This window comes from Lolium perenne, chromosome 3 (assembly GCF_019359855.2).
Source record: "Lolium perenne isolate Kyuss_39 chromosome 3, Kyuss_2.0, whole genome shotgun sequence".
Taxonomy (NCBI): domain Eukaryota; kingdom Viridiplantae; phylum Streptophyta; class Magnoliopsida; order Poales; family Poaceae; genus Lolium; species Lolium perenne.
Window position 1 is genome coordinate 213,851,316 of NC_067246.2, and position 71,529 is coordinate 213,922,844.

Below are 71,529 nucleotides of genomic sequence, written 5' to 3' on the forward strand. Positions count from 1 at the left end.
TAAGATTTATTTTTCATTCATTAATCCAATTTTTAATGGATTTTTAGAATTGTATTTGATTTATTAAAATTTGGTAAAATTCTGGCCTTTTATTAAATGTTAAAAGACCAACATACCCCCCTTGGACCCATATTGGGCCCAGCCCAATAACCTAAACCCAGGGACAGCCCAATAAGGCCAATCCCCTTTTGGGTTCGGTGGCGCCGAACGGCCCACCTCGCTCGCTCACTCACTCGTTCCCCTCACTCGCTCGACCTAACCCTAACCTCTAGCGACACCCGTGGCGATGGCGTCGCCGCCATGGCCGCCGCCTCGCTCCGGCCATCGCCGTGCTCCTCCGCCGTAGCCACCTACCGAACCTGAACCGCCGCGTGCAGATCTATCGATCTGTCCGCGCAGTTTTCCCCTTCTCGTCCTCTCCTGGCGAATCGCCTCCGTCCTGGATCTCGTGGAGATTCGCCTCGACGAACTCCGGCGAGATCTCGTCCTTGCCGACGATGGATACGCGCCTGGGGTTGACCTGGCGCGGGTGCTGCTCGCAGTACTCGTGCCGTCGCCTCAGGTGCTTGCTACGGTGGTGCTGGTTCGTGTCTGGGTTCGCCGGCGTAACGTCGGCGCCTTCCCTGGACTCGCAGCTGTTAGGGCCGCGCGAGCACTGCCTCGCCATGCCCTAGCCTCTGCTTCCAGGCGCAAGTAAGTGTTGCATCTCCTCCTTCTCTTCTGTGCGCCTCCCCTTGTTACTGTTCTTCTTCCTCCTCATGCTCTGTTGCTCTCTGGTGGTCCTGTGATCACGCAGAGCCATGCTATTGCTGCGCAATCTTCCTGTGCTTATGTCTACTGCAAGCTCATGGCCCAATTACCGATTCATCGGCATCGGCACATCTTTGCTTGCTATTCATGCTGTGCTTGCTTCTCTGCTGCTCCTAGCATGCTCTGTACTTGCCATGCTCTGCTGTGCTTGCTCAAAAGCTAATTATGCCATGCTATGCTTGACTATGGCTTGCTTGTGCTTACTGGTATATCATGCTTGCTTGTCTAGGTGTACTTGTGATGCATCTGTGATACTTGTGTGTGTGCCAGTGGTGCCTGTGATATGCTTCAGTGCTTCCTATGCAAGCCAATGATCCATTGGATCATTCCTTGCTTGTTGGCTAACCTCTCTGTGTAACTTGGCTTGCTATAATTGATCCATTTGATCAATTCAATTATCAGTGATAGCTTATTGGCTAATACTGTGACTAAGTGATTCAATTATCTTGTGATGCTGATGCTCAAGCATCACTATGATGTTGCTTACTTGTGCTGTTGCTCATCTTAGCTACCTAGACTTGCTCTAGTGGCTATAGATTAAACTATGTTGCCTTATATTATGTTGCTGTTAGTATTAAGCATGGATCTGTGATAAATTCATGCTTGTATTAATTAAATTATGATGAACTGCTTATGCAGTAATGATTTAAATGATTTGCTTGCAAATGACTTAGCTGTTCATGACTATCTGGCAAGCAATATGTTTGGCTTCATTTTAGTTGATGCTAAGTGTGATGTGACCTCAGTAGCCTTGCTACTGACTGGTTGCTCACATGGTTGGTTGGATCTTGTTGGCTACTCATCTTTGCTTGCATATTTGGGGATCATAATAAATATGAATGCCAATATGCTTGCTGTGTGAAGAAATCTAGGGTTTCTGATGGTTGCATGCTTAGGATTTTCTCGTGTAGTCTTGGTTAGCTGCTAAACCTTGCAATACATCTCTTTGGTGCTATCTGTGCATGAGATCTTGCTAGTGTGTGCATCTGTGCATGATTTCTAGCTTCTGTGCACAAGATCTGTATCTGGATGTTTTCTATCTTAGTGGCTTCTAGACTGACAGTAATCCTTGGTGAAAACCAAGTGATGATCTACCCTTTGAGCATCTGCTCAACCCATGACCATGTCATGCATGATTTATGGATTAGATCCATTGGATCTTCTCCAGGAACTAGGTATACCTTGTTCCAGCTCCTAGATTGAGATTTTGTGTTGATGCAGACTTGTGGTTTGTGTCACAGCCCTTCACCTCCAGGTCTTGGATGATCTTCTCAGGTCACCATGATTTCTGGTGGTTGAGTGGTTCTGTGTGTTGGTTCTGTTCTTGAGCAAGAACTGGATGAACTATGTTGTGCTACCTTCACCTTACCTTGTGAATCCTTATCTGGTCGACTGGTTACTGTTTCTAGGGTTTGTGCCCCTTTTATATGAACTCTACTTCTGTTCTTGCAATGACACACAAGCCTGGCTTGCTTTGGTGACTAAGCTTGTGCATTGCCTTGTTGTGCCTGCCCAAAGACACATGAGCTGTGTGCTCTCATATGCTGAAACTTGAGCCCCTGATGGATGCTCAGTTTTGGTCTGCTCCTTCTTATCCTGGTGTTGTCCTTAGTTTTGGACAAGCACAAGTGTGCATGACACTTGGTGTCTGTCCAAACTGAATATCTGTGTAATACATAACCCTTGTCTAGTGTTGGTGTTTTATTTTGCAGGTTTTTGAAGATGAATATGACCAGAGGATATACTTCAAGTCATTTAGTCTAGGTTTTAGTTTAGGAGCAATATTGTAATCTTTATTTTCATTTCTGTTTATTATTCATCAATTCTTGTATCAAGAATATTGTAAAGACAATGTAATCTGTGTTGTGATATCAATAAAGCTCAAATTTTACTTATGAGCTTTTGATTTGTGTAATGTTTATATTCTGGAATAAATGTTGTATTTATTATTCACTTTGAAATTCAAAGTTATTTGAATTCATAATTTGTTTTTGAATTGTGAATTCAATTTCCATATTCATTTATACTTAATGTTTGATATTCCAAATGCATCTTACTTGTCAAATGAAATCAATTCCCCAAATCAACAAGATACAAAAGAGATCATGTCGAAATTTCCCTAACTCACATTGCCTAACCCTAAGTGCAAAATGAGAGAGAACCTCGATCCCTCTTAGGTTTAGTTGCAATAAGGCGCGAAAATTTCCCCCGTTTTGCGATGAAATGCACATCCCATTTCTAAATCTACCCTTCGTTGTTCCTATGTTCTGGGTTATTATAGCCTCTCCCCTTTAACAGAAACTTCGTCCCGAAGTTAAGATTGGTACCTGAACATCTCGGGGTAAGACTTCCTTAATTCTTCTTCCGTCTCCCAAGTTGCTTCTCGCTCAGGATGATGTTGCCATTGCACTTTGCAATATTTGATTGCTCTGTTTCTTAACTTCTTCCACTGTACTTCTAGGATCTTTTGCGGTCTTTCCACATAAGTTAAGTCAGATTGTAATTCTATTTCTTCATAGGTAATGGGATCATCTGGTGCCTTCAAACACTTTCTGAGTTGTGAAACATGAAACACATTATGAACTTGACTTAGTTGTGCCGGTAACTCCAACTCAAAAGCTGTTCCTCGATTCTGACTGAGTATCTTAAATGGTCCAATATATCGAGGACTTAACTTTCCTTTCACTCCGAACCTCTTAAGTCCTTTCATTGGGCTAACCTTTAAATAAACCATGTCTCCAACTTTCGGTTCCCAATCTCTTCTCTTTAAGTCGGCGTAACTCTTCTGACGACTCTGAGCTATTTTGAGTCTATCCCGAATCACCTCGATGACTTCTTGTCTCTCATTGATGTAGTCCGGTGTAAACTCCTTGTTTTCTCCGGTTTCAAACCAACAAATTGGTGATCGACACTTTCTTCCGTACAATGCTTCGTACGGTGCCATCTGGATGCTACTCTGATAACTGTTGTTATATGAGAACTCCGCTAGAGGTAAATGGTCTTCCCATGAGCATCCAAAGTTCAGAGCACAGGCTCTAAGCATGTCCTCAAGTATCTGATTGGTTCTTTTGGTTTGTCCTCCGGTTTGTGGATGATATGCTGTACTGAAATCCAATTTGGATCCCAAAGCTTCTTGTAGTCGTTTCCAGAATGCTGATGTGAAAATTGAACCTCTATCTGAAACTATCTTCTTTGGTACTCCATGCTTACTCACAATCTCTTTCACATATATATCCACAAGCTTTTCTGCAGTATCCTTTGTGTTTACGGCTATGAAATGAGCACTCTTGGTAAGTCTGTCCACTATTACCCATATCATATCCTTCTTCTTACTAGTCATTGGTAGACCAGTAACAAAATCCATTCCGATTTCATCCCATTTCCATTCCGGTATCTCTAGTGGTTTGAGTAATCCCGCAGGATTCTGATGTTCTGCCTTCACTCGTTGACATGTATGACATTCCGAGACATATTGTGCTATTTCTCTTTTCATGTTGTTCCACCAGAACATCTCCTTCAAATCCATATACATCTTAGTACTTCCCGGATGTATTGAATAAGGGGTTTCATGTGCTTCCTTTAATATGATTGACTTCACTTGGATCATACGGTACACGATCCTTTTACGGAAGTATAATGAATCAAAATCCCCTAGATGGAATTCCGATGGTCTTCCTTCACCAATCCTCTTGATTTCCTCTTGTATGAACAAATCATCCGCTTGCTTTCGGATAATCTCATATTTCAAATCTGAATACATCTCATCCATAATCCTCATGGTTGCTATACTTCCCTTATCATCACCTTGAATAAACAAAATCTGAGCCTCCTCTAGCTCTTTCTGAATTTCCTTTGGAATCTCCCATTCCGTAGGTTGATTCTCTGTACTCTTCCTACTTAGGGCATCTGCTACTACATTAGCCTTGCCTGGTGTATAGTTGATCTTAAGGTCGTAATCCTTAATCAACTCTAACCATCTCTTCTGTCTCATGTTTAATTCCTTCTGAGTGAAGAAATATTTCAAACTTTTGTGATCGGTGTATAACTCACACTTGGATCCATATAGAAATTGTCTCCAACTCTTCAGAGCATACACAACTGCCGCTAACTCTAGATCATGTCTTGGGTAGTTGTGTTCATGGGGTTTCAAGCTGTCTTGATCCATAAGCTATTACCTTCCGATCTTGCATAAGAACACATCCAAGTCCATTCTTGGAAGCATCACAATATACCGTGTAATCCTTTCCAGGTTCAGGAACTGCTAACACTGGTGCTGTGGTTAACTTATCTTTGAGTGTTTGGAAGCTGGCTTCACACTCATCAGTCCACACAAATGGAGTATTTTTCTTGAGTAACTTGGTCATTGGTCCTGCAATCTTCGAAAATCCCTCTATGAATCTCCGATAATAGCCTGCCATACCAAGAAATCCTCGTATCTCCTTAGCATTTTTAGGTGATTTCCATTCCAATACGGACTGAACCTTGCTTGGATTCACCGCTATGCCTTCTTTGGTTATGACATGTCCAAGAAACTCAACACTATCCAACCAAAATTTGCACTTACTAAACTTTGCATATAGCTGATGTTCCCTCAAAGTTTGCAGAACTATCTTCAAATGCTTGGCATGTTCTTCTTTATCTTTAGAATAGATTAGAATATCATCTATGAACACTATCACAAACTTGTCCAAGTACTTCATGAATATATTGTTCATCAAATTCATGAAAATTGCTGGTGCATTTGTTAGTCTAAATGGTACTACCAAGTATTCATGGTGTCCATACCTTGATACGAACGCTATTTTTGGTACATCCTCCTTCTTGATCTTGATTTGATGGTATCCTGATCTTAAATCTATCTTTGAGAAGACTCCCGCTCCTTGAACTTGATCAAAAAGGTCTTGAATTCTAGGTAAAGGATACTTGTTCTTGATAGTTACATTGTTCAAATTTCTGTAATCTCCACACATTCTCTTTCCTCCATCTCTTTTATCCACAAAAATAACTGGTGTACCCCATGGTGACACACTTTCTTGAATGAATCCCTTCTGTTCTAACTCATCAATCTGAGCTTTCAGTTCCACTAATTCCTTTGGCCCCATCTTATATGGTGGTTGTGCTATTGGTCTTGTGCTCGGAATCGATCGATTGTGAATTCTATCTCTCTATCGGGTGGCATTCCCGGTAGTTCTTTAGGAAATACATCCTTAAACTCATTCACTACAGGAATATCTTCAATTCTCACCTCCTTCAGGCTATTTAGTTCCAATCCGATCTCCAACTCACTGTACTTATCTCCTTGGAACACTATTTGACCTCCGATGGAGTTGTGAAGTGATACTGTTTTGTCTCCACAGTTAATCACCGCTCCATTTTCTGTCAACCAATCCATCCCTAGGATGACTGATATGTCCTTCATGGGTATGATGAATAGGTCCGCGAAATACACACAGTCACATATGGTTAGGACTTGTGCTTCTTTCACGTGGGTTACTAAGATCGTCCCCCCCGCGGATAGAACAGGTATAGGGGTTTCTAACTTAGAACATCTAAGCCCAAATTTTTCCACAAACTCCAATGCAAGAAACGATGTGGTTGCTCCAGTATCGAATAATACTTTGCCAGGATGAGTAAGAATGCTTAGCGTACCTAAGACTGTTTGATCCGACTCTTCCGCTTGTTCCAAAGATGTGCAATTCAGCTTTCCATAAGGCTTTCCCCTCTTGTTGTTGTTGTTGTTGTTGTTGTTGCGGTTGCTGTTGTTGTTGTTGTTGTTGTGGTTGTTGTTGTTGTTTCCACCTCGTCCTCCAGAGCTCTGTCCGCTCCAGGACGCCTTGTTTGGACAATCCGGCTTAATGTGTCCTTCCTTCCCACAACCATAACAGATGATTCTGGGTTTCTGACAATCTTTCTGCAAATGACCCCTCAGGCCACAATTGTTGCAGATGATTTGGTTGATTGGATTCTGACTCTGACCTCCCCGGTTGTATTGATTACCAGTAGTAGGTCGGTATCGGGGTTTGAAACTCCGATCAGGTGTTGGTTTACTGATTGGGTACTTCCTTGGCTCGATACGAGCCCTTTTACTCCTATCCTCTTGGACTTGCCGGTAATCATCCTCGAAAGTGATTGCCGAGTCAATCAGTTCCTGGAATTCGGCAGTCCGTGCCAACCTTAGTTGCATCTTCATGTATGGATTCATGCCTTTCATGAACCGCTTCTTCCTCTTCTCCTCTGTATCTACATCCTCAGGTGCATACCTGGATAACCTGTTGAAATCCCGAACATATTGCATAATGGGTGCAGTATTCTATCGTAGTTCGTCAAACTCCCTCTTCTTCAGCTCCACCACGCTGTCCGGAACATGAGCTTCCCGAAACTTCTTCTTGAACTCCTCCCAGGTGAACACCTTATCAGGAGGGTGTACTGCTACAAGGTTCTCCCACCATGACGCTGCTGGTCCTGACAACAGATAAGTGGTATATCTGATCTTCTCCTCATCGTTGCAACCAACGGTCTTCAGCTTCCTTTCTGTATGCATAAGCCAATCTTCAGCGTCCATTGGTTCTGGAGCTGATGTAAATGGTAGTGGTCTTGCATTTTGGAAGTCCGATAGTGTTACTCCCTTGCCTTCATTACCCCTCTCATTGATGACGTGGGTAAAGAAATCTTGCATGTTCTTGCTCTGGCTTTCCTGGTAACGCCTCCTATCTTCCTCCATTGACCTCATATACTGTTGGAAGTCTGGATGCATCATTGGGTGTGGTGGTGGTGGTACATTCTCTGCTCTAGCTGCTGCATCTGCCTCCTCTTTCTCTCTTGCTTCCCGCTCTCTGCGAGCCTCTTCGGTTTCTACTAACGCCATTTCCCCCTAGTCCTGTAACAAAGAGCGATTACTCATAATTACACCATGCAAATGCTTTCTGAGCTCAACTCAATGCCCAGAACTAGTCACACAATGAAATCAAGAAGCAAATACAAAACAAACATTTATTATGCATATACTTTGTATAATACATAACACACTCACAAACTTATACTACATGTGGTACATATAAACCACTTATTTGGCTCAAAGCCCAAGCCAACGGGAATTTAAAATACGTTCTATTACAATACCACCTAGATTACTTTATTCTTCCTCGGAGCTCTACTCCTCGTCATCATAGCTCGCCTCCGCGTACATTCCTGGGGTCCATCCGGTACAGCGGTTTGTCCTCCGAACACCATCCGGAATGAAGGTTCTTCCCGTAGGTATGTAGTCTGAATCGGACGAAGTGCCGAGACAGAGATCTGTCATGCCAAAGTAACTAGATAAAGACTCATACATATCCCCAGTGGAATACAGCTCATCTTCTCCTGTCATCCATGGAGGATTCCTATTCACTTGACCCCTCATCTTCTTCTTCTTCTTTTTCTTAGTTCCAGAACTCTCACCTACGACGTACTGGGATGTTTTGGGTAACCCCATCTCCAAATCTAAAGAAATGGAGTTGGTGTCTTTCTCTTCCTGCCCAAAGCTTTGGTTAACATTCTTGTTAACCGCGCCTCCTTCATCCTCTGACTCACAAGTGATGGGTTCTCCTTCATCTCCAAATGGTTCCCCGAAACGCCAACCAGTCGAATTCTCGATTGGTGACTCCGAGCAGTTTAGGTTCCTGGAATCATCTCCCCCATATCCAGACTCATATGATGCTGACACATGTGGATAATGTGGAACAAAGTTGGGTGTGAGTGGATCTTTATGGGATAACTGGTCACTCAAATCTACATAGCTGTCTAGGCTAAAGAAAGGTGTAGTATGTTGTGGTTGTGCCCTCAAATCACGCATCCGAGTTTGGACTTTATCAGGGTCCGTGAACTCAGCTAGCATGTGGTCAATCTCACCTCTCATCTTCATGTGTAAAAGGTACATCATGGTCAATAAAGACTTACAGCTATCCATGTGCTGTGCTGCAGCTTCAGGACTTCTGTGTGCTAACACCAAATGATTCAGAGTGGGATCCTCATCTTCCTCAGCATGAGGTATATGAGAAAACTCTGAACATAGCAGTTCTCCTGACTTGTGCTGCCTTATCTCAAGGATTGCCTTGAATAGGCCCATGTGGTAGGCTGTGGTGATAGTTTTGGCTTCTCCGTATGGCATTATACGACTCATCAGCAGTTTTTCCGGTAGTTGGACCGATACTCTGCACTTGGCTAGGATTTCCCCATCATAGTAGGTATACTTGATAACAGATATCCGTGGATCACAATGAAGTTCCTTCAGCATCCCACACAGGAGAGTTGTTATTGGTCCATCATAATCACCAAGCCATCCATCAACCTTCCTCAAAGTCCTCTTAGGAAAAGTGTTCGCCATTACGGCTGTATACAAAAACAGAATATTAGTAGTGATAATGCATCATAATAGCTATAATAAAGAATTATCGCACTAAAATATATGGTTTTACTATTCTCAAGTGAATAATCACCATATTTCTAGAGAATCCTTTACTATTTCTACTAGACTCCTACAGGTTTCTTCCCTATACTAGGTTTTTCCAACCTAAGGTCGCAACATTTGCTCTGATACCAGCTGCGGTGACCCAGCATACCACTGCATGTTGTAGTATACAAGTCGTTGATATGATCTTTGCGAAGGGACTTCTTCACAATTTGCCATATCCCTCAGAGTGGTACAACAGAAACATTGCAGGTCATAACACTCCATACTTTATTACAAACATTGTCTTAACAAGTTGGTATTCTCACAGGTCCTATGAGAACACCCTAAGATACTACTTAAGTACGATTAGAACTCATAACAAATATAAAGAGCTCAACAACTTATTTAGGTAAGTTCTACGTTGCTCGGCTCTATGATGCTAGGGTATGTCACTACTCCTCCACCTCCGTGTCATCTGGTCCGTAGACTATCCCATAGTCTACGCCTTCCACTCCGCCGGTAAGATCAGGTTCTTCGTAGACCAGCTCGTAACTTCCTTCTGGTGCTCCATCGTTGATGGCCTCCACTTCCGGATCACAGTCTAGCAAGGGTGTCGAAAGAAAGTGAGTACAGGGGTACTCAGCAAGTTCTAAAAGAGTAAAAAGGTGTTTGATGCACTAGCTACGACCATTGATCAGGAAATCGCAGGTCAATGCATGTTTTGCAATCATTTCTTCAAAAGGTTGCTTTTATTATGAAAACTATGCCCGTCAGTCTTCACAGGTTGACTAGAACTTCGTGGAGTTCCTTTCCTGCCGCGTTCGCAGTTCCCTTCCCGGAACAAGGAGTGATAGCCACAATTTGATACACTCTGCAGAGGTGCGTTACTTTTCCCACAAGAGATCTCACCCTTTTTGCCATCCGCAGGGACTTGCCCCCATTCACACTTCCTTTGGTGTGAGGCCAGGTATAAAGATCCAAGCCCACACCGCCTTCTCCGCGACTGCAAACCCACCCTTTTGTCCAACCGTACACCTCCAGTAGACTTCCCCCGATAATACGGCTTTAATCATGGTGTACTCCGGACAATCCCTCATAGATCGTAGAGCTTATCATCACTAATGGATGGGGATTTAAAAGGATATCCCAACCTATTGCGGCAGTGCCTCCAGCACCCCACCGGCTCTCCGATCCGTTGGCGTGCAGAAGGGAAAAGATACGGCTGGCTTCCCCAGAGCCATTATAGATCTCATGGTCAACGCGGTTTGTACGGCGCTAGAATCACTGGACGGCATTGGTAATTAATCCTAGGGTGATATAACCCATTGCAATGGAACCTCCACCATATCAACACATACCATGGTTCCATTGCCAGCCACATAGTCATATTCATAGTTGGAAAGTAACATTTCATTTGCGATGCAGGAATGATAAGTATATAGCTTTGCATTGAAGTAGTAGAACATACTCAAGTTGACATGAGCAAGGGTGAACTTGCCTGTGGACTGCGAGATAGTGCAGTTCAATGCAGTTGATGGAACCTGGACCTCGGGTTCTGTAAGAAGCATCATTGTCCGGTAAGGACAATGTTATAAAATCCAAATAATGCAATCATGGGTGTATTATTTTATGTTGGATCCCTTTACCCCGCTGAGTCATATCAATTTAGGGTTGCGTTTAAGATTTATGTCTTTGACAGTAATTTACCATTGATTTAAAAGTATAAACCATTTTTAATTCACACAAAGTACAACAATTCAAAGTAAAACTATTTACTTGTTGATTCCCTTGATCATTCCAAAAATAATTGAAAATTATAGAGTTATCTCTATAGTTTTTGGAATAAAAAGGACTATAGTATTTTTTTCTGGGAAAAATACCCTTTTCAATAGAAATGACTTGGAATATTAGAATTTCATTTTGAAATGTTTGAAAATAAGTATTTGAACTTATTTGATATTTTTCCTTGAATTTTAATTACAAGGAAATAATAATTTTAAATTCCAAGTTATTATTTAAATTCTTAAAATTCATAATTTTGAATTTGTTTTATAAATTCCATTTCATATTTTATTCTTGTTAAGATTTATTTTTCATTCATTAATCCAATTTTTAATGGATTTTTAGAGTTGTATTTGATTTATTAAAATTTGGTAAAATTCTGGCCTTTTATTAAAGGGATTTCTATTTTCGTGCCCCTGCTTCGTTAGTTGTACTCAGTTTTCCCCAGCTCGTTAGTTTTTCCTCAGCTTTCCCCTCCCTCTAGTTTGAAACCCCTCGAAGACGCGGGTTGCCGTCAGGTCAGAGGCCTTACCGTTACCGTTAATCTGACGGGTGGGGCTGCACAGAGGTGGGGCTGCATAGAGGGCAGTTCCTCTCTGACCGTCTCGTGCTGACGGGTAGCCATCCATCTACCGTTGACGCGTGGATCGTTTTATTTCCTGATTGTATACACGGTGCTGCCAATGACAAATGGGGCCGCTCTATGGGGCTGCCGCAGCCAATGACCAGTGGGTCGTCTATTTATTTATAGAAAATTATATTGCCGCTCTGTGGGGCCTCCGCAGCCAATGACCGCTGTGGCAGGTGACTATTTTCGCAGCTTAATCTAAAGTGACTCTTATGCTAAACATTGTGCATCCCGACGTTGACCTAGCAGTGGCGGCGAGCATAGCCGTTCTGACCATGCCGATATCGGCATCGGCATCGGCATCGTTTGGAGGATGTGGTGCTCGAATAATAGTGGAAATGCGACATTATCTTTTACATGTGCATAATATATAGAAAATAGTTAGATCTCTAAATCGATGCATATGAAGCTACATATATATTCTTGGTCATAATCCCCTTATCTAAAGGGGATGGATGCATGGCTTCACGTCGTCGTCGCTTTCATCGTCAGTATCTTCGTCGTCCGAGTAGTAGTACTTCCTGCACATTGTTCCGTCGAACACCTTCACTGTGAGCACATCATCGCCTTCATATTTGAAGTGTACGAAGCAGCCGAAATCCACACCGTGCGCGATGGCGAATTTCTCCCAGCCCTTGTCGAGGTACATCCGGCCTTGACCATCAAATAGGACCTCCACGGTCCGTAGACGAGGACCACAGTCAGCTGCTCACAGATACACCTTAGCTGGCTCCTGGCCGTCAAGATAGTCCGCAAACTTTTTTGGGAGAGCCTGCAAAGAGATCGAGCGCCGATCGTTTGAAATTAAAGGTTTTTTAGAACATGCCCATAATTAATCGCATGTATCATATATGTGGGAACGCGTACGTACCTTCTTGACCAAAGGGTCTTCATAGACGACGATGAAGAACTCCTCTATGATCAATGGCAGTGTTGACGGTGGTGGTGGCAATGATGATGATCCACTTCCCCTTCCCCTTCCCCTTCCCCTTCCCCTTCCGGTCCGCGTCCGAGACGTGGAAGCCATGGCAATGGATCAAGTGTATGTGAACGAAGAAGAGAGAGGCAGAACCTATTGACACAAGGGATGGCCGTGTGGGTGTTTATAAGGGAGAGATGACCGTTGTAGGGGTTTACACAATAAAATAAGGAGGAGGTGAACGTTGGTGGGGGTTTACACAATAAATTAAGGAGGAGATGACCGTTGTGGGGGTTTACACAATAAATTAAGGAGGAGACGACCGTTGTGGGGGTATATATCTCAACAAAATTAAAAAGTAATGCAGACTATCTTGATGGAAATGGAACTTCGTGATATAGTTTATCATTTTACCGTGAAAAATAATGCCTAAAAGAAATGGTAATTTGTGATAGTTTATCATTTACCGTAATGGCTACAACAAATCGTTGATGGTTTATCATTTTTTGCGTGAAAAGTAATGGCTACAAGAAATGGGTGATGGTGTATCATTTTTTGCGTGACAAGTAATGGCTACAACAAAATCGGTGATGGTTTATCGTTTTTTGCGTGAAAAGTAATGGCTACAAGAAATGTGTGATGGTGTATCATTTTTTGCGTGAAAAGTAATGTCTACAACAAAATCGGTGATGGTTTATCGTTTTTTTGCATGAAAAGTAATGGCTACAAGAAATGGGTGATGGTGTATCATTTTGCGTGAAAAGTAATGGCTACAACAAAATCGGTGATGGTTTATCGTTTTTTGCGTGAAAAGTAATGGCTACAAGAAATGGGTGATGGTGTATCATTTTTAGCGTGAAAAGTAATGGCTACAACAAAATCGGTGATGATTTATCGTTTTTTGCGTGAAAAGTAATGGCTACAACAAATCGGTGATGGTGTATCATTTTTTTGCGTGAAAAGTAATGGCTACAACAAATCGGTGATGGTTTATCATTTTTTGCGTGAAACGTAATGCCTAAAAAGAGTTTATAATTTAGCCCGTGAAAAATAATGCAGAAAACCAAACTTTGCGTGAAGCTAACCGACGACAGAGAGAGAGAGGGTGGTGGCCCCGACTAGAGAGAGAGATAGGGGTTATCCTGCCCGTTAGATCATACGATCAACGGTCGGCGGGCACGATCCGCGTGACATGGGCTAGACCAATCAGGGCAATGTTGGGCGTCTGTGAGAGTTTGTGAAGGGAGAGGGCAAAACTGAGTAGTATCAAGAAACCAAGGGCAAGTGAGTAGTAAACAGACTAAGGGATTCAAATATGAGATTTAAAAAATGGAAAATGCGTGTTTTGTACAATGAAACCCATCTTGGCCTACCTCAAACTATTTGCAATACAAATCTACATGAGTGTGAAAATTATGGCCTCATTCAGACAAAGTATGTTTTGGGGAAAGTTGTTTTGGGTAGGGCTTATTATGGAAAACCATGCACCTTCATAGCTACTAGGTGATTTGAGAAGTGGCAATTTGTGGTGAAACTTGATTTATCTATGATTTATCTATGATTTGAGAAGTGGCAATTTGTGGTAAAGACTCAATGAGTAAGTGCCACTCTTTTTCGGAATTTTTTGCACATTAAATAACTCATTTAACTAGTTATTCCCATATGTTGACTCTCTGTTGACCAGCCACTTGAGGGTAAAACTGAGTATATTGCACTAGCCAGTATTAGCACTCAAGGGGAAAACTGAGCACACAAAAAATGCTAGTATATGGCTCGAGGGTATACCTGAGTATATCTAAATTTTCAGGGTTAGACCCGAGGACACGTGTTGCGATGCAGAAGTGGAAGACGTGCCATTGTTGACGCGTGTCGCGGTGCAGACGTGCAAATAGTGGACGCGTAGGACGCGGGTCGCATTTAGGACGCGTAAGCCCCTCCCTCCCTTCCTCTGCACACAGTCGTCTCATTCTCGCTCACGCACGAAACCACCCCTCACGTCCCATCAACTTCTCCAAATCGAAAAAACCCCAACCGCCGTACGCACGCTACCCTGCCGGCGATGGAGAAGAAGAATGCGTCGGCGGTCGTCGCCTCCGAGCCCGTCGCCTCCGCGCCCGTCGCCTCCGAGCCCGTCGCCGCCGAGCCCGTCGCCTCCGAGCCCGTCGCCGCCGAGCCCGTCGCCGCCGAGCCCGTCGCCGCCGAGGGCGGCGCATCCAAGCGCGGCACCTCCATGAACTGGGCCTCTCTCTCTCGGCTGATGGACCACTTCACAAGATCGGCGAATGCCATCGGCGAACGAGGAGTACGCCGACACCTACTCTGCTATGAGGCAAGTGCGCAGTAGAAATTGGCGCTCAGGTTTGCCTGAGCCCGATGTGCACACAGACGAATGGATCATGCTAGACCACGCCCTTCCACGCGTCGCTGAGTTCACCTTCCTCCAACTCGGCACATCACGCTACGTCACCATAGATCTATCGGAAGTTCATACAAGGTTCAAATTCCTCCATATCTACCTTTTTATTTTCAATCTTAAACATCTTAGTGCTAAATGTTATCTTCCTCAATATATTTTAGATACTACTTCGTCGGCTTTTGCCGTGGCGTCATCGTGCTTGCCCGTAAGAATCCGCCGCACAAGATACGGCTGCTGAACCCACTCACAAAGAAATCGAACACTATGTTTGAGGCGCAGATGCCATCTGTTTTTCTGAAATCGATCGCTGTTATCAAATCCCCGACTATGGTCTTCGTTGCCGCACATTACCCGCCGGAAATTGGTTGGGTCGATGAGAGCACTCCAACTAAGGATATAAATGAAGATTGGGGAGAAGGAAGATTTTCGATCAAGAACCATTGTCTGCGTTGCATTACCCCGTTCAATGGTGAATCGTATGCGATAGCTGCGGACAATTTTGAGATCGGAAGAATAGTGTGCACCAATGTACGATTGCAGCAGCGTGCGAGCACCTTTGTCAAGATGGAGACACTAATTTCATTTCGAGAACTTGGACGTCGAAGTTCTACCTTGTGAAGTCGGATGGTGATCTGCTGCTTGTGTTGTTGGTCAGCGAGGCTTTGGCGGGCAAACCATTGGTGTACCGTGTGGACACTCGAGCCGCTCTCTCCATCCGGTCGGTAACATTGGCGTAATGCCTTCTTCGTGAATTATATCCGGTGTATCTCGGTCGACACGAGTGTACCCGACACTTCAACCTGGCAGCATCTACTACACGGATTTGGGTTATATCGAGAGTACTCTCATGATACAAAGGCCTGGGATGAGTGGCTACTACGTGTGGATAGAATAGGACTCTACGGTTTGAGAAATGAACACGTGCCATACCGTTTGGAGGATGTATTGGCCTCACACTGCAGACGGAAGGAGTTCAATGCATATTTCCTTGTGGTAATGCACGAATGGAGGGAGGAAGAAATATATGGGGAGGAATGAAGAACAAATTCATTCATCCTGGGGTCCCTATCCTAATCTTCTTGTTGTCCATACATTGCGTGCGTCTTGTATATTTTTCAGCTTAGTTTGTCGTGAACATTAACAACGTTATTGGCTGCTTTTGGCTGCTGTATGCAGTTTATGTATTATACTTAGTTTTCTCGATTATCTTTGTTGTGAATTTATCATATACTAGCTTCTAGATTTGCTGCCATATTGGGCAAAAAACGAGGGCCAAAAGGCATAAATAACCCCAGAGATTTGCTACTAGATTTGCTGCCATATTGAAGAAAGACAGAAATAGAAGCTTCTCTAGATTTGATACTAATTTGGTGAAAAAGACAGAGAGAGAAAGAGGGGAAAAGGTGCTCTTAAAAATGCCAATTTGGGCCGAGAGAGACAAAACCCAGCTCCTGCTCACGTGCAACCAAACGCTTCTCGTCCTGTCCCACGCGGTCCCTTTCTACCAGCCCCACACGATGCGGCCCCACAGACGACGCGGCGCAACACGTCAGCACAGAACGTCCAAAACCCAGCTCCTGCTCACGTGCAACCAAACGCTTCTCGTCCTGTCCCACGCGGTCCCTTTCTACCAGCCCCACACGACGCGGCCCCACAGACGACGCGGCGCAACACGTCAGCACAGAACGTCCAAATAAACGGATTCCTTCCGTCTGAGCTCCTTCTGCGGGTCTTCAGACAAAGGCTAGGGTAAAACTGAGGAAAAACTAAGGGGCTGGGGAAAACTGAGTACAACTAAGGACCCGAGGGCACGAAAATAGAAATCCCTTTATTAAATGTTAAAAGACCAACATACCCCCCTTGGACCCATATTGGGCCCAGCCCAATAACCTAAACCCAGGGACAGCCCAATAAGGCCAATCCCCTTTTGGGTTCGGTGGCGCCGAACGGCCCACCTCGCTCGCTCACTCACTCGTTCCCCTTACTCGCTCGACCTAACCCTAACCTCTGGCGACACCCGTGGCGATGGCGTCGCCGCCATGGCCGCCGCCTCGCTCCGGCCATCGCCGTGCTCCTCCGCCGTAGCCACCTACCGAACCTGAACCGCCGCGTGCAGATCTATCGATCTGTCCGTGCAGTTTTCCCCTTCTCGTCCTCTCCTGGCGAATCGCCTCCGTCCTGGATCTCGTGGAGATTCGCCTCGACGAACTCCAGCGAGATCTCGTCCTTGCTGACGATGGATACGCGCCTGGGGTTGACCTGGCGCGGGTGCTGCTCGCAGTACTCGTGCCGTCGCCTCAGGTGCTTGCTACGGTGGTGCTGGTTCGTGTCTGGGTTCGCCGGCGTAACGTCGGCGCCTTCCCTGGACTCGCAGCTGTTAGGGCCGCGCGAGCACTGCCTCGCCATGCCCTAGCCTCTGCTTCCAGGCGCAAGTAAGTGTTGCATCTCCTCCTTCTCTTAAATGCGCCTCCTTGTTCTCGTTCTTCTTCCTCCTCATGCTCTGTTGCTCTCTGGTGGTCCTGTGATCACGCAGAGCCATGCTATTGCTGCGCAATCTTCCTGTGCTTATGTCTACTGCAAGCTCATGGCCCAATTACCAGTTACTGGTACTGGCACATGCTGCTTTGCTTGCTATTCATGCTGTGCTTGCTTCTCTGCTGCTCCTAGCATGCTCTGTACTTGCCATGCTCTGCTGTGCTTGCTCAAAAGCTAATTATGCCATGCTATGCTTGACTATGGCTTGCTTGTGCTTACTGGTATATCATGCTTGCTTGTCTAGGTGTACTTGTGATGCATCTGTGATACTTGTGTGTGTGCCAGTGGTGCCTGTGATATGCTTCAGTGCTTCCTATGCAAGCCAATGATCCATTGGATCATTCCTTGCTTGTTGGCTAACCTCTCTGTGTAACTTGGCTTGCTATAATTGATCCATTTGATCAATTCAATTATCAGTGATAGCTTATTGGCTAATACTGTGACTAAGTGATTCAATTATCTTGTGATGCTGATGCTCAAGCATCACTATGATGTTGCTTACTTGTGCTGTTGCTCATCTTAGCTACCTAGACTTGCTCTAGTGGCTATAGATTAAACTGTGTTGCCTTATATTATGTTGCTGTTAGTATTAAGCATGGATCTGTGATAAATTCATGCTTGTATTAATTAAATTATGATGAACTGCTTATGCAGTAATGATTTAAATGATTTGCTTGCAAATGACTTAGCTGTTCATGATTATCTGGCAAGCAATATGTTTGGCTTCATTTTAGTTGATGCTAAGTGTGATGTGACCTCAGTAGCCTTGCTACTGACTGGTTGCTCACATGGTTGGTTGGATCTTGTTGGCTACTCATCTTTGCTTGCATATTTGGGGATCATAATAAATATGAATGCCAATATGCTTGCCTGTGAAGAAATCTAGGGTTTCCTGATGGTTGCATGCTTAGGATTTTCTGTGTAGTCTTGGTTAGCTGCTAAACCTTGCAATACATCTACTGGTGCTATCTGTGCATGAGATCTTGCTAGTGTGTGCATCTGTGCATGATTTCTAGCTTCTGTGCACAAGATCTGTATCTGGATGTTTTCTATCTTAGTGGCTTCTAGACTGACAGTAATCCTTGGTGAAAACCAAGTGATGATCTACCCTTTGAGCATCTGCTCAACCCATGACCATGTCATGCATGATTTATGGATTAGATCCATTGGATCTTCTCCAGGAACTAGGTATACCTTGTTCCAGCTCCTAGATTGAGATTTTGTGTTGATGCAGACTTGTGGTTTGTGTCATGCCCTTCACCTCCAGGTCTTGGATGATCTTCTCAGGTCACCATGATTTCTGGTGGTTGAGTGGTTCTGTGTGTTGGTTCTGTTCTTGAGCAAGAACTGGATGAACTATGTTGTGCTACCTTCACCTTACCTTGTGAATCCTTATCTGGTCGACTGGTTACTGTTTCTAGGGTTTGTGCCCCTTTTATATGAACTCTACTTCTGTTCTTGCAATGACACACAAGCCTGGCTTGCTTTGGTGACTAAGCTTGTGCATTGCCTTGCTGTGGCCTGCCCAGCACACATGAGCTGTGTGCTCTCATATGCTGAAACTTGAGCCCCTGATGGATGCTCAGTTTTGGTCTGCTCCTTCTTATCCTGGTGTTGTCCTTGGTTTTGGACAAGCACAAGTGTGCATGACACTTGGTGTCTATCCAAACTGAATATCTGTGTAATACATAACCCTTGTCTAGTGTTGGTGTTTTATTTTGCAGGTTTTTGAAGATGAATATGACCAGAGGATATACTTCAAGTCATTTAGTCTAGGTTTTAGTTTAGGAGCAATATTGTAATCTTTATTTTCATTTCTGTTTATTATTCATCAATTCTTGTATCAAGAATATTGTAAAGACAATGTAATCTGTGTTGTGATATCAATAAAGCTCAAATTTTACTTATGAGCTTTTGATTTGTGTAATGTTTATATTCTGGAATAAATGTTGTATTTATTATTCACTTTCAAATTCAAAGTTATTTGAATTCATAATTTGTTTTTGAATTGTGAATTCAATTTCCATATTCATTTATACTTAATGTTTGATATTCCAAATGCATCTTACTTGTCAAATGAAATCAATTCCCCAAATCAACAAGATACAAAAGAGATCATGTCGAAATTTCCCTAACTCACATTGCCTAACCCTAAGTGCAAAATGAGAGAGAACCTCGATCCCTCTTAGGTTTAGTTGCAATAAGGCGCGAAAATTTCCCCCGTTTTGCGATGAAATGCACATCCCATTTCTAAATCTACCCTTCGTTGTTCCTATGTTCTGGGTTATTACATAACTCTATTGTTTACTTTACACACATTGCTTAATGTGATAATCTGTTCCTTGCAACTTAATACTGGAAGGGGTTCGGACGATAACCGGAAGGTGGATTATTAGTCATAGACGCAGTTGGATTACGGTCTATGTATTATGTTGTAATGCCCAAACGAATCTCATAGTAATCATCTTGTCATGTATGGTCGGTATTCTGTCAATTACCCAGCTATAATTTGTTCACCCAACATGTTATTTATCTTTATGGAGAGACACCTCTAGTGAACTATGGACCCCAGTCCTTTCTTTACACTGATGAATTCAACCACTTCAAACTTGTTCTGTTTACTTAGTGTAAGCTCAGTTCTCTTTACTGCAAACATCGCCTTCCACTCGATACATTTAATCCTTTGTGTGCAGCGAAGCCGGTGAGATTGACAACCTCACTGTAAGTTGGGGCAAAGTATTTTGGTTGTGTTGTGTGTAGTATCCACGTTGTTGCTGAAGCCGGTAGTGCATCCTGCCAATAGTCAGCTAGCAACACCTTCAGAAGTCACGCCTTTCTCCTAGTGGCCGATTAAAACTTGGTTTCTTACTGAGGGAAAACTTGCTTATGTGCGCATCATACCTTTCTCTTGAGGTTCCCCAATAGTGTGCAATCTAGCAAGTCCATACATTTTCCTTGCGCAACCCGCTTGATCTTGATGACAACACTTCAAGTTCCATCAAGCCGGAGTGCATCACTTAATCATTGTTATTTTGTGAAGACTCATGATTTCCTCCCCCATATGCCATTATGAGATAGCTTCATTAAGCACATCTTCACATGTCCATTATCACTAAATGGATGGCAAGCTTCAAACATGTGATCCTCTTGAGATGCTCAATTTGAACTTGCCCAACTCAACCTTGATGACGATCACCACTTGATGTCATCCTCTAATGGGCTATATGAGATCTCACTTTTGATGCATGCCCATGGAAAGATACCTAACCCACATAGACAACACAAGAGCACATATATGATGGGTTAGTTCATAAAGCATAATTGACAAGGCTTACCATACCACATGATTTCACGTGGCACATTCTTCATGCTTCATGTGTTGACCAAACTTGAATCTATTCTTCACTCTTTGTATTGGTCAACCTTGTATCTTATCATGCTCTATCGTACTATCTTGAGGTGTATAAAGAATACTTCATTTGTTTGCATGCTCTAAATCCTAGTCAATCCTAGCTCAACTTATGAGTCTATCATGACACCGACTTAGAGCCATATCTTGAATTCTTCACTTGGAATAAAACACTCAAGATCTTGATCATCCATTGCTTAACACATAAGCTAGAGCATAACTAATATTGAGTTCCACATAAGAACTCCATCTTCATTTCTTCTTCTTGATCGTATCAAATATATGTCATCAAATCGATGATCTTGATGCCAATACTCAAGGTGTATCTTTATCTTCATGGCATCCATACTTGAATCTAACACATGGAATACACGTAGTACCTATGGAATATTCCTTCATATAAACTCAAAGAAAACATTAGTTCATAGGGATTGTCATTAATTACCAAAACCACACATAGGGGAATGTACCCTTATAGTGGTGGAATGACAAATTCATCACAGTGTTCGGCCGTACTTCCCTTATAAAATTGGTGTTTTCTTCACAATCAATTTACCATTTGATGCCTCTACACATGCACCCGGATACTATCAAATATATCAAAAAATTGGAAATGGCTTTCATTTGGCCGGCTTCACACAAAACACGGGAGGACATTGCAAAGTTAATTGGGAGATGGTTTGCCACCCAAAAAAATCTCGGGGGCCTTCGAGTTCTGAACACTGACAAATTGGCTAGGATTCTTAGATTACGATGTCCATGGTTGGAATGGAGAGATCTCGAGAAATTTTGAGACGGAACCGGCAACCCTTGCACAAAGGATGATATGGACTTCTTCTATGCTGCTACGTCAATCAAACTTGGAGATGAAAAAGGACCCTATTTTGGAAGCCCCCTCTCATTTTTGAGGCACCACAAGGAAGAAGTTGTGCACAATGCAAGCCTTAAAAGAGAGCACTTGGGTCGGCAAAAATACAATGGATGGGAACTTCTCCTTTGAGCATGTCCAAAAATTTTACCTTTGGACTCGACTAAGGGAGATGCATTTAAATAGTGATGTGGAGGATGAGATAAGTTGGATGCTCATGAAAAATGGAAAACATTTGACGACATCTGCTCATAAGGCATAATTTCTTGGAGGTATTTTGTCCAACATGAATAGGTTAGTGTGGAAGATATGGGCAGCGTGAAGGTTACTTGACTAGTCCTCTAAAACCATCCTCGGACGGCCGACCGATTTTCCAAGAGGGAATGGCCAAATTATAGTCTTTGCCTGCTATATGCAAGAGAGCCTCAAAATCGTCAATCACTTCCTAGTGAAGACGTGAAGTGTCTACATCTTTGGGATTTCATTAAATATTGGTTGGGCCTCCATGCACTTGATCTTCAACGATGGCCTTTGCTTGATACAAAGGAGCGGTGGCTAGGAATGGCATGCAACTCGGTCCCTACCAAGCCTTGCCCTCTCTTATCTTACCTTGCTCGTCTTTTTTGAAATTTGCAATGAGAGGAATCTCGAGTTTTCAGCAACAAGCACACTTCACTTCTTGTAATTCTATTTTTTTTTTTTTTTTGAAAAGGATGCAAGCCTTTGGTTGTGGCAGACGGGTGCTCAGAAGTTGAGTGAAATAATGTTGGGAGAGTAGGCTTTTGCTCGGCCGGAAAGAATGGCTTGCAATAATTTTATTTCATGATTATGTACTAAACTCCTTAATTAATAGATTAGGACGAACCTTTTGCACCATTTATAGAAAAATCTGGACGTGAGAGAGGAAGCATACATTCTTAGTTATATTCTTATGATTCTTTTCCATGCTTTCTCCTAAATAAGCACAGATATATGGAGAGTTGCAATCAATTTTATTAGAGGATCTTCAGTAGCGTTCCCCAAATGACGTTCAGCAAAAACGCCGGATTAGTAGTTTGAGGCCGCCGCATGGTGCCGCTCGTTTGTGGGCGCTAGTTTTTAGCCACTGCGGACAAACACAACCTCCTTTAAAAAATCAAGTGTAAAAATAATGTATGGCGTCTCTAATAATTTCTAGGGACAGGGTGAGGACACCAAATAATATTTGAAGTACGCCCGGACCGAAGCAGCATCCGAGGATCGCAGCTGGGAAGCTTAAGTGTTCCACGTGCCTCTTACCTCCCGGCACCCATCAGACTCAACTTTAATTAGCTTTCGTTTTCCCCAAAAGGCTGGATTAGTTTTGACAAATGATAAGGTCTCAATTTTTATTAAAATGTTTCGATGACGTATGGGAGGTAAACTTTTCTTCCAGCGTTCCATCAAAAATAAACTTTTCTTTCAGCAGGTCGGCAGGGTAGCTAGACTTGAACAGTTGACTTTACAGAGCAAAAACGATTCAATATTATCCGGGTGCATATTTGGCAAGGGCCTTGCGTGAACACTGAAGTACCTTGCGATGCGTTCAAGAAAAAAAGAACTCTTCATTCGTTATCACATCTTTTCGAGAAAAATTATACTCCCTCCGTTCCGAAAAGAGTACTACCTCAAGCCTGATTTAATTGACGCATGCACAGGTCTCGTGTGCACGTACCACCTCCCGCGTCGATTAAATTCGACGGAGGAAGTATCAGATTACTGTGGTGCGACAGTAGCAGGACAACCAAGTTACTACTGATTGCGATACACACACAGAGTAGCACACGTTGGCTTTTCAGGAGATATACTACCCACTTTGACAGCGCGCATGATTGAGCAAACAAGTGTGAAGAGAAAAGCAAGCTCGGCCAACTTAGCCCGGCCGACGCGTCACTTCAACTTGGATTTGGTCCAATCCTTGTGGATCTAAATACGACGGGGCATGTAGATCGCCTGACAGACAGATACACCCAGCGGTAGCTTCGTCCGTCGCACTTGCCCGTGCCTAACTTAATTGTTGTACTGTGTTGCACTACTAATAGGAGAACCTTGTGAAACAGGCTTTTGTCATTTTGGTAGGCCAGAAGAATTGCACCATCTGGAAAGCATCGTCAGGACGTGCTTGAGCTAAGATGAGGGTGAGCGTGGCCATATAATTGTGTTCTTGTCACGCTCGAGGAAGATACACCGTATCTGGCTCTCTGCCGGCGCGCCGCACACGTATAAGCCCGCCCAAATCCCCAATCTTTTGCAGCGTATGAAGAAACGTCACGCGCAAAACAAAAAGGGAATCTAAGTCAACGACGGCAAAGCAAAGTGCTCTTTGCTTGGATCGAGGCTCAAATTGGACACTTTTTGCTCCATCGGAAGAGTGTGCTGCGTTCAACATGAGGAACGGATCACCACGGAAACCATTGAAAAGTCAACACGACAGACAGGCAGAATATATATGCTATAGTATACAAAAAAAGATGTGGCCAAAGTCAACAGGAATGGAAGGCGATAAAGGCATGGAAAGTTGCACCCCTTTGCTACTTCGAACAGTCTCAGGCTTGCACATGCTGCCGCATTTCCCACACGATTTTTTTTAGTGTGCATCACCACTGACCACGCATGGCCCATGCCTCCGTCCTATCTTAGCTGTCAGAAGTTAAATGATTTGAAATATTGGCCTAGAAAACAATCCAAAGTTTTAATTGTCAGCTGCGAATTAAGGTAGTGCTCAGTCAAATTCTACAAAGTAGCATCAGCTTTGAGATGAATGCACTATGAGTTTCAGGGTTGCGGCGGAGAATTTTTAGTTGTAAGTGGGTCGAGACTAAAAAGAGGTGCCGCATATCATTTTTATATTTGCTTCGTGATCCGCGCTAGTTATAAGTTGTACTATCTCGGTTCCCTAAATTATCAATTTAGCTAACATAATATTAATTGTACAACACAAAAATTATATCACAATATATTTTATAATCTATATCTTATACTATCAAGATCAAATTTACATCCTAAAAGTATGGTAAGCCCTATGAACCAGAACGGAGGGAGTAATATGAGTTGCAGCAATTGTTCATGCTAGTCACGAGTTGCAATATAGTAAATTAGAAACCATGATCCAATGAAATCACCTTACTGAAAACTAATTAATTCTTATTTAACCGAGAATTAGTCACGCCTAAAAAAATATAGTACGAGTATATATATTTATCACAACGAGTAGAAAGGTTGAAAATATCCACAGAGGAGAGAGAGAGTGAGACAGAGAGGGGGCCATCACCATGTCACGCAAAGAAGTCAGGTATATTAAGCAAAGTGAGTAAAGCAAGGGGGATGACCACCGCCGCCTCCTCTATATAGGGCGACTTTCCTACCCACCACCACCTCCTCCGCCCCGCCCGACCCGCCTCCGCCTCCATGGCGAACCTCCCCACCCAGACCCAGGCCACCACCGCAGACACCTCCGGATTCAAGCTCTTCGGCCAGGTCATCCAGCCCGACGCCCACCACGCCTCCGCATCCGCCTCCGCCTCCACCTCCACGGAAGAAAGCACCCCTGCTCCGCCTCCTCCTCCCCAGCCGACGACGCCCGTGCAGGCGCAGGCGCAGGCGGCGGCCGGGGGCGAGCCGCTGCCGTGCCCGAGGTGCGGGAGCAGGGAGACCAAGTTCTGCTACTTCAACAACTACAACGTGCGGCAGCCGCGCCACCTCTGCCGCGCCTGCCGCCGCTACTGGACGGCCGGCGGCGCGCTCCGCCGCGTCGCCTCCGCGTCCCCCGGCCGCCGCAGGCCCCGGCCCAGCGCCCGATCGGTCGCCGCCGCGGCCGCCTCCGCCTCCGCCTCCGAGGAAGGCGCGGCGGAGAGCGTTGACTCGCGGTCCTAGGCGTGCTGGAGCGCTCCGCTGCTTCCGGGAACGGGCCAAACGCGTCAGAGACCACCACCACTTTTCCGCTTTTTGGCTCTCCTCTTTTCTTTCATTTGGCTAGTTATTATTGAGAAGATAGGTTCCATTTCGATACCATTTTAGGATTCTTTTTGGTGGCCGCAAGGATGCCGCCACGGCCAGCATCGAAAGAGATATGAATGAAAGAAACAAAAATGCTTTGGTTCTTTAGCTAGTACTACCAGTTCAAATGAATGTACTTCCTTCCTTGTGACTTGTGAGCAGTGGCAATGATGATGATCCTGAGGAGTGTGTTTGATTTTATTGAAACCTCCAACCTTCTCCTTTTCGCTACTGCCCCCATGTTTCGTCTCTGCTCTGCAGCATTCAGTTATGAGATGCAGTGGCCATTCAATGGGGATCACGTGGAACGGATGACGCTCTTGACTCAGTTGCTGTAGATGCCGCAGCTTAAATGGAATGTGTACTCCTACGTGGTTGGTGGGTGTTTTTGTTAAATGTCGCCCAAATGGACAATGGCACCAGCACAGGGCCAAGGGAATCTAGTAGCATTGTGTACACACAAACAAGAAAAACAAAAGGAGGCATCTACCTGAGGAGGTATCGCATTATTCCAGAAAAAAAGGTAACTTGGTCAACTCCTCTTTTTAGCTATTCCTGGTAGTGAGCTAGTGGTGACATTGTGCCATTTTTGTTTAGCATATTCATTTTCGTGAGTCATGGCATGTTTTCCTAAACAAGCCCTCCACCACTGCATTTGTCAGGCAGCAAGCACATGGTGCGCAATGTATTAAACTCTCACATGCATATCCACATAGTGTGATCCAGTTTGGCATTTGAACAGATTCAATGGAGATATGCAACATTTTCAGAATATTTCCTTCCCGAGCTAGTGTATTGATGTATTATTTACAACCTTTACTGATCGGAGTCATGATCTCCTTATAAAATAATCAAATGAGTCATACAATTCGGTGGTCAATGCATTAAAAGTTTGGATGTGTACAGTTCACAGAACTATTCAATGATCTACATGTAATTCTGGGATGAATTTCACACCGCACCTATTTGCTAACTTCTCAGACATTTTTCAGTGGAATGCTTTTCATCAATCGACATTTTCAGGTTGTATCCTCAACGTGCATCATATGTACTTGACGGGATCTCCAGATTAGACTCTTCTAAGACCTAAAGACCTGTGAAATTACAACAGTTGGACATAGTTAAACACAAATGAGCTACTTCATTTGAAAACGTGTAAAATCATGCATGCCTCCAGTAATGCCGCTGAAACGACGGGATGGGCATAAATTCTTTAAAATTCTTTAGTTGTCACAACCACACTCATGGCAGAATTATGTTTGACGTGACATGGACATGTAATGCGCTATCGTGCAGAAGAAAGGATAAAGCTTGTCACCTTAATATATTGGTGAATGGTGACCAATCTTCCCTCAGGGCAACAACCTTCTCCCTTCATTTTTTTTCTATCAACCATAACACTGTTCAAACTTCACGGTTTCCAACATCAGGTATGGATTCCTGAATCGCTTGAGTAAACATAGCAATCTTGTAGGTGAAAAACCCAACAAGCATGGGTATCAACTCAAGGTGCATGAAGCCATATTCTGGAACTAATATCCTGCATCAGAAGAACAAGGACAAACATGTAAGAGAAACTTATTTTTTACTACATATTATGAATATTTCAATAGCAAATGTTTATTGAGAATTGGTCTACTTACGCATTCCATCGATTATACATCATCACAAGAACCATTGGAATAAGCAATCTTGGCTGTGCAGCCGCGCCCCTGTAGGAATGCCAGGAAAAATTTAGATATTGTTTATTGCAAGCAAGCTATAGAAGCTACCTACTATTTTCTGAACGCGAGCAGTCTTTTGTATGGATGTTTCAAAATAGATAGAAGGTAGCCAATATAGGTGAAGGGTATGCTATGTAGGTATAGTGAAAGGAATGTCCACTTAATAATGCATACTCAGGGAGCTGAAACTCAGAGAAGGATATTCAGATGATGAAGAGCATCAGTTTATTTTGGTTAAGCCCCAAGACTCTAACAGAAGTGAGATTAGCAAATAGCAATGTAAAGAGTTCCGACAGAAGGTCTTGAACATGAATAGACTTGGGATCATGAATAATGAGCTGCCAAGGACCTTATACTTGGAAACAGAACAATGTTTGGACAGGCCAGCCAAAGTCTGGATTCCGAAAATCATGTATAGAAGTTATGAGCAATAAACCCAACTTTGGAAAGATCTTCAAATGATAAAATACATATGCTCACAGCTTTGTCTAGCTGTCATACAGTCAGCTTCAGACTAGAAGAGTCAATTTTGACAACAACAGACAACAATCTATAGAATAAGATGACAAACTAGGTTTAGCACAGTATAATTGGAAACAGAACAATGTTTGGACCATAGTAGCCGAAACGGGGTCGATGCCGCGTTCCAGGACCCGGGGTCGATCGACCCATTCGAGGGTCGGGATCGAGAGAGGGTCGATGTCTTTCGATGGCCGGGTCAGGATCCAGTTTGATGGCTACTGATCCCTACTGAGTGTACCCAAGATTGCAAGGAGAAGAACAATACCAAGCATCCCGCCGCAGTCCGCCCGCCCGCCGTATGTGCCATCTCCGTCACGCCGCTGGTGGGTACTGCGGCGGCCGATTGGTCGGTCTCGCTTTCACGTCGCCGCCGCAGTGCGGCCTGGTCTTCTCCATGCATCTGTCGCCACTTGGTAGCCATGGTATTCCCTAGGGTAGCCACAGCCTGACTGAGCTGGAATGTTCGATTCATGGTTTTGCAGACGACGGGATTTGGGGATGGATTTCTGGTTTGTGGGGAAGGGGAAGGGGAAGGGGAAGAAACAGATATGATGCGTGGACTTGCTTGCCGTGAGTACTCAGTCAACTGACATGTTAGTGAGCTGACTTGTGGGCCTCATAGTTTTAATCATCTTTATTTGTTTTTTGGTAAAAGAAAATTTGCTGGGTTGGAAGTAAATTTGCTGGCGGGATAATTCCCTCCACCAAATATCAGGAAAAAGAATCAGAAGATCAAAACTTCACTAAAAAAGGATGGGAGTTTGCCTCCATGTCACATAATAATTCAAGGAAAAAAATCATTTAATGGATGGCGACCCGGGGTATCGATCCCAAATTAAGTGGATCACGATCCACGTTCCAAATTGTCGTTCCGGAGATGTATACCCCTCATCAAACCTTGTTCCCTGACATGGCGACCCGTGACCCTCGACCCGGTTCCTCGACCCGGTCGACCCGAATTTCTGGCAACTATGGTTTGGACAGGCCTGCCAAAGTCTAGTCCCTGGCGTAACTCAAGACTAGAGTGGTTTCTCTGAATTCCGAAAAAACATTTATAGAAGTTTTGTGCAATAAACCCAACTTTGGAAAGATCTTCAAATGATAAAAATACATATGCTTGCAGGTTTGTCTAGCTGTCAGAAAATCAGCTTATGAGACTAGAAGAGTCAATTTTGACAACATAGACTACAATATATAGAATGAGATGACAAACTAGGTTTAGCACAGTGTACCTCTATCAAACTAAACCAAGTATGCACACCTAGTAACCGCTATCGAGTGTCAAAGCCAAAGTAAATATGTAAGAGAAGCAGCTAGAAACATACTTGGCAGCTGCTTTAGTTCCACCCGCTAGAGAATCCACACTGGTTCCAAGCATACGGAGATACACCACAGATCCAATCAGCCCTACACCAAAGCTGAAGAATAAATGATATTAGTGCGAGAAGCAAACTAGTCCCAACAAGCGGTACAAAGAAGACCAACTTCAAAGTTTGTCTAGACATAAATAGCCACAAGTGCTTAGAATTTCAGATACACAAATGACCCAGCTTATAAGCGAAGCACTAAGCAAAAGTGGAAACAAATCGTACCTCGCAGCAATTTCAGGAGTGTATGACACATAAGCAGAAACCAAACCGACGCCACCAATACCTAAAGTAAGCAACTGCAAATTTTCTTTCAACTGCGAACCAAAAACACCCTCAATGTCAATAATACACTTAACATAAATGGGTGGGTGCGTATTTCATTCTTGAATAACACCTGGACCATGAAAACTTAACAACACCAAATATAACAGTTAACGTGAGTACTGGATCCTGATTGTGACTTGGAAGAGATATACCTTTAGATACTGTTCTCTGGCCTCAGCTGACGAAACCTTAGGGTCTACTTTCTGCTGTACCTTTTGCTGTGACTCCCTTAATATGACATCCTAAAAGGGGACAAAAATTAAGAAGTATATACACCATCACATGTATGTTGTAAATGTGAACGTGGTGAGAATTTTGTTAGAGGCGTCTCAAGATGTAGACGCTGAAGGGTATTTAGAGATTATTAACAACATGTCAGTCATAAGAGTTACAACAACTTACAATGCCACCTGTGGTTGCCCTTGTCGCTCGGTCCCATTGCTCCTGCTCCCGTCGAGTCGGGGCTAGCTTCCATCTAACATAAGTGGATCTGTTGACGGCCTACATCCGATTTCCAAGAACCCAACTCATTGACATCCCCAAGAGGCAAGAGAACAAGGCCTACATTGTGAGTGAGGGCAAGGGATTTGATCAAATAACCTCAGGGGCAGGGCCAGTGGATAGACCACGCCGGGCAGCGTTGACCTGGGTCTTCAAGATTGACTTGGTTGGCGCCAGAAGCTCCTTGCTCAGATCAACATCCACACTACAATGCACAACCTACATCACTGCTATATTCTTGCGAAACGATTGTGGTGGGAGCACCAAGTGAGGTGAACAGACGAGGTGACATGAGATGAGAGTAGAAACCTGTCAAGGCTCATCGCGCGGTTGAAGCTTAGAAAGCCCTCGTCCGCCTGCACGAACGAATTGCTTGGTTAGAAACTTGGTTGAATGAGTCACTGAACGAATTGCTCTGGGTGTGGGGGGATGGCCTTACCTGCTTGACGCGGGCGATGGTGGCGGGCGTGTCGGTGCCGCCGTTGGCGATGACGCGCTCCATGTGGGGCATGAAGTTCTTGTTCCAGATGAAGTCGTCCTTGTTGCCCACGGGGTCGCGGTCCTCCTTCCCCATCCAGTACTTGCGCGGCTTGACGGTCGTCGGCCCGCCGCCGTACGACCCCGGCTCCATCCCCGTCGACCACTTCTCCGGCTTCTTCTTCGGCAGTATTATCTTCACTGGCCTCCGCTCCGCTGTCTGGTCCCCCGCTGCTGGTGCCGCCGCCTCTCCGGATGCTGCCGAGGCGCGGAGCGGGCGCACGGCCGCGGCGCGGCTGGCGCCGACGGCGAGCAGCGACATGGCAGCCGGGTCGCGCGAAATATCTCGGTGGGGAGTGGAGAGGAGAGACAGTGATCCGGAGTTGAGACGGGTGAACGGGAGAGAGGCGTCGTTTGTTGTGGCTCCGGCAGCGCGGCGAGTCCCCTCTGCAGCTCTGCTAGTTATCACGATTTTTGCCAGAAAAAATATCTACTCCATGCCAGTTTGGAACTATTTGCGCCAAGTTATACGGATTTTCCTCTTCAGTGCCTTTTGCTCTCAGGTGTATGTAGGACAAGGTTGCAGCTGACAGTAAACGAAATTCAGAACAAATTACTGGTTCAAAGTTCAAACTTATAATTGTCAGGCATGACAGTGTACGCAACAAATTACTGAAGAAAACCAACATAGAACCAGGTCGGATGCTTCCAACTGAAGAACTACAAAACAAGATGTATCTCCAGAACCGATGGATTAAAAGTCTGCAACAGAATAAGCCTCTCACCTCTCTCTGATTATATACATAACAGGGTCAAACAATGGAACACATGGCATGGAAATCAAAGCCATATCATACATCGCCCCCTACACAAAAAATTGCAGCAAAAAAAGGAACACAAGACTTGTGATGCCCTGTTTCTCACAGCCAGCCAGAGAGAGGGATGCTATGCAACGTTCAAATACTCTCTGTTCAGAGAGAGCCACCCAGCATAATGTGACACAACATTACGAGGTTGTTTCCGCACTACAGCACCAGGAAATGCTTCCTAATCTATTCTGCATGCTATCCAGACAACAGTTGGAGCGCCGTCGAGTCAGAATACATTGGATTTGCACACTGGGCATGAAGTCCTCATCCTAAGCCACGTGTCGATGCACTGTGGAAGAACATCAGACAACGAAAGGATGTTAAAATGAAGATTTAGAACCTGGAACAGTTCCGCTACATAGATTCCATGTGTACCTCTTTGTGAAACTTGTGAGCGCACGGGAGATGCCGGACGAAAGCACCCTCAGCAGGGCAATCGAGGCATACAGGACAGAGCTCATCGCAGCAACTTCCTCCCTGACAATGGAAAGTGGGGAGGCGAATTAGCTCTTCCAAACACAAAAAATACTGCAAATTCAACTTTGAGTAAGAAACTTAATACAGACCTCAACTACAGATAGTGGTAGGCTGTCAATTTCGCTGTCAGCAGCTCCTTTGTGATGGTTGTTGTCATCAAGTGCTATGAGATTCTCATAATCATCACTAATATGTGTGACAAACAAGAAATTAATTAGTCAGAAACTGAGAATAGATATGCATGAAAAAGGAAGCAAAAAATTTAGGATGGAAATAGCTCATCGAACATTGCATTGCCTGGAAGAAAATAGGATTAAAACAGTTTGCACTTACTCATCGGATTCTAGAGCTAATGTGTCCTCACAGCTTTCAAGGGCTTCATGGAGTGAGTCCAGTATGGCCATTCTCTACATTTTTCAAAACAAAAAAATCATGATCATTTCAGGGTTACATGCTATGCCAGCAAACATGGTGGTGTGAATTAAGTAAGGCAGTAAGACAGGCACATCGGGAGACAAGTTAGTTCAGGTATACATGTTGAATATGTTACAAGGTATCCCCGTTAAGGGTACAATGAGTTGATAATTGTCATTGCCTACTAATTGTGTGCCTTCCAGAATTAGTTAATTGTTAGTTTGTCCAGCTAGTAGTTGAGCTCCGGATAAGAATAATGAGCTGATTAGTTGATCGGTATCTACATGTAATCCAGAAAACAACCAAAGAATAAGCTTTCCTAATATCTGGCACTTCTTCTCAGACGCACTCACTCCTCCAATCCCCTCTTTCCTTACACTGAATGAAGCCCATAACATGATTGTTGCCACATCAACACTTAAATATATATTACATGGATTATTAGGGAAAATTTGACCTCTTTTGTTGACGTGGCTTGATCAGATAAGGGTTGGAAAGATTTTTTTGCTTTAGTGCACCACCCCAAGAAAAAATTAAGTACTCAAAACATGCCATTTATTATTAATTACTGGGAGACAAATTGTATGTGCGTTCATTAATCAAATGTATTGTTGGGGTAAATGGGACTGGGAGCATGCATACTTCTGTTGTTAAAACCAGTAAAAAGCAAGAAGCATGAATATTGAGGTTTTCACAGGCTGCTTGTACATGATAAGTGAACAAGAGGGACAAGTAGCCAACTATAGAAAGGCCCCTCGATATTCCAAAGTAGGATGATGTTTTGAATACAGGGTAAAGACTAACCATATCTATATCCATTTTTTCCTGTCCGAAGCATCCTTTGGTCAACTGAGAGATAATCATCTGAGAAAGAGCAAGTGTCAGTGCACGGATAAGTGAAGCTCAAAAAAAAAAATCTTATTAAGGAGTCCCACATTTTGTTGCTCCAATTCTGGTCCGTTGGAGTTTCTTGGTAACCACCTTCTGTTTGACATTGGGGCCGCATTGTGACTAGATGTCCATGAAGTAGAACTTTGAACCGGCGAGCGCGAGCCATAAGAATACAAGTGCGCCATGGAACGGTCCCTCTGGCTCTGAGGACAAAAGTACGCTTCTTATTTTCATAGAAAAGAAATGATGTGGATGCAGATAAATGAGGAAAGTAATCAACGGAAGGAATGGCATAGCCAATAGGTGGCAGCAGGGAAATACACAATTATGAAGTTGAAATACAAGTCAAGAACACAAAACTCAAGAGCTCAAGAGTAAGAGCACAGGGGATAATTATGTTTTAAACTTGTTCTAATACACATAGCTTATCTTTACTCTAGTTCTGAGTATTGTGTTAAGTTAAGTTCCCCAGCAACAGGTTCTAAGTGCTTACAGCTTACAGGCAGATATGATGTCCTGCTAATTTTGTTGAATTTCAGCTACCTGATTTGCAAAGAGCCGAGGCTCCATCAATGAAACAAAGAAGGTACATACGGTTTCCCCAAACTTAACCGAGGGCAATGAGGATAAACATATCAGGTCATAAGTCATAACTGTAACCATGTCGCTATTCACAAAAGATGACAACATGATTGTTGCAACAGTTTTAAGTAAGCAATCCCCACAACAGATGCATCAAGCCACCGAGGCAACTTACAGAACTAGATTGGCCCTCTCGGGCAGCAATTCTGGCACGCGCAGCTTCGACTTCAGCTTGCAATCTCCAGGCTAGATTTGCATCAACCTGCAAGATGTCAGCAAGACAGCAACGAGCGAGCTGTTAAGTACACTTACATCAGTAGTGAATCATCAGAAGCCGATAACATACAGGTAGAAGAAACAACTATAAGCCTGCACTTATGTTTGGAAGGACACAAAAGGATTAAGAAATAATTAAGAGAAACAACCTCCTGTGAACCAGACTGCTCCTCGTTAAACTGCTCCTGGAGCTTGAGGGCGAGCACCTCGTCCGACTCAATTTGCCTGGCTTTCAACTGGTTCGCGTCAGGAAGTGGGAAATGGAGGCCCTTGATCCTGGACAGCCACGCGCTACTGTCTTCCTTGAGAAAATCAGGAATGTCCATAGAGCTCGGTCCAGGCATCGCGACCGCATCTTTGTTGTTTGGTCGTTCTTCCTTTCTCCCTGCACCCCATGAATCCCACCAAGGTTCCGAGTTCGTGAGCGGAGGAGCTCCTGCTTCCCACGCGCTCCCCCCCTCGTCCAACTTCTCCTTGTCTTTCCTCGCCATTCGGCTTGTGTGCTCAGGAATTCTCGCGCAGGAACTCCCGGGGCCGCGGGATGGATCTGCTGCCTCCCAGGCAGGACGCTTCCGGTCAGGCGAGTGCACGCACGCCTCCTCCTCCGAGTCTGACGACACCAAATCCACCACCTCCACCATTTCCTGCAAAAAAAAACTGGGTCAGCATACCAGGACAGCATCTCACAACTTATGTTCAGGCCAAAATAGGCAACTTCCTCCCAGTTTCTGGTATCGGTACGAAGAAGCGCAAGAAACTGTCGGCGTGGGGTAGAAATTCAAGATTTGACTGATCTTGCTCCTCAACAAATCGACAGAAAGAACATTACGAGAAAACAATCTGATGGAGAGAAAAGGGGAGAGAACAGCGAAGGGAGAAATCATCCGGATTCAGGCATACCTTCAGCAGATGAACCAAGGGAGAGGGAAGCGGAAATGCTCTAGGGCAAGAGCTCAAATCCAGCGGGTGGGGAAGAGGAGGCGGAGGAGTCTAGGAGGAGGGCGTGGTTCCTGGCTTTCTTGATTTTGGTTTTCGGGCAGACGAGGAGCTCGGTGCGCGGTGAATAGAGGTGTCTGGCCCGAAATAGAAAGCTTTTATACTTTTGCTTCCCTTGTGACCTCTGTCCACTTTGGAAGTATTGACTGCTCTCCCTTGTGACCGATCTGCTCCCAATATTTGAAATTACTCTCCTTTGTAGGGTTAATTTACTTTTATATATACAGTTGGTTAAAGTTTGTAAAGGTAGTTTTTGACCAAACTTGTATATGAAATAGTTTGAATTGGGGGAACTATAAATGAAGACATTTTTAAAGTGGAAATGGAATTACATATACTTTTCCTTCCCTTGTGACCTTTTGTCTGATTTTCCTTTGTCTGTTGTTCTTCCAACATTTCAAATTACTTTGTGTATTAGTTTTAGTTTATCCTTACAAAGTTTGGTGCCATATTTCAAGTGCAATTAAGCGGATTAACATTTTTTTTAGTGAAGGGTCTGACTTTATTGATAAAACTTACAATACACAGAACCTGGTCAAAGAAAATAAAAAACACAGAAACAACAAAGATCGTCCTGAAATCATATATAAGTGTGGATCTAGTATCAAAGAAGATACATTTTAGATTTGCTGCCTCTAGTATCAAAGAAGATCCATTTTAGATTTGTTGGCTCTAGTATCAAAGAAGATCCATTTTAGATTTCTTGCACCAGACGATAGCCATGGATTTATGGGTTTATCTGAAGTCAAATCTTGTAAAATTTAACAAAATATTTAAGAAAAATATCAACATCTGCATAATACAATTAATTGTATTAAAGCCATCATAAAATAGATTTTTATATTAGATATGCATTTAGTATGTTATAAATATTGATATTTTCTTATTTGTTTATCAAACTTTACATAATTTGACTTTAACTAAACCCAAAATGCAAAGTAAATAAAGACAAAGGGAGTACTTCCAAGTCACTAATTAGCTGTGCTTAAAGTTCGTATATAGATGAAAGAAAATAACAGCAAGACGTGAAAAGCTTTAGATCAATAATTAGCTGTGCGTAGAGTTCATATATAGATGAAAGAAAGTAACAAGAAGACGTGAAAAGCATCAGATCAGCTTAGCTTGAACTGATTCATACTCAGAATTTTAGTTACAGACCATGTAAGTGATGTTAACTGAAAAGAAAAGTTGAACAAAAAAATGTCTCTTCACATTACAAGACAAAAGGCCGTAGGAATTAATATTCCAGAAAAAGTGGGTAAACCAGGCTCTTGGCTGGAACAGAAGCATTGTTTTACACTACCGGACTCCATTGCATATACACCAAAACTACCAATGAACCTAGATCTTCATGAAAGAGCAGCATCATACCCTGCTTAACTGCAAGAAATCTGGAAAAACAGAAACAAATATATCAGTACATAATAAAGCTAGAAGCTATGATCATCACAAGAACATCTATTTACTATCGAGAGTGGACACTATAATCAGCACCCATGGACGACCAATTTGGAAATATTTGATATTTGATGCAAGCGAACAGCCTCACACACAAATTAATTTTCTCGTGAATTTTTCATAAGACAGTTCCGCATGCAAACACCATAACTCCAGCATGTTTCTCGAGGTACACACTGAGTTCTATCATCACCAGATCAAGTGACAAGAGGGCTTCACAGAAAAAAAATACTAGGACAGCCATACTCACAAGATAGATGGAAGTCAGCTATAAGCAAAGTATTCTAGATTTTGAAGTCTGGACACTGGTTATCAATTTGAGAATTATGCAAATGGCCCATATTGGCTCTGATAAGAGTTGATAGGCCCTCACAATGGTAGCAGAAAAGTCCATCAAGCAGCTCAATGAACTGTAACGATAAACAAACAGATAATAAAACATTGCCAAACACCTAAAGAAGGCCAGCATTACAAGAAATAAACAATTCTACCGTATCACACAATCAAAGCTGCTAAGCATAAGAATGGAAAGAAAACACACATATGCATGGTAGTGAGAAATCATAACATTCTACCATGTGAAACTTTATAACTAGCAATTTTAGTTCATGACAAGCTAAAAAAAATTAAGCATAAACCCCAGTATAAGAGAACATGTTCAGATGCCACAGTTTAGAACCAACCCAAAAACTCAACATCAAGTTAGCATAAGACCAGAAAAAATATTTTGAGCATTCCGTCCAGGACAATGCTAATGCCACAAATTCTAAAGAGGCAAACAGATAGAGTAGACTTTTGAATTCATCAAAAATCAAATAAAAGAGGAACTTATAACATAATTTGACCAGCAAACAGAAGATAGGATGCTTGTTATTGTTTCCTTACCAACTAGAAAGATGGGAGTACTAATATCACCAAATAAAGAAACTAGTACCCAATGTCAGAGGATCTGTAATTTGACTATTATCTCATAGCTTGCATTGTTATTGTTTCCTTGCCTAGTAGAAAGAGGACATGCCATATACCAACAAATAAAGAAACTAGTACCCAGGGTTTATAATTTGACAAATATCTCCTAGCTTGCTATAATTATGCAAAATTGTCAAATGACATGGGTGATTACATGCTGCCAAATAACATAAGCATGGCATGCCGAAATAAGGTAAGCTCGATTTCTAATAACATGGTCAAAATTGGTGAACATCCATCTAAGAGCACATACATAAACCATGGATTGTGAAATTTAAGCATATCAGAACATCTTCAATGGGTTCCACAGAAGGCAATACAATATGAAAACACATCATCAATCCACTAGGACTAGGGAGGAGTGTATATATATGGTAAACAGAACCTGAAAAGAAGAGTTGTTACCTAAACAAACTCTTGTTGCCGCTAGTATATCATCACCATCATAGGTAAGCAGGGTTGCTGAGGAATGGCAGCGCAGCGAGAGACATGAGCATCTCGGAGGCCCCGTTCTTTGCGTGCTTCACCCTTGAGAGCTGCAGCTGCATGTCGACGAAGGCCTGCATCCGCTTGAGCTCGAGGTCCTTGAGGAAGTTGATCCGCTGCTTCTCCATCTCCTCGGCGTGCCTCTGCTTGGCGGCCTCCATGCGCTCGTACATGTCGGCGAAGGTCTCCATCGCCATGGCCAGCTCCCCAAACCCGCCGCCCCTCTTCCTTTTGGTGCTGGCAAGAGGCGCGGCAGCGTTGCCGCCGGAGCGGGAGGCCGATTGCTGGGAGCCCTCCTCCTCGTCGTCGTCGTTGTTGCGGTAGTTGTTGTTGTTGTTGTTGTAGGGAGCGTCGTCGTCCGAGTCGTAATCGGCGGCGGCGGCTGCTGCGGCGGCCTTGTGGCGGTCGAAGACGACGTCGGCGGCGGGTAGGTTGGCGGACCCGCCGCGGCGGCTGTTGGTCATGGGGAGCGCGGACATGTGCGGCATGGGCGAGGGCGGGGAGGGGGAGGGGGAGGGGGAGGGGCGCCTGCGGAGCATGGCGAGGCCGCCACCGCGGGGCGGGGAGGGCTTCTTGGCGTTGGCGGCGGCGGAGAGGGTGGGGCCGACGAGGATGTCGAGCTGGCGGTAGAAGAGCCATGGCGAGGGCGCCCCGCGCGCGCGCTCGGTCTTGTATTTTTTTTTGAGGGTGTCGACGCGGTTCTTGCACTGGATGTCGGTGCGCGGGGGCCGGCGGCGCGCGGAGGCGCCCGGGCGCGTGTTGACGGCGTCGGCGACCTCCCGCCACTGCGGCTGGCGCAGGCTGCCGCGGTTGAGGTCGATGTAGCGCGAGCCCCAGGCGTCGACGAGCGCGGCGGTCTCGCCCTCGCTCCAGCAGTCCTCCCGGTACGGCAGGTTGGGGTTGGGCGGCGGCAGCTTGCCGTCCATGGCTGGTGGATCTCGGGAGGGGGGAGAGGTGGGAGGTTAGATGGATGGATGCGAGTCGGGGGCGGCTGGCGACGAGGAGGGGAGGGGAGGGGAATAAAAGAGGGGAGGAGGAGGGGAGCGGACGGGCGGCGAGGCGGGGGAGCGCCGGCCCGTGGGCCGTGACCGAGCGGGAGAGGGAGGCATACTCTTGGGGGGAGGAACGGCCGCCGTTGGATGGGTGGGGACGAGTTTGACTGACCGGCGGGCGGGGGCGGGCGGGTGGTGGAGCGGAGATAAATTCGGAAGGCACGGTTGGCCGGCGCGGCACGTCGCGGAGCGGATCGGAGCGGGGCGCGGACGGACTGGGCAAAGAAAGAAGCCCACGCGGCGCGGGTGCCGTGCCGTGCCAGACGAGGTTTCGGCTAGCCGCCGTTCGGCTCGGTCGCCGTGATTCGCGTCGCCTACGACGTCTCGATGGGCGCCGAATAGAATAGGAGAGAGAAACGCGGCCGGCCTGCTTGGTTCGACGACTTCGGAGACGGATGGATGCGTCACGTGGAAGTGGGTCCGCGGTGCATTGGGGCGACCGTTTCGGCCTTCACCCGGCGTTGGCGCCGCTCGATCTGTTCGGGCATTTTGGCCTCTCAGATAGGCACTCGGCGTGTCAAGGGGCCAGGACGTAGGATTTTTATTAGTCGGAGAAAATATAAAAAAGAAAGAGTAGAGTGTCCTTTCTAAGCTAAGATCTCTTAGAAAATAAGATCTTTGATACCATGAGTAGTTGCAAGTTCAGCTCATCTTTACTATTAAATGGGAGTTGGTCGTTTGACACTCAACGCACTTTGTTGGTCGTCATTGGGAGCCTGATGTTCGTTTGATCAAAATCCGGCGATACATGATGGATGTAGGTACATCGTGGCTACCTAATTACTCTTCCGTGCCACCGATAAGTCAAAAGATATCGGTTCAGAATATGCCATGCAAGAGAAAGGGGAAGCAACGCCCCGACCTACTCCCGTTGCAAAGGTGCCGCCGCCGCCACCCCTCCTCCGCCCCAGCAGCCTTCCCACCGCCATTTTCCCGTCTACACGTCTCCGTCTCTCCTCGCATCGTCTTCCCCGATTGAACGGCGCATCCGCCCAACACCTCCTCTGGGGCCTTCCCCATCACATCCCCTTTGCTGATGGATCCCGGATCGGGAGCCCCTGATGGAGGGCGAGAAGGCCGACCTGGAAGGCACGCCGCCTTCAAGGAGTCGGCGGCTGACGAGTACAAGGAGGAGGGCAACCTGTTCGTCGAGATGGGCCACAAGCACTTCACCTTCAAGGAGTCGGCAGCGCGCGAGTACACCAAGGCCATCAACCAGATGGGTGCCCTCTCCCTCCTGAACCCCGACAGTTCCATCCTCCTCGCCAACCGCACGCACGTTACCCTCACTTAATCGTCAGATTTGGTGTAGGGGGGCTCCCTTAATGTGCGGATTTGTGTACGTAGGCGCACTACCCGGTGGCGAAGGCCGCGCTTGTTCTCGACTTGTTGACAGAGGCGGAGTCCTTCTCCCGGCGGGGGTTCGAGCAGGAGGAGCCAAAGAAACTTCTCGCGAGCAATTCCATCAAAGGGACAAGGTTAACCATGCCGTCTACACAGCAAAGGTGTCTTTTGTTCCAAATTAGGAGTTCAGCATTGCCTTATTGCTGTATGTGTAATTGATTGAGTTAGATGCATATAGGATCTAGCTACTGCTCTACAGAGGAGAAGCTGAGGGCTGAGGCTGAGGAAGGCAGCGTTCCAGGAGCTCACTTGAGTAAACAAGCCGAAGCTGTATCAGCTGTGGTGCTCCACTGCCCAGTGGTTCTCCTGCTCTACCCGGACGTTCATGTCGAGTGACTTCATTGAGGATTTTCCGGAGACTGATCTAATTCCACATGTTCTCGGCAAGTTTGTGTAAGTGTTCTAGCTATAATTTCGCTTCCAGTTATATTCTTGAGCATGACTATTTTTCTACCTCTGTGCATTATTATCCGCTATGCATACCGAACTGAAGTATGCTTTCTTTGTTCTTTTGTTTAATAGATTCTGTGCCTCCTCCGCTTGAAATCTCGGCAACCCATTACTGAGAGGGGAGGTCGTTGCCCCAGGTCCCCAAATGGCGGTGGCTATTCTTTCATCGCAATCCGCCGAAATCCCCATCGGAGGTGAACGAGCTTCACTTTTTTTATCGGTTCTTGATAGCATCTGCTACCGTGCACCAAGTTCTTGACCTCTCTTAGTTTTCTGATCCTGAGCGTCACGGCGCCCGTGCGGTTCTTGATCCAGGGTGCGTACCGGGGACTTGCCAATGCAGCCAAAAGCGCGACCTCTGCGGGAGACCTCCATGTCGGTGGCGTCCGGGCGGCCGGTGTCAGTGCTGCCGCACAAGATGGCCAACATGCGCGGCCACTACCGCATCAATAAGAAACTACGTAGGGGCAGTTCAGCACCACGAGCAGTGCATGCCCAAGAAGAACAGTGACAAGCCCGCGTGCAAGTCCATCCCCACTCTGCATCAGCTGGTTGGAGCATACGCGGGCCGAGCCTGCCATATGAGCTTGGCAAAACTGAGTCGATTTCCCCTCTAAAGCCAAACTCTCAATGATCTGTATAGTAACTGCCAACTTATAGGTTTAAAAAGTATGACAGCCATAACCCATCATAGTACTGGAAACTTAGCCAAAAAGAAAATAGAATAACAAGTCCCCATTGATGTATGTCCATATAATGCAGAAATCTTCGAAATAATTAGCTAGCTGGGACTCTGGAGACATTTTCAAGGCTCTGCACATGCATTATTCTGAAGTTTGTATTCTTTCCCTATGCAATACATTATCACATATATTTTGATACCAAAAACATTACTTGCTCCTCAAACCTTGATGCTAGACAAATTAAGTTTAGATGTCTTTCTTATGTTATGGGAATCATGATACCATCCGATTACCTCAGTTATCAAGGACAGTTGCTTAGGTAGGTTGCCATCATATAATCTAAGCTTAATTTCATTCATTGTGAATTTTCAGCTATGAAGGCAACATCGACCTCCAAATAGGGAAGCAAGAGAAGCGACACTTAATAATCATTATTATATTTGCCCTGCTTGGAGTATAACTGTTAGTTGCAGTTCCCCTCTGTTGCTATGCGTTAGTGATACGTCTCCGACGTATCGATAATTTCTTATGTTCCATGCCACATTATTGATGATATCTACATGTTTTATGCATACTTTATGTCATATTTATGCATTTTCTGGAATTAACCTATTAACGAGATGCCGAAGAGCCAGTTGCTGTTTTCACAAACTGGTCGTTAAGTGCATCATAGTCCACCCATCGGGTATACTCCCCTGTAGCTCCACCATAGGTGTTTCCAACATTTGTATCCGACTCAACCTGTGTCGGATACCCTCCATCAACTCCTCCATTACTAGGATAACTCTGGTTCTGGGTCGTGGCGTCCTCATTCATCTCCCCGTCATAATACACTGAAGTACTATGAGTTCCAGTATTAGATCCCCAACGCCAACCCGTGGAGTTTTCTATAGGAGTCACGGAACGCTGATTGTTTCCGGATTCCTCTCCGCCCTCATATCCCCCATAGGAACTACCCAGATAGTTCCCAGGTGTAACAGGTGTAGGTTCACGCTCAAGAGGATCAATACTAATGTAGTCACCAGCTGAGTAAACTGGTGTGTGCACCACATTCTCCATAGGTTCTTTCCCCCTAGTCTCCTCCTTGGGTTCAGTAAACTCCTCTAGCATCGTATCAATTGCTCCCATCAGATGATGGTTCAACTGAAAGAGCAATGATATTAAGTTGCGGCTATTATCCATGTATTTTGCAGCTACTATTGGTTTGCGTTTTGCATATTTGTAGTGGTTAAGCATGGGATCCTCTTCCTCCTGATTATGAGGAATGTGGGTGAATTCGGAACCCATAAGCTCTTTCGTCTTATGCCCCCGAATATCTGTGATGGCTCTCATAACGACTATATGGTAGGCTGTGTTGATAGTTCTGGCTTCACCTGCTGGCATTACTACGCTCATTCCCAATGATTCGGGAAGTCGCAGTCCTACCCTACACTTTGCCAATACAGTACCATCGTAGTACATGTATTTCTTTACTTGGATCTGGGGATCACACCCAAATTCAAGTAACATGGCACGTAGAATATCTGCAAGTCCTCCTTCATATTCACTAAGTGTGGAATCCATCACTTTCACGTTTCGTCCCGGACGTGAACTTGCCATTGTTGGCTGTAGAAATAGAAAGAATATAAGATTAGTAATAATGCATCATAATAGAGATAATAAAGAATTATCGCACTAAAAGATATGATTGTTGTATTCTCAATTGAATATACACCATATTTTTAGAGAATTCTTTACTAGTCCTATTTGACTCCGAACGTTTGGTCCCATTTACTAGGTTCCAACCTAAGGTCAAAGCTTTTGCTCTGATACCAACTGTGGTGACCCTGCATACCACTGCATGTTGTAGTATGCCAGTCGTTGATATAACATTCACGAAGTACCATTCCGCAAATATTACATCCCTCAGAGTAGTACAACAGAACATAGCAGGTCCATAACTCATTCATTTAATATTACAATAATCATACATATATCGTCTCGGAGCTCCTCTTGGGTCCTAAGAGGGATACTCCTGGGTTCGAGGCGAACCCAACATAGCTTACAATATAGATGTCTCATTAAGTTGTACATTTATTCTCTCGAGCAGCTAAATATTAAGAGTTCATGCTGCTCGGCTACTACCACTACTAGATGATTCTAGGCTTGCTCTCCTCCGGAAGCCTCCCCGGTTCCGTAGACTATGAGATAGTCTACGCCTTCGATACCTCCAGAGAGGTCTGGTTCTTCATAGCCGATGATCTCGGCTCCTTCATTGTTGTCGTAGTCCTCCTCCAGACGATTCAGACAATCTAAGCAAGGGATTTAAGATTGGGATGAGTACGAGCGTACTCAACAAGTTCATTATAGATAAGAGGTGTTTAATGCACTAGCTACGATATTAGACCAGAAAGTCTAATACCAATGCAAGTTTTGATAAACATTTCTTCAAGAGGTTGCTTTTATTTCCAAGAGCTATGTCCGTCAGCCTTCACCGGTTTACTAGAACTTCATGGAGCTCCTTTCCGGCCGCGTTCGCACTTCCTTATCCCGGAACAGGGAGTGACAGGTCACAGTTCTTTACACTCTGCAGAGGTGTGTTGCTTTACCCATAAGAGATCTTAACCTTGGTGCCAACCGGGCAATTTCCCCGTCCACACTTCCTATGGTGTGAGGCCCGGTATAAGGTCTAGCCAATCATGTTCCTCCGCTACCTCGAACACCCACCCTTTGCTGCAAACTCCGACCCTGGGTCCACGCCGGCCCCATTATTCCCATAGATTTCAGGGTGGACTCCGACCACGACGTCAATGCAGGGCTCTACCATACATTCCTACGCCGGCAGTTGCAATCCATCATAGACCTCATTACCGTTGGGACTTCTACGGGTTCCCACCCCTGCATCAAGTCTCGCAAGATCATGTGCACCCGGTAATGAGCATCCGTTGATGAACGAGAGGTGGAAACACTTTTGACTACTCCGTCCCACTCCGGATCTTATGGTTAACACGGGTATTGCGGCACAAGAATCACTGGACGACATTTGTTGTTTAATCCTAGATGGATATAAACCCTTGCAATGGAACCTCCACCATATCAACACAATCCATGGTTCCATTGCCCACCACATAGTCATATTCATAGTTATGAAAATAGTGGTTTTGGTTTTTATGCAATAGTGATAACCATAGTACTTTGCAAGTAATTTGATAGAAATACTCAAATGACATGAGCAAGTGATGAACTTGCCTGAACACTGCAAAGTTTTGCAGTTGGATGGTGTGGACTGACCCTTGTCCTCTGTCTCTGAAAAATAGCATCATTGTCCGATAAGGGCAATGGTTAAAGAAGCAATTATGCATGCTTTCCATTTTTAGGGTTTGTTTCCCCCCTTTCCGATGTCTTATCATTTTTTGTGAGAGGTATTTACTAAGAATAATTTGGAGGTTCTCTATTTAGGGTAAATACAACCTTGAAATATTGTCAAGGTGTTTTTATAGTCCAATTACATTAATGGACTTATTTTCTTTATTGAAAATAATATGTGTAATTTAATTCATTATTTAATTCATCAAATTAAGACTTATTCTTAATTATCTTCAAAAATTCTCTTTGATATTTTATTTGGATAGAGAATTTTATGCTGATTGATTTTCATATTTTTAATTATTTTTTTAGAGCCATATTTTATTTTCTAAAATTCTTTGAAATCCTCACTTAAATGGTATTTTGGAAAATGCCCAAATTGCCCTCGGGCCCACCTGTCAGGGTGAACCTGAGTGGGTTGGGCTCAACCCAGTTGGCCTGGTCCGGCCCACTCGGTCGCCCTCACTTCCCCTCTCTCTCTCCCTCACGAACCCTAATCCTTGGGCTCTGGCGACGCGCGCGTCGCCGCCCCTTCGCCGAATTTTTCCGGCCGACTCCGGCCATCGCTGTCGGCCAGATGGGGTGCGTCTGAACCACCGTTCGACGGCGCTTCAGATCCACCACGCCGATTTGCTCTTCGTCGCCTCTTCGTGTCACCCCCAACCCTTCTGCTCGTCTGACCGTGGAGATCCACGGCGATCTCGTCGCCACCGACGTTCCTGGAGCCGTGGCGCCGCCGTGGCCTCGCCATCGTGTGCGCGAGCTGCCGCGGCACCACCATGGCCTGGCTTGGCCTGGCGCCGCCGTGCTTCGGCGCCGCCGCCGTGGCCGCCATGGCGCCACCGTTCTGCTCGGCTCCAAGTAAGTGCGCCTCTTCTCGCTCCTCCTCTCGTGCCTCGTTCTTCTTCCTCTCGCTAGCTCTCTTTGTTGTCTTGTGCTTACTCGCACAAGAGCTGTTGTGCTCTTCGCAGCCGCCATGATGCTCGCTCTGTGTGCTAAGGCGCCGCTGCGCTATGCCCGTGTCGTTGTGTGAAGCCCATGCTGATGTGCTGCTTGTGTTGCTTGTGCAATTCTTCTAAAGCCATGTGCTTGCTTAAGCTTGCATTTCTTGCTTGAAACTATCTCTGTGACTCTGTTCTTGATGCTACTACTGCTAGATCCTCAAATGTATTCAATTCATTGCTCTGGCTTAATTACTGTGTGTAATTCTTGCCATTTTGCAAGAGCCAGTGCTCCTGGTGTGCTATCCCTTGTGCTAAAATACCTGGAAATGCTCAATAGAATCTGTTTGTTGGCTAGGCAGCACCATCCAGTGATGGTGTGCTGTTTGGATATAATTATGTTTAGCTCATTTGCTTATCTGTGATGCAATTCATTATGTAAAGTGTTTGTTTAATTTTATATGGTCAATGTGATACTAGAATTGGGTTCTAGCATGCTTTAGCAAGCTCTGGTGATCCAGTGATCATCAGCTGCTTGATCAATGCTTGCTGTATTTACTGCCTATGCCTGTCTGGGCTTATTCTGGTGACTGTGCATCACCATGCCTTGTGCTGGTGTGTGCTGTGGTTGGCTCAAGCAATTTCTATTGCTTGCAGTGACCAATTGGATCATGTGTAAGTGTTCCAGTTACTGGTGATCTATGACTTTCATTTATCTGTATAGCTTGTCCTTGTTTATTGGATAAATGAGATGAACTGCTTGCAGTGATGACTCTTATATTTAGTTTGATTGAGCTAGAGGGATGCCAACATTAGTTGGGGACCCTAGCTCCACTTTGAACCCAATCTGGGTGATGATATTTGTGCTTGGCTTGGCGGTTTGGCTGTTTTAGTGGTTGAGGTGACCCTGGCAGTAATCATATGCTGCCCTAGGGTAGCTCCCCTCTTGTTGGCTTGTTGTGGCTCACTAAATACTTTCTGGGTGATCCATTTATTGGATTGCCAGTAGCCCTTGATGTTGAAATCAAATAGACAAGGATTTGTCTATGTCTGATGGCCTGAATAGCTGTAGGTGCTAAGTGTGTAGCTAGGCTAGCTTGTGCTCTCATCTCTTGCTGGATTTCTTCAGTTATGCATTGATTGTCATAGCTGTTGTTCCCATTAGATGATTTACTAGTGGCCTTACTACTCTTGCTTGCACCATATGGCTTAGTAGCCAGATGATGACACAAATTGGGTATCACACCCTTTTGCTTGTGTGTGATTGGTGCATATGCTTATATATGAACAAAACCATCTGGTTTGTTCATGATGATTTGTATACCTCACTCCAGCTCCTAGAATTTGATGTTGGTGTAGAGGTTTTGCTTCTGGTGGTTTGTTTGGCTTGCCCTGCTCCTCCCTGTGGCTTGATGCTTCTTGGTTATTTGCTGTGGTGGTGAAGATGTGTTGAACAGTAGTAGCTGTTCAAGCTGTTCTTGTGTTCTTGGCTGTTCTTGGTGACTTACCAGTGCAGTTCTGTCGATGGATGAATCAAGTGACTAGGGTTTTGGCTGTGAAAAGCTTTTATATGGCCAGCCATGGCTTCTTTGGTCGACAGCACCACATCTTACCCTGGTGACTCACTGTGTGTTGTTACACATGCAGTAGGCCTTGTGTGCTGCCTGTGTGTGTGTGACTTGGGACTTGGGCTGGTGGGTTGGATCAGCTCGGCAGCTTGATCATATCCTCTCTATTCCAGTTTTCTTCTAACCTGCCAAGTGGCTTTGCCACTTGGCTTAATTCCTTGTTTGGTTTTGTGTGTGTGTGTGCAGGGATCAAGAAGATGCTCGAGATGAACTCAAGATCATCTTGATCAAAGAATTCATGAAGATCACAATGTAGTTTAGGTCATTTGAATAACTTGTAATTTTCTTTTTTTCAATTTCTATTTCATCAATTCTTGTAATGTGTTGTAAATTCCTTTATCTATTCAGGATATTGTAATGACAATGTAATATGTGTGTGATTATCAATAAAGCTCACGTTTTCCTTAATGAGCTTAATGTATTTGTTGTATTACTTATATCTTGCTTAATGATAATTGTTTGTTAAATTATCTCTAATTTGAATTATGTGATAACCATTTGATGTTTGAATTTGAAATTCAAATTCAAATGCGGTTTGAATTCATTCAAACAACTTAACTTGTAATTCAATCATGCAATTTATGATTTCAATGCAATTTCACTTCTCTCTTCTCAAAACCCTAATTTAGACAAGTAGGAACAAGTTCATCGCACTCTCGAAACCCTAACCCTGTAGGATGTCGAGAGAGAAACCTGTCCCCCTTCGATGCAGTTTTGTTTTAAAAGCGCGAAATTTCCCCGTAAATTACAATGCAATGCACATCCCTTCCTAAAATCTACCCCTCGATCGTCTCTAAACCTGGGACATTACAGCCTTTCCCCCTTAAAGAAAACTTCGTCCCGAAGTTGTGGTTGTAATACCTGAAGAGTTCGGGGTATGTTTTCCTCAGGTCTTCCTCCTTTTCCCAGGTGGCTTCCCTCTCGGGATGATGCTTCCATTGTATCTTGCAATACTTTATTGCTCGATTCCTGAGTTGTTTCCAGTTTTCCTCGAGAATCTTCGCTGGCTTCTCGATGTATGTCAAATCTGGTTGTAACTCAAGCTCTTCATGTGATACTGGCTCATCTGGGGTCTTTAAACACTTTCTGAGTTGTGACACATGGAATACGTTGTGAACCTGAGATAATCTTCCCGGTAGTTCCAATTCAAAGGCTAACCCTCGGTTTTGACTCAGAATCTTGAAAGGTCCGATGTACCTAGGGCTTAGCTTTCCTTTTACTCCAAACCTCTGAAGGCCTTTCATCGGGCTCACCTTAAGATATACCATGTCTCCAACTCGTGGCTCCCAAGTTCTCCTCTTTTGATCGGCATAACTCTTCTGTCGGCTTTGGGCTATCTTGAGCCTATCCCTGATAATGTCAATGATTTGTTGCTTTTCCTTGACATAATCAGGGTTGAACTCTTTGCTTGCTCCGGCTTCATACCAACATATTGGTGATCTACACTTTCTTCCATACAGAGCTTCAAACGGTGCCATCTTGATGCTGCTTTGATAGCTGTTGTTGTATGAAAACTCTGCTAGTGACAAATGCTCCTCCCATGATCCTCCGAAGTCTAGGGCACAAGCCCTAAGCATATCCTCTAGGATTTGGTTGGTTCTCTCGGTTTGTCCACCTGTCTGGGGATGATAGGCGGTACTATAATCCAACTTGGATCCTAAAGCTTCGTGTAATTGCTTCCAGAATGCTGACGTGAACACGGATCCTCGATCCGACACGATCTTCTTGGGCACTCCATGTTTACTCACGATCTCTTTGATGTAAAGATCGATGAGTTTCTCTCCTTTATCCTGCTGGTTTACCGCTAAGAAGTGTGCACTTTTAGTCAACCGGTCCACGATTACCCATATCATGTCCTTCTTTTTATTGGTCATGGGTAGTCCGGTGATGAAATCCATTCCTATCTCCCCCCATTTCCATTCTGGAATGGGTAAAGGTTGTAACTTTCCTGCCGGACTCTGGTGTTCAGCCTTCACCCTTTGGCAGGTATGGCATTCCGCCACATATTGTGCTATCTCTCTCTTCATGTTGTTCCACCAGAATAGCTCCTTTAGGTCCATGTACATCTTTGTACTTCCCGGATGAATGGAGTATGGTGTTTGATGGGCTTTCCGGAGTATTACTTCCTTGATTTCAGCAATATCCGGAACACAAATTCTCTTCTGGAACCATAATGATCCCGATTCTCCGCGGTGAAATTCTGATGGTCTTCCTTCATCTATTCTTCTCATCTCCTCCACGATGAATGGATCGTCCAACTGACCCATCATTATCTCATTCTTTAGGTTGACACTTAGCTCATCGGCTACTTGCAAAACCGATAGTCCTTCATGAGCTTCCTTCTCCCAAAGTTGTATTTGGGCTTGACTTATTTCCTTCCTCAACTCCGGTGATAACTCTTGTTCTACTCCGCCAGTGCTCTTCCTACTTAAGGCATCTGCTACAACATTGGCCTTTCCTGGGGTATAATTGATGGTCAAATCATAATCCTTGATCAGTTCAAGCCATCTTTTCTGCCTCATATTGAGTTCCTTCTGAGTGAAGAAGTATTTGAGACTCTTGTGATCCGTATAGAGCTCGCACTTGGCTCCATAGAGAAAATGTCTCCATGTTTTGAGTGCAAATACAACTGCTGCTAATTCTAGATCATGTGTGGGATAATTCACTTCATGAGGTCTGAGTTGCCTCGATCCATAGGATATTACCTTCCGGTCTTGCATGAGTACGCAACCCAATCCATGCTTGGATGCGTCACAGTACACGGTGTAATCCTTGCCAACTTCCGGAACTGCTAACACCGGTGCCGTGGTGAGTTTCTCCTTTAGAGTTTGAAAACTCTTCTCACACTCCTCTGACCACACGAATGGTGTGTTCTTCCTTAACAACTTCGTCATTGGTCCTGCTATTTTGGAGAATCCTTCAATGAATATCCGATAGTATCCTGCCATTCCTAGAAATCCTCGGATTTCCTTGACAGTCTTGGGTGCTTCCCATTCTAGAACTGCTGCTACCTTGCTCAGGTTAACAGCTATTCCAACTTTACTAATGACATGACCAGGAAATTCCACTTGATCTAGCCAAAATTCACACTTGCTAAACTTGGCATAGAGTTGATGTTCCCTTAGTGTTTGCAACACTAACCTCCGATGTTCAGCATGTTCGGCTTTATCTTTGGAATAGATCAAGATATCATCAATGAATATGATGACAAACTTGTCTAGATATGACATGAAAATCTTATTCATGAGATTCATGAAAATTGCTGGGGCATTGGTTAATCCAAAAGGCACTACAAGGTATTCATGATGTCCATACCTTGAAACAAAGGCAGTTTTCGGAACGTCTTCCTTCTTGATCTTTATCTGGTGATAACCGGATCTCAGATCAATTTTGGAAAAGACTCCCGCGCCTCTAACTTGATCAAATAGATCTTGTATTCTTGGAAGTGGATACTTGTTCTTGATTGTGACGTTGTTCAAATTCCTGTAGTCTCCGCACATCCTTCTTCCTCCATCTCTTTTATCCACGAAGATCACAGGTGATCCCCATGGTGAAACACTTTCTTGTATGAATCCTTTCTGTTCCAAGTCATCCAGTTGCTCCTTAAGTTCTTTCAACTCCTTGGGCCCCATCTTATATGGTGCTTTAGCAATCGGATCTGTTCCTGGAATTAGGTCGATAGTGAATTCTATCTCCCTATCTGGTGGCATACCTGGTAATTCCGCAGGAAACACATCCTGGAATTCATTCACTACAGGTATATCCTCTAACTTCACCTCCTTCATGCTGTTCAACTGTAGCTCCACTTCAATCTGTGTATATTTGTCGCCTTGGTAGATCATTCTACTTCCATCGGGGCTTTTCAAAGATACCGTCTTATTCACACAGTCGATCAATGCTCCATTAGCTTCTAACCAGTTCATACCAAGAATGACATCAATGTCCTTCATCGGTAAAATGAACAGGTCCGCGTCAAACGTGCACTTATTGATCATGATGACTTGTTTTTGTTTGGTATGGGTTACTACTATCGTTCCCCCCGCAGAAAGTATAGTTATGGGTGTATCTAACTTAGTGCAACTAATCCCATGTTTGATGATGAATTGCTGAGAAATGAATGATGTAGTTGCACCAGTATCAAAAAGTACTTTGCCAGGATGAGTGAGTAGCTGGAGCATACCTATCACCGCCTGATCGGAGTTGACCACTGATACGTCTCCAACGTATCTATAATTTCTGATGTTCCATGCTTGTTTTATGACAATACCTACATGTTTTGCTTGCACTTTATATCATATTATGGCATTTATTGGACTAACCTATTAACAAGATGCCACAAAGGCGCTTTCGTTTATTATGTCCGTTTATTGCGTAAAAGGCCCAAAAACCAAATTGCTCGGAAAAATCCAGAAAATTACAGAAATTCTATTTCGCCGGAAGACTCACGGAGCCGAAGGGCAAGCTGTGGGGAGGCCCAGGGCCTCCTCACCATAGGCCGGCGCGGCCTGGAGGGTGGTCACCCCACCCTATGGTGTCGTCGCCTCGGGACTCTTCCGACTCCGACTCTTCGCCTATTTAAGCCGTCGTGACCTAAAACTTCGACACCGCTTGACGAAACTCCAGAAAGACTCCAGGGGCGCCGCCACATCGCGAAACTCCAATTCGGGGGACAGAAGTCTCTGTTCCGGCACTCGCCGGACGGGGAATTGCCCCCGGAGCCATCTCCACCGCCGTCTCCACCGCCATCTTCACCGCCATCGCTGCCTCCATGATGAGGAGGGAGTAATTCACCCCCGGGGCTGAGGGCTCCGCTGTAGCTATGTGGTTCATCTCTCTCTCTCTTTGTGATCAAGTTGAATATTATCTATGTGCTACTCTAGTGATGTTATTAAAGTAGTTTACTCCTCCTCCATGATGTAATGTTGGCAGTGTGAGCATCATGAAGTACTTGGTTTATGCTATGATTGTGATCTCTTGTAGATTATGAAGTTAACTATTACTATGATGGTATTGATGCGATCTATTCCTCCTTTCATAGTGTGAAGGTTACGGTGTGCATGCTATGTTAGTACTTGGTTTGGTTGTGTTGATCTATCTTGCACTCTAAGGTTATTTAAATATGAACATTGAATATTGTGGAGCTTGTTAACTCCGGCATTGAGGGTTCGTGTAATCCTACACAATGATGTTCATCATCCAACAAGAGGGTGTAGAGTAGTCCTATTATGTGATCATTGTTGAGAGTGTCCACTAGTGAAAGCAGGATCCCTGGGCCTTGCTTCCAAGCATCGAATCTCCGTTTGTCTACTGTTTTGTTGAATGTTTGCTCGCTGCCATATTTCATTCAGATTGCTATTACCACTCACACTCATCCATATTACTTGTATCTCACTATCTCTTCGCCGAACTAGTGCACCTATTGTATTAGGTGTGTTGGGGACACAAGAGACTTCTTGCTTTGTGGTTGCAGGGTTGCTTGAGAGGGATATCTTTGACCTCTTCCTCCCTGAGATCGATAAACCTTGGGTGATCCACTTAAGGGAAACTTGCTGCTGTTCTACAAACCTCTGCTCTTGGAGGCCCAACACTGTCTACAAGAATAGAAGCTCCCGTAGACATCAAGCACTTTTCTGGCGCCGTTGCCGGGGAGGAAAGGTAAAAGGCACTCATACTCCGGTTCCAGGTAACAGTACCTTTCTGGCGCCATTGTGTTTGTGCTCGAAGCTATTTCCTTTAGATCCTGCAATTGCATCTTTTTGTTTCTTGTTTTACACTAGTTAGGCATAATGGACAACAATGAGCTTCTTATTTTATTTCCTGAGTTAAGACATGAATTGTGTGATGCGAAAATTAAAGAACCTATGGAACCTCATTTGCATGCTAGTAGCAATGTTATTGGTATGAACGCAATCACTTCTAATGCTATGGATAAGTCTAAGCTTGGGGAAGCTAGTTTATATAAAAATAATCTTTTTTGCTCCTCGGCTTTGGAAGAAATATTTCGCTCTGATAATGCTTTATCTCCCATACGCGATAACTCTAATGATGCTTCTGATATTTTAAATCCACCTGCTGAAAGTATTCCGTATAAAATACCCACGAAGATTATTGAACGTGTTATGGATAACCGCTATGAAGGGGATGGAACTGTCCATCCTGGAGATCATTCTTGTTTTTGCATGAATTATGCGGGTTATTCAAGTGTGCAGTATCTCTATGGATGAAGTAAGGAAGAAGCTATTCTCTTTTTCACTGTCTGGTAAAGCGGCGCATTGGTATAAATTGTTGAAGAATAGTCATTCTCTTGGTTGGGAGGAAATTGCATCTCTCTTTTACTCTAAATTTTATCCTCCTTATGAAGTGCATATTGATAGGAATTATATTTATAACTTTTATCCTCGTGATGGAGAGAGTATTTCTCAAGCGTGGGGGAGATTAAAGTCACTAATGCTCAAATGTCCCATTCATGAGCTCCCCCGTAATGTTATTGTTAATAATTTTTATGCGAGGCTTTCAGGACAACACAAGGACTATCTGGATGCCTGTTCGGAGGGATCTTTCACAAGCAAGGAGGTTGAAGCTAGGTGGGATCTTCTCGATCGGATTGAGGAGAACGCTGAAGGATGGGAGAACGACAAAGGTAAAGAGTCAGGTATAAATTATGATTATGAATGCATTGAAGCTTTTATGGATACCGATAAATTTTGAAATATGAGTGCTACTTATGGTCTTGACTCTCAAGTTGCTGCAAATCTTTATAAAGCCTTTGCTTCTCATTTTGAATTGCCTAAAAAGAAGTTTGATAAGTATCATGAACCTTTTAAAGAGGCTTGCATGAAGAATGAAATTGTTGTTAATTATTGCAATAAGCATGCTCAAACTCCTAAGAATGCTATTTCCTATAAGCGTGTTAATTTTTGTGGAATACATAGACCTTGTGGAATTAATCAAATCAAAGATGAATATTGTATCCATCATGCTAATGAAAAAACTAGAAAGTGGCTTAGGGCTCTAGATGATCTTGGTAAAAAAATTTGTGCCCTCTATCCTTTTATTTGTGAAGTTTGCCATGAAGTGGGTCATTTTAATTTTCAATGCTCCTCCAATGATAATTTGAACCCAATGAGTGCTGCAAATTTGTATTGTGATGATGAAATTACTCCTAATCAGCATGATGAACTTACTTTATTTTTGGGGTGTGAAGAATTGTCGAGAAAAATCTCTTTGTTACATATGAGTGATCTTGATATTGATGATGTCCTGCATGGGTGTTTTTCTTATTGCATTGATAATAGCCATACAAATACTTACATACAAAATATTTTAGAAGATGACACCTTACCAAAATATGATAGGACCGCTGTGTGTTTTCAACTAATTAATGAAAAGGAGGGATCCTCCCAAGTTTCTTCTATTGTTTCTGAAAGTAAATCAGGTTATGCGGACAAGCCACCCTTCAAGCCTCTTCCTCCTAAAGAAAGGAACGAGGAGAAGGAAGAGAAGAAGAAGAAGGGAACGAAGAAGAAGAAGAAGAAGAAGAAGAAGAAGAAGAAGGAGAATAAAAAGAAAGAGGTAACGGCGTATCCCCGCGTGAATGAGATAACGCTAGGTAACCGTAAGTATGTTGCTCCTAATGATCATTGTGATAATGAATCTGAATACGATGATCTTCCTATGCCCTTTACATACATTAGCGATCATGATTTGAATGGGCACACTACTTTTGATATTACAAATCTCTGGGAAACTAATTCCGAAGATGATAATAATTGCCATAGTGTCAGTGCTATCCATGCTTCCTCCCATAATGATATAGAAAGCTCTAAGCTTGGGGAAGAGGTGTTTGAAAATCCTTTTGCTACTGGTCATTATGTTCTTGATACATCTCCTTCTAATAACAATGATGGTGTGGACACAGATAAACCGACTGTGAAAGATAACTATTCTATTTCTTATGATGACACTGTGCCTCCGATCTTTGATGATTATTATAAAGAGTGCTATGATATAGGTTATAACTATCCTTATGAAACTTGTCATAGTCATGATTGGATTACCAAAAACAATTCCCTTAATATGCAACTTGTTTACCATGTTCAAATTCTTGATAATGATCTTGCTCCAGTTACTATTAGTGAGAAGAACTCTTCTTATGCCAAAATTAATGATACTTCTATGCATATGAACCATGATAAGAATGTTTTAAGTGATGGGTATATTGTGGATTTCATCGATGATGCTACTGAAAGTTATTATGAGAGAGGGAAACATGGTTATATGCATCTTAATAATATTAAGTTTCCCCTCTTTATGTTGAGAATCTTGAATTTACTCGTGTTCTATCCTCTTATGCTTGTCACTTTGTTCTTCATGAATTCATTTGTGTACAAGATTCCTTTGCATAGGAAGTGGGTTAGACTTAAATGTGTTTTGAATTGCCTCTTGATACTCTCTTTTTGCTTCAAATACTATTTCCTGCGAGTGGATCATTAAAACTACTGAGCCCATCTTAATGGCTATAAAGAAAGAACTTCTTGGGAGATAACCAATGTGTTATTTTGCTACAGTACTTTGTTTTATATTTGTGTCTTGGAAGTTGTTTACTACTGTAGCAACCTCTCCTTATCTTAGTTTTGTGTTTTGTTGTGCCAAGTAAAGTCTTTGATAGCAAGGTTGATACTAGATTTGGATTACTGCACAGAAACAGATTTCTTTGCTGTCATGAATCTGGGCAAAATTCTCTGTAGGTAACTCAGAAAATTATGCCAATTTACGTGAGTGATCCTCAGATATGTACGCAACGTTCATTAAATTTGAGCATTTTCATTTGAGCAAGTCTGGTGCCTCAATAAAATTCGTCTTTACGGACTGTTCTGTTTTGACAGATTCTGCCTTTTATTTCGCATTGCCTCTTTTGCTATGTGGGATGGATTTCTTTGTTCCATTGACTTCCAGTAGCTTTGGGCAATATCTAGAAGTGTTAAGAATGATTGTGTCACCTCTGAACATGTGAATTTTTGATTATGCACTAACCCTCTAATGAGTTGTTTTGAGTTTGGTGTGAAGGAAGTTTTCAAGGGTCAAGAGAGGAGGATGATACAATGTGATCAAGAAGAGTGAAAAGTCTAAGCTTGGGGATGCCCCGGTGGTTCATCCCTGCATATTTCAAGAAGACCCAAGCATCTAAGCTTGGGGATGCCCAAGGCATCCCCTTCTTCATCGACAAATTATCAGGTTCCTTCTCTTGAAACTATATTTTTATTCGGTCACATCTTATGTACTTTACTTGGAGCGTCTGTATGTTTCTTGTTTTTGTTCTTGTTTGAATAAATGCTTGTGTGGGAGAGAGACACGCTCCGCTGGTTCGTATGAACACATGTGTTCTTAGCTTTTAATGTTCATGGCGAAGGTTGAAACTGCTTCGTTAATTGTTATATGGTTGGAAACAGAAAATGCTACATGTAGTAATTGGTATGATGTCTTGAATAACTTGATACTTGGCAATTGTTGTGCTCTTGTTTAAGCTCTTGCATCATATACTTTGCACCTATTAGTGAAGAAATACATAGAGCTTGTTAAAATTTGGTTTGCATGAGTGGTTTCTCTAGAGTCTAGATATTTTCTAATGAGGTGTTTGAACAACAAGGAAGACGATGTATAGTCTTATAATGCTTGTAATATGTCTTTTATGTAAGTTTTGATGTACTAATTTATGCTTGTGTTTGCTTCAAACAACCTTGCTAGCCTAAGCCTTGTATCGAGAGGGAATACTTCTCATGCATCCAAAATACTTGAGCCAACCACTATGCCATTTGTGTCCACCATACCTACCTACTACATGGTATTTCTCCGCCATTCCAAAGTAAATTGCTTGAAGTGCTACCTTTAGATTTCTATCCTCTACCTTTGCAATATATAGCTCATGGGACAAATAGCTTAAAAACTATTGTGGTATTGAATATGTACTTATGCACTTTATCTCTTATTAAGTTGCTTGTTGTGCGATAACCATGTTCCCCGGGGACGCCATCAACTATTCTTTGTTGAATATCATGTGAGTTGCTATGCATGTTCGTCTTGTCTGAAGTAAGGGCGATTTACCACCTTATGGTTAGAGCGTGCATATTGTTAGAGAAGAACATTGGGCCGCTAACTAAAGCCATGATCCATGGTGGAAGTTTCAGTTTTGGACATATATCCTCAATCTCATATGAGAAAATTAATTGTTGCTACATGCTTATGCATAAAAGAGGAGTCCATTACCTGTTGTCTATGTTGTCCCGGTATGGATGTCTAAGTTGAGAATAATCAATAGCGAGAAATCCAATGCGAGCTTTCTCCTTAGACCTTTGTACAGGCGGCATAGAGGTACCCCTTTGTGACACTTGGTTAAAACATGTGCATTGCGATAATTCCGGTAGTCCAAGCTAATTAGGACAAGGTGCGGGCACTATTAGTATACTATGCATGAGGCTTGCAACTTGTAAGATATAATTTACATGATACATATGCTTTATTACTACCGTTGACAAAATTGTTTCTTGTTTTCAAAATAAAAGCTCTAGCACAAATATAGCAATCAATGCTTCCTCTGCGAAGGGCCTTTCTTCTACTTTTATGTTGAGTCAGTTTACCCATTTCTCTCTATCTTAGAAGCAAACACTTGTATTAACTGTGCATTGATTCTTACATACTTGCTTATTGCACTTGTTATATCGCTTTGCATTGACAACTATCCATAAGATATACATGTTACAAGTTGAAAGCAACCGCTGAAACTTAATCTTCCATTATGTTGCTTCAATGTCTTTACTAAGAATTTATTGCTTTATGAGTAACTCTTATGCAAGACTCATTGATGCTTGTCTTGAAAGTACTATTCATGAAAAGTCTTTGCTATATGATTAATTGTTTACTCATTGCATTAACATTGCTTCGAATCGTTGCATTCATCTCATATGATTTACAATAGTATGATCAAGATTATGTTGGTAGCATGTCACTTCGTAAATTATCTTTTTATCGTTTACCTACTCGAGGACGAGTAGGAACTAAGCTTGGGGATGCCGATACGTCTCCAACGTATCTATAATTTACTGATGTTCCATGCTTGTTTTATGACAATACCTACATGTTTTGCTTGCACTTTATATCATATTATGGCATTTATTGGACTAACCTATTAACAAGATGCCACAGTGCAGCTTCGTTTATTATGTCCGTTTATTGCGTAAAAGGCCCAAAAACCAAAGTGCTTGGAAAAATCCAGAAAAATTACAGAAATTCTATTTCGCTGGAAGACTCACGGAGCCAGAAGGGCAAGCCAGGGGGAGGCCCAGGGCCTCCTCACCATAGGCCGGCGCGGCCTGGAGGGTGGTCACCCCACCCTATGGTGTCGTCGCCTCGGGACTCTTCCGACTCCGACTCTTCGCCTATTTAAGCCGTCGTGACCTAAAACTTCGACACCGCTTGACGAAACTCCGTAAAGACTCTGGGGGCACCGCCACATCGCGAAACTCCAATTCGGGGACAGAAGTCTCTGTTCCGGCACTCGCCGGGACGGGGAATTGCCCCGGAGCCATCTCCACCGCCGTCTCCACCGCCATCTTCACCGCCATCGCTGCCTCCATGATGAGGAGGGAGTAATTCACCCCCGGGGCTGAGGGCTCCGCTGTAGCTATGTGGTTCATCTCTCTCTCTTTGTGATCAAGTTGAATATTATCTATGTGCTACTCTAGTGATGTTATTAAAGTAGTTTACTCCTCCTCCATGATGTAATGTTGGCAGTGTGTGCATCATGAAGTACTTGGTTTATGCTATGATTGTGATCTCTTGTAGATTATGAAGTTAACTATTACTATGATGGTATTGATGCGATCTATTCCTCCTTTCATAGTGTGAAGGTTACGGTGTGCATGCTATGTTAGTACTTGGTTTGGTTGTGTTGATCTATCTTGCACTCTAAGGTTATTTAAATATGAACATTGAATATTGTGGAGCTTGTTAACTCCGGCATTGAGGGTTCGTGTAATCCTACACAATGATGTTCATCATCCAACAAGAGGGTGTAGAGTAGTCCTATTATGTGATCATTGTTGAGAGTGTCCACTAGTGAAAGCAGGATCCCTGGGCCTTGCTTCCAAGCATCGAATCTCCGTTTGTCTACTGTTTTGTTGAATGTTTGCTCGCTGCCATATTTCATTCAGATTGCTATTACCACTCACACTCATCCATATTACTTGTATCTCACTATCTCTTCGCCGAGCTAGTGCACCTATTGTATTAGGTGTGTTGGGGACACAAGAGACTTCTTGCTTTGTGGTTGCAGGGTTGCTTGAGAGGGATATCTTTGACCTCTTCCTCCCTGAGATCGATAAACCTTGGGTGATCCACTTAAGGGAAACTTGCTGCTGTTCTACAAACCTCTGCTCTTGGAGGCCCAACACTGTCTACAAGAATAGAAGCTCCCGTAGACATCAACCACCTCCTCCAGACTAGTGCAGTTCAGCTTGCCGAAGGGTTTCCTGTTCTTCTAGTTCCCTCCGTTGTTTCCTCCTCGGCTTGCTCCCCCTCCAGATTGACCTCCTTTATTCTTATTCTTAGGGCAATCCCTAAGCATGTGTCCTTCCTCACGTCAACCGAAGCAAATGATCCTGGGCTTCTTACAGTCCTTGGAGAAATGCCCCGTACCTCCACAGCTACGGCACACAATCTTATTTGCAGTCTGGAATGCTTGGTTCTTCCTGCTACCGTAGTAGTTGCTGTTGTTGTTGTTGTTGTATCTTGGCTTGAAACTCAAGCCAGTATTAGGCTTGTTACTGACATATCTCTTAGGCTCAAACTTGGCCTTCTTCCTTTTCTCTTCTTGCAGTTGCTTAAAATCATCTTCAAGAGTGATGGCGGCATCCACCAACTCTTGAAACTCCGTCGCTCTCATCATCCGGAGCTGTACCTTGAACTGGGGACTTAACCCCCTCAAAAACCTCTTCTTTTTCTTGTCCTCGGTGTTGACTTCTTCAACAGCATACCGGGACAGCTTTGAGAATTCCCTGACATAAGTCAGGATGGCCTTGTCCTTCTGCTCGAGACTTTCGAATTCTCGACGCTTCAGTTCCACAATACTTTCAGGGACATTGGATTCCCTGAACTTCCTTGCGAACTCCTCCCAGGTGAATACTTTTCCAGCCAGATAAACGGCTACGATATTGTCCCACCATGATGCTGCGGGTCCACACAGCAGGTGTGTAGCATAACGGACCTTCTCCTGGTCGTTACAACCAACGGTATTGAGCTTTCGCTCGGTGTCCATAAGCCAATCTTCCGCGTCCATTGGCTCGGGCGCATATGCGAAAGATATAGGCTTGGTATTCTGGAAGTCTGCTAGGGTGACTCCCGGATTCTCGGGTCTCTCCACCCTGTTCTGTTGCAGCAATTCTTGGAAGAATTTGTTCTGCTGCTCCAACGTTACACGTTGTCTTTCCTCCACCAGCTGCATGTACTGGACGAAATTCTGCTGCGTCATGGGTGGTGGTGGTGGTGGAAACTGATTCCTGGCTGCTTCATCAGCCTCTTCCTTTTGCTTTGCTTCGCGCTCCATGCGCTGCGCTTCGGTCTCCTCTCCTAACGCTCCCGACATAACCCCCTAGTTCTGCAACACAAGATGATACTCATAATTACTCCATGCGCAAGTTTTCTGAGCTCAACTTTGTGCACAGAACTAGTCACGCAATGGAAATCAAGAAGCAAATCCAAATCATACAAAACATATACCATGTATATACATACTTAAGTGGTCTTATTACAATACTCAAGTCGATGTGAGTATGCAACTCACTTATTAAAGTATATGTACAAATTTCTACAAATATTACACACTACAACACACGTGGTACTTGTGTATTGTAGTCCCGCCTTCCTTGGTGGACTCTAGTCGATCTTCACTCCCGGTACATCCCAGGCTTCCATCCGGTCGAACGTGTCGTCCTCCTGATAGACCCTGGAACATAAGGTCTCCCCGTCGGCTGGTAGTCAGAATCAGATGATGATCCTAGGGAGAAATCAGTGTTCACAAACTGGTCGTTAAGTGCATCATAGTCCACCCATCGGGTATACTCCCCTGTAGCTCCACCATAGGTGTTTCCAACATTTGTATCCGACTCAACCTGTGTCGGATACCCTCCATCAACTCCTCCATTACTAGGATAACTCTGGTTCTGGGTCGTGGCGTCCTCATTCATCTCCCCGTCATAATACACTGAAGTACTATGAGTTCCGATGTCGTATCCCCAACGCCAACCCGTGGAGTTTTCTATAGGAGTCACGGAACGCTGATTGTTTCCGGATTCCTCTCCGCCCTCATATCCCCCATAGGAACTACCCAGATAGTTCCCAGGTGTAACAGGTGTAGGTTCACGCTCAAGAGGATCAATACTAATGTAGTCACCAGCTGAGTAAACTGGTGTGTGCACCACATTCTCCATAGGTTCTTTCCCCCTAGTCTCCTCCTTGGGTTCAAGAACTCCTCTAGCATCGTATCAATTGCTCCCGTCAGATGATGGTTCAACTGAAAGAGCAATGATATTAAGTTGCGGCTATTATCCATGTATTTTGCAGCTGCTATTGGTTTGCGTTTTGCATATTTGTAGTGGTTAAGCATGGGATCCTCTTCCTCCTGATTATGAGGAATGTGGGTGAATTCGGAACCCATAAGCTCTTTCGTCTTATGCCCCCGAATATCTGTGATGGCTCTCATAACGACTATATGGTAGGCTGTGTTGATAGTTCTGGCTTCACCTGCTGGCATTACTACGCTCATTCCCAATGATTCGGGAAGTCGCAGTCCTACCCTACACTTTGCCAATACAGTACCATCGTAGTACATGTATTTCTTTACTTGGATCTGGGGATCACACCCAAATTCAAGTAACATGGCACGTAGAATATCTGCAAGTCCTCCTTCATATTCACTAAGTGTGGAATCCATCACTTTCACGTTTCGTCCCGGACGTGAACTTGCCATTGTTGGCTGTAGAAATAGAAAGAATATAAGATTAGTAATAATGCATCATAATAGAGATAATAAAGAATTATCGCACTAAAAGATATGATTGTTGTATTCTCAATTGAATATACACCATATTTTTAGAGAATTCTTTACTAGTCCTATTTGACTCCGAACGTTTGGTCCCATTTACTAGGTTCCAACCTAAGGTCAAAGCTTTTGCTCTGATACCAACTGTGGTGACCCTGCATACCACTGCATGTTGTAGTATGCCAGTCATTGATATAACATTCACGAAGTACCATTCCGCAAATATTACATCCCTCAGAGTAGTACAACAGAACATAGCAGGTCCATAACTCATTCATTTAATATTATAATAATCATACATATATCGTCTCGGAGCTCCTCTTGGGTCCTAAGAGGGATACTCCTGGGTTCGAGGCGAACCCAACATAGCTTACAATATAGATGTCTCATTAAGTTGTACATTTATTCTCTCGAGTAGCTAAATATTAAGAGTTCATGCTGCTCGGCTACTACCACTACTAGATGATTCTAGGCTTGCTCTCCTCCGGAAGCCTCCCCGGTTTCGTAGACTATGAGATAGTCTACGCCTTCGATACCTCCAGAGAGGTCTGGTTCTTCATAGCCGATGATCTCGGCTCCTTCATTGTTGTCGTAGTCCTCCTCCAGACGATTCAGACAATCTAAGCAAGGGATTTAAGATTGGGATGAGTACGAGCGTACTCAACAAGTTCATTATAGATAAGAGGTGTTTAATGCACTAGCTACGATATTAGACCAGAAAGTCTAATACCAATGCAAGTTTTGATAAACATTTCTTCAAGAGGTTGCTTTTATTTCCAAGAGCTATGTCCGTCAGCCTTCACCGGTTTACTAGAACTTCATGGAGCTCCTTTCCGGCCGCGTTCGCAGTTCCTTATCCCGGAACAGGGAGTGACAGGTCACAGTTCTTTACACTCTGCAGAGGTGTGTTGCTTTACCCATAAGAGATCTTAACCTTGGTGCCAACCGGGCAATTTCCCTGTCCACACTTCCTATGGTGTGAGGTCCGGTATAAGGTCTAGCCAATCATGTTCCTCCGCTACCTCGAACACCCACCCTTTGCTGCAAACTCCGACCCTGGGTCCACGCCGGCCCCATTATTCCCATAGATTTCAGGGTGGACTCCGACCACGACGTCAATGCAGGGCTCTACCATACATTCCTACGCCGGCAGTTGCAACCCATCATAGACCTCATTACCGTTGGGACTTCTACGGGTTCCCACCCCTGCATCAAGTCTCGCAAGATCATGTGCACCCGGTAATGAGCATCCGTTGATGAACGAGAGGTGGAAACACTTTTGACTACTCCGTCCCACTCCGGATCTTATGGTTAACATGGGTATTGCGGCACAAGAATCACTGGACGACATTTGTTGTTTAATCCTAGATGGATATAAACCCTTGCAATGGAACCTCCACCATATCAACACAATCCATGGTTCCATTGCCCACCACATAGTCATATTCATAGTTATGAAAATAGTGGTTTTGGTTTTTATGCAATAGTGATAACCATAGTACTTTGCAAGTAATTTGATAGAAATACTCAAATGACATGAGCAAGTGATGAACTTGCCTGAACACTGCAAAGTTTTGCAGTTGGATGGTGTGGACTGACCCTTGTCCTCTGTCTCTGAAAAATAGCATCATTGTCCGATAAGGGCAATGGTTAAAGAAGCAATTATGCATGCTTTCCATTTTTAGGGTTTGTTTCCCCCCTTTCCGATGTCTTATCATTTTTTGTGAGAGGTATTTACTAAGAATAATTTGGAGGTTCTCTATTTAGGGTAAATACAACCTTGAAATATTGTCAAGGTGTTTTTATAGTCCAATTACATTAATGGACTTATTTTCTTTATTGAAAATAATATGTGTAATTTAATTCATTATTTAATTCATCAAATTAAGACTTATTCTTAATTATCTTCAAAAATTCTCTTTGATATTTTATTTGGATAGAGAATTTTATGCTGATTGATTTTCATATTTTTAATTATTTTTTTAGAGCCATATTTTATTTTCTAAAATTCTTTGAAATCCTCACTTAAATGGTATTTTGGAAAATGCCCAAATTGCCCTCGGGCCCACCTGTCAGGGTGAACCTGAGTGGGTTGGGCTCAACCCAGTTGGCCTGGTCCGGCCCACTCGGTCGCCCTCACTTCCCCTCTCTCTCTCCCTCACGAACCCTAATCCTTGGGCTCGGGCGACGCGCGCGGCGCCGCCCCTTCGCCGAATTTTTCCGGCCGACTCCGGCCATCGCTGTCGGCGAGATGGGGTGCGTCTGAACCGCCGTTCGACGGCGCTTCAGATCCACCGCGCCGATTTGCTCTTCGTCGCCTCTTCGTGTCGCCCCCAACCCTTCTGCTCGTCTGACCGTGGAGATCCACGGCGATCTCGTCGCCACCGACGTTCCTGGAGCCGTGGCGCCGCCGTGGCCTCGCCATCGTGTGCGCGAGCTGCCACGGCACCACCATGGCCTGGCTTGGCCTGGCGCCGCCGTGCTTCGGCGCGTGCCGCCGTGGCCGCCATGGCGCCATCGTTCTGCTCGGCTCCAAGTAAGTGCGCCCCTCTTCTGCTCCTCCTCTGTGCCTGTTCTTCTTCCTCTGCTAGCTCTCTTCGCTGTCGTGCTTATCTCGCACAAGAGCTGTTGTGCTCTCTGCAGCCGCCATGATGCTCGCCGCTGTGCTAAGCGCCGCGCTATGCCCGTGTCTTTGTTGTGTGAAGCCCATGCTGATGTGCTGCTTGTGTTGCTTGTGCAATTCTTCTAAAGCCATGTGCTTGCTTAAGCTTGCATTTCTTGCTTGAAACTATCTCTGTGACTCTGTTCTTGATGCTACTACTGCTAGATCCTCAAATGTATTCAATTCATTGCTCTGGCTTAATTACTGTGTGTAATTCTTGCCATTTTGCAAGAGCCAGTGCTCCTGGTGTGCTATCCCTTGTGCTAAAATACCTGGAAATGCTCAATAGAATCTGTTTGTTGGCTAGGCAGCACCATCCAGTGATGGTGTGCTGTTTGGATATAATTATGTTTAGCTCATTTGCTTATCTGTGATGCAATTCATTATGTAAAGTGTTTGTTTAATTTTATATGGTCAATGTGATACTAGAATTGGGTTCTAGCATGCTTTAGCAAGCTCTGGTGATCCAGTGATCATCAGCTGCTTGATCAATGCTTGCTGTATTTACTGCCTATGCCTGTCTGGGCTTATTCTGGTGACTGTGCATCACCATGCCTTGTGCTGGTGTGTGCTGTGGTTGGCTCAAGCAATTGCTATTGCTTGCAGTGATCAATTGGATCATGTGTAAGTGTTCCACATCGGTGATCTATGACTTTCATTTATCTGTATAGCTTGTCCTTGTTTATTGGATAAATGAGATGAACTGCTTGCAGTGATGACTCTTATATTTAGTTTGATTGAGCTAGTGGGATGCCAACATTAGTTGGGGACCCTAGCTCCACTTTGAACCCAATCTGGGTGATGATATTTGTGCTTGGCTTGGTGGTTTGGCTGTTTTAGTGGTTGAGGTGACCCTGGCAGTAATCATATGCTGCCCTAGGGTAGCTCCCCTCTTGTTGGCTTGCTGTGGCTCACTAAATACTTTCTGGGTGATCCATTTATTGGATTGCCAGTAGCCCTTGATGTTGAAATCAAATAGACAAGGATTTGTCTATGTCTGATGGCCTGAATAGCTGTAGGTGCTAAGTGTGTAGCTAGGCTAGCTTGTGCTCTCATCTCTTGTTGGATTTCTTCAGTTATGCATTGATTGTCATAGCTGTTGTTCCCATTAGATGATTTACTAGTGGCCTTACTACTCTTGCTTGCACCATATGGCTTAGTAGCCAGATGATGACACAAATTGGGTATCACACCCTTTTGCTTGTGTGTGATTGGTGCATATGCTTATATATGAACAAAACCATCTGGTTTGTTCATGATGATTTGTATACCTCACTCCAGCTCCTAGAATTTGATGTTGGTGTAGAGGTTTTGCTTCTGGTGGTTTGTTTGGCTTGCCCTGCTCCTCCCTGTGGCTTGATGCTTCTTGGTTATTTGCTGTGGTGGTGAAGATGTGTTGAACAGCAGTAGCTGTTCAAGCTGTTCTTGTGTTCTTGGCTGTTCTTGGTGACTTACCAGTGCAGTTCTATCGATGGATGAATCAAGTGACTAGGGTTTTGGCTGTGAAAAGCTTTTATATGGCCAGCCATGGCTTCTTTGGTCGACAGCACCACATCTTACCCTGGTGACTCACTGTGTGTTGTTACACATGCAGCAGGCCTTGTGTGCTGCCTGTGTGTGTGTGACTTGGGACTTGGGCTGGTGGGTTGGATCAGCTCGGCAGCTTGATCATATCCTCTCTATTCCAGTTTTCTTCTAACCTGCCAAGTGGCTTTGCCACTTGGCTTAATTCCTTGTTTGGTTTTTGTGTGTGTGTGTGCAGGGATCAAGAAGATGCTCGAGATGAACTCAAGATCATCTTGATCAAAGAATTCATGAAGATCACAATGTAGTTTAGGTCATTTGAATAACTTGTAATTTTCTTTTTTTCAATTTCTATTTCATCAATTCTTGTAATGTGTTGTAAATTCCTTTATCTATTAAGGATATTGTAATGACAATGTAATATGTGTGTGATTATCAATAAAGCTCAAGTTTTCCTTAATGAGCTTAATGTATTTGTTGTATTACTTATATCTTGCTTAATGATAATTGTTTGTTAAATTATCTCTAATTTGAATTATGTGATAACCATTTGATGTTTGAATTTGAAATTCAAATTCAAATGTGGTTTGAATTCATTCAAACAACTTAACTTGTAATTCAATCATGCAATTTATGATTTCAATGCAATTTCACTTCTCTCTTCTCAAAACCATAATTTAGACAAGTAGGAACAAGTTCATCGCACTCTCGAAACCCTAACCATGTAGGATGTCGAGAGAGAAACCTGTCCCCCTTCGATGCAGTTTTGTTTTAAAAGCGCGAAATTTCCCCGTAAATTACAATGCAATGCACATCCCTTCCTAAAATCTACCCCTCGATCGTCTCTAAACCTGGGACATTACACGGCACCCTGCCGGAGAGGGGATTCATCTCCCGGAGGACTCTACACCGCCATGGTCGCCTCCGGAGTGATGAGTGAGTAGTCTACCCCTGGACTATGGGTCCATAGCAGTAGCTAGATGGTTGTCTTCTCCTTATGTGCTTCATTGTCGGATCTTGTGAGCTTCCGAACATGATCAAGATCATCTATCTGTAATGCTATATGTTGTGTTTGTTGGGATCCGATGAATAGAGAATACTATGTTATGTTGATTATCAATTTATATCTATGTGTTGTTTATGATCTTGCATGCTCTCCGTTATTAGTAGAGGCTCTGGCCAAGTTTTTACTCTTAACTCCAAGAGGGAGTATTTATGCTCGATAGTGGGTTCATGTCTCCGTGAATCTGGGGGAGTGAGAGAAACCTCTAAGATTATGGATGTGCTGTTGCCACTAGGGATAAAACATTGATGCTATGTCCGAGGATGTAGTTATTGATTACATTACGCACCATACTTAATGCAATTGTCTGTTGTTCGCAACTTAATACTGGAAGGGGTTCGGATGATAACCTGAAGGTGGACTTTTTAGGCATAGATGCATGCTGGATAGCGGTCTATGTACTTTGTCGTAATGCCCAATTAAATCTCACTATACTCATCATATCATGTATGTGCATGGTCATGCCCTCTCTATTTGTCAATTGCCCAACTGTAATTTGTTCACCCAACATGCTATTTATCTTATGGGAGAGACACCACTAGTGAACTGTGGACCCCGGTCCATTCTTTACATGTGAAATACAATCTACTGCAATTGTTCTACTGTTCTCTGCAAACAATCATCATCCACACTATACATCTAATCCTTTGTTACAGCAAGCCGGTGAGATTGACAACCTCACTGTTTCGTTGGGGCAAACTACTTTGGTTGTGTTGTGCAGGTTCCACGTTGGCGCCGGAATCCCTGGTGTTGCGCCGCACTACATCTCGCCGCCATCAACCTTCAACGTGCTTCTTGGCTCCTACTGGTTCGATAAACCTTGGTTTCGTACTGAGGGAAAACTTGCCGCTGTACGCATCACACCTTCTTCTTGGGGTTCCCAACGGACGCGTGCTGTACGCGTATCAAGCAGATTTTTTGGCGCCATTGCCGGGGAGATCAAGACACGCTGCAAGGGGAGTCTCCACATCCCAATCTCTTTACTTTGTTTTTGTCTTGCTTTATTTTATTTACTACTTTGTTTGCTGCACTAAATCAAAATACAAAAAAATTAGTTGCTAGTTTTACTTTATTTGCTATCTTGTTTGCTATATCAAAAACACAAAAAAATTAGTTACTTGCATTTACTTTATCTAGTTTGCTTTATTTACTGTTGCTAAAATGGGTACTCCTGAAAATACTAAGTTGTGTGACTTCACAACCACAAATAATAATGATTTCTTATGCACACCTATTGCTCCACCTGCTACTACAGCAGAATTCTTTGAAATTAAACCTGTTTTACTAAATCTTGTTATGCGAGAGCAATTTTCTGGTGTTAGTTCTGATGATGCTGCTGCCCATCTCAATAATTTTGTTGAATTATGTGAAATGCAAAAGTATAAAGATGTAGATGGTGACATTATAAAATTAAAATTGTTCCCTTTCTCATTAAGAGGAAGAGCTAAAGATTGGTTGCTATCTCTGCCTAAGAATAGTATTGATTCATGGACTAAATGCAAGGATGCTTTTATTGGTAGATATTATCCCCCTGCTAAAATTATATCTTTGAGGAGTAGCATAATGAATTTTAAACAATTGGATAATGAGCATGTTGCACAAGCATGGGAAAGAATGAAATCTTTGGTTAAAAATTGCCCAACCCATGGACTGACTACTTGGATGATCATCCAAACCTTTTATGCAGGACTTAATTTTTCTTCGCGGAACCTATTGGATTCAGCTGCTGGAGGTACCTTTATGTCCATCACTCTTGGCGAGGCAACAAAGCTTCTTGATAATATGATGATTAATTACTCTGAATGGCACACGGAAAGAGCTCCACAAGGTAAGAAGGTAAATTCTGTCGAAGAAATCTCTTCCTTGAATGATAAGATTGATGCTATTATGTCTATGCTTGTGAATGATAGGACAAATATTGATCCTAATAATGTTCCGTTAGCTTCATTGGTTGCTCAAGAAGAACATGTTGATGTAAACTACATTAAAAATAATAATTTCAACAACAATGCTTACCGGAACAATTCTAGTAACAACTATAGGCCATATCCTTATAATAATGGCAACGGCTATGGTAATTCTTATGGGAATTATTACAACAATAATAGGAACACACCCCCTGGACTTGAAGCTATGCTTAAAGAATTTATTAGTACACAAACTGCTTTTAACAAATCTGTTGAAGAAAAGCTTGGGAAAATTGATATACTTGCTTCTGAAGTCGATAGTCTTGCTGCTGATGTTGATCTTTTGAAATCAAAAGTTATGCCTAATGAAAATCATAATCATAAAATTGTTACTACATCAAATGCCATCCAAGTTAGAATTAATGAGAATATAAGATTGATGGCCGAATTGCGTGCTAGGTGGGAAAGAGAAGAAAATGAAAAAGAAGATAATATAGCTAAAGTTTGGACTATTACCACCACTAGTAATGCTAATGCTACACATGTTGCTGCACCTCCTACTAATAATGGTAAAAGAATTGGTGTTAGCAATGTTTCCACTTCTAATGCAAAGCGCGAAAAACTACCCGAAACTGCTAAAACTATTAAATCGTCGTGATAAACTGCTGAAATTTTTTCCAACATCGGGGATGATGATCCCATTGCTTTAGATTATAATGGTTTAAATTTTGATGATTGCCACATCTCTGAAGTTATAAAGTTCTTACAAAAACTTGCTAAGAGTCCTAATGCTAGTGCTATAAATTTGGCTTTCACGAAACATATTACAAATGCTCTCATAAAAGCTAGAGAAGAGAAACTAGAACGCGGAGCTTCTATTCCTAGGAAGCTAGAGGATGGTTGGGAGCCCATCATTAAGATGAAGGTCAATGACTTTGATTGTAATGCTTTATGTGATCTTGGTGCAAGTATTTCCGTTATGCCTAAGAAAATTTATAATATGCTTGACTTGCCACCATTGAAAAATTGTTATTTGGATGTTAATCTTGCTGATCATTCTACAAAGAAACCTTTGGGGAGAGTTGATAATGTTCGCATTACCGTTAAAAATAACCTTGTCCCCGTTGATTTATTATCTTGGATATTGAATGCAATGCATCTTGTCCCATTATATTGGGAAGACCTTTTTTTCGAACTGTTGGTGCTATCATTGATATGAAGGAAGGTAATATTAAATATCAATTTCCTCTCAAGAAAGGTATGGAACACTTCCCTAGAATGAGAATGAAGTTACCTTTTGATTCTATTATTAGAACAAATTATGATGTTGATACTTCGTCTCTTGATAACACTTGATATACACTTTCTGCGCCTAGCTGAAAGGCGTTAAAGAAAAGCGCTTATGGGAGACAACCCATGTTTTTACTACAGTACCTTTATTTTTATTTTGAGTCTTGGAAGTTGTTTACTACTGTAGCAACCTCTCCTTATCTTAGTTTTGTGCATTGTTGTGCCAAGTAAAGTTGTTGATAGTAAGGTTCATACTAGATTTGGATTACTGCGCAGAAACAGATTTCTTTGCTGTCACGAATCTGGGCAAAATTCTCTATAGGTAACTCAGAAAATTATTCCAA

The 71,529-nt window shown here is 43.6% G+C and overlaps 4 protein-coding genes and 1 pseudogene across 6 annotated transcripts; 2 read left to right on the forward strand and 3 right to left on the reverse strand.

The window, feature by feature from the left end:
• The first annotated feature begins 25,090 nt into the window (after positions 1-25,090).
• Positions 25,091-26,010, forward strand: LOC127343299 (uncharacterized). The gene has a single exon (XM_051369417.2). The coding sequence runs from the start codon at positions 25,222-25,224 to the stop codon at positions 25,684-25,686; it is 465 nt and encodes a 154-aa protein (XP_051225377.1). The 5' UTR covers positions 25,091-25,221; the 3' UTR covers positions 25,687-26,010.
• Positions 26,011-26,559: 549 nt separating this feature from the next.
• LOC127343298 (protein CONSERVED ONLY IN THE GREEN LINEAGE 160, chloroplastic) lies at positions 26,560-31,164 on the reverse strand. 3 transcript variants are annotated; one of them, XR_007877157.2, is made up of 10 exons: positions 30,690-31,164; positions 30,560-30,606; positions 30,358-30,455; positions 30,152-30,252; positions 29,902-29,991; positions 29,648-29,739; positions 29,381-29,473; positions 27,453-27,521; positions 27,128-27,349; positions 26,560-26,903 (listed from the first exon to the last, which is right to left on the reverse strand). XR_007877157.2 is itself a non-coding variant. In XM_051369416.2 (9 exons), exons 1-9 carry the CDS (start codon positions 31,047-31,049, stop codon positions 27,214-27,216), a joined length of 1,092 nt encoding a protein of 363 aa, XP_051225376.1. In that variant the 5' UTR covers positions 31,050-31,164; the 3' UTR covers positions 27,034-27,213. The 3 variants fall into 3 exon arrangements, 1 of the variants encoding a protein (XP_051225376.1); XR_007877156.2 differs by having other exon boundaries at positions 30,152-30,250; positions 30,350-30,455; XM_051369416.2 differs by lacking the exon at positions 26,560-26,903 and having other exon boundaries at positions 27,034-27,349; positions 30,152-30,250; positions 30,350-30,455.
• A 326-nt stretch (positions 31,165-31,490) lies between these two features.
• On the reverse strand, positions 31,491-35,311 carry LOC127343297 (uncharacterized). The gene is made up of 9 exons (XM_051369415.2): positions 35,137-35,311; positions 34,386-34,880; positions 34,136-34,222; positions 33,423-33,581; positions 33,292-33,351; positions 32,407-32,480; positions 32,163-32,259; positions 31,972-32,073; positions 31,491-31,885 (listed from the first exon to the last, which is right to left on the reverse strand). Exons 2-9 carry the CDS (start codon positions 34,875-34,877, stop codon positions 31,823-31,825), a joined length of 1,134 nt encoding a protein of 377 aa, XP_051225375.1. The 5' UTR covers positions 34,878-34,880; positions 35,137-35,311; the 3' UTR covers positions 31,491-31,822.
• Positions 35,312-36,330: 1,019 nt separating this feature from the next.
• Positions 36,331-39,280, reverse strand: LOC127343300 (uncharacterized). The gene is made up of 2 exons (XM_051369418.2): positions 38,065-39,280; positions 36,331-36,623 (listed from the first exon to the last, which is right to left on the reverse strand). The coding sequence occupies exon 1, from the start codon at positions 39,069-39,071 to the stop codon at positions 38,103-38,105; it is 969 nt and encodes a 322-aa protein (XP_051225378.1). The 5' UTR covers positions 39,072-39,280; the 3' UTR covers positions 36,331-36,623; positions 38,065-38,102.
• A 905-nt stretch (positions 39,281-40,185) lies between these two features.
• Positions 40,186-40,998, forward strand: LOC127339792 (uncharacterized; annotated as a pseudogene).
• Positions 40,999-71,529: the final 30,531 nt, after the last annotated feature.

Bases quoted from the DNA above. Each gene is read 5' to 3' on its own strand.
- LOC127343299 (XM_051369417.2), top strand. From the start codon at position 25,222: ATGGCGAACCTCCCCACCCAGACCCAGGCCACCACCGCAGACACCTCC.
- LOC127343300 (XM_051369418.2), bottom strand. From the start codon at position 39,071: ATGGACGGCAAGCTGCCGCCGCCCAACCCCAACCTGCCGTACCGGGAG.
- LOC127343297 (XM_051369415.2), bottom strand. From the start codon at position 34,877: ATGGTGGAGGTGGTGGATTTGGTGTCGTCAGACTCGGAGGAGGAGGCG. The intron at 33,582-34,135 runs GTAAGTTGCCTC...TTTTGTCCTCAG, and splicing joins GAGAGGGCCAATCTAGTTCT to AGCCAGAGGGACCGTTCCAT. The intron at 33,352-33,422 runs GTGGGACTCCTT...GCTCTTTCTCAG, and splicing joins CAGAATTGGAGCAACAAAAT to ATGATTATCTCTCAGTTGAC.
- LOC127343298 (XM_051369416.2), bottom strand. From the start codon at position 31,049: ATGTCGCTGCTCGCCGTCGGCGCCAGCCGCGCCGCGGCCGTGCGCCCG. The intron at 29,474-29,647 runs GTACGATTTGTT...TTTATTCTTCAG, and splicing joins ACTCCTGAAATTGCTGCGAG to CTTTGGTGTAGGGCTGATTG. The intron at 27,350-27,452 runs GTAAGTAGACCA...CTTCTGATGCAG, and splicing joins ATGTATAATCGATGGAATGC to GATATTAGTTCCAGAATATG.